Source organism: Oncorhynchus nerka, linkage group LG6, assembly GCF_034236695.1.
Source record: "Oncorhynchus nerka isolate Pitt River linkage group LG6, Oner_Uvic_2.0, whole genome shotgun sequence".
In the NCBI taxonomy this organism is placed as follows: Eukaryota; Metazoa; Chordata; class Actinopteri; order Salmoniformes; family Salmonidae; genus Oncorhynchus; species Oncorhynchus nerka.
The window spans coordinates 14,120,211-14,192,299 of record NC_088401.1 but is presented as its reverse complement, the minus strand read 5'-3'; the positions used below and the strand labels follow the sequence as shown (position 1 = coordinate 14,192,299).

Genomic DNA, 72,089 nt, shown 5'->3' with positions numbered 1-72,089 from the left:
TCTGCTATTTACCACTCCAGTGTTAACTTGCTAAACTGTAATTACTTTGCTACTATGGCCTATTTATTGCCTTACCTCCTCACGCCATTTGCACACACTGTATATAGACTTTCTTTTTTATATTGTGTTATTGACTGTACGCTTGTTTATTCCATGTGTAACTCTGTGTTGTTGTTTGTGTCGCACTGCTTTGCTTTATCTTGGCCAGGTCACAGTTGTAAATGAGAACTTGTTCTCAACTAGCTTACCTGGTTAAATAAAGGTGTTCTCAACTAGCCTACCTGGTTAAATAAAGGTGTTCTCAACTAGCCTACCTGGTTAAATAAAGGTGTTCTCAACTAGCCTACCTGGTTAAATAAAGGTGTTCTCAACTAGCCTACCTGGTTAAATAAAGGTGAAATAAATAAAAAAAAATAAAAAATGCCCAGCGTAAGGCAAGAACCAATGCCTTTTTTTTGCGACTTTTTCTAATTATAGTCGCACACCTCATGTAGTCTAGCCCATAGTCCTCTATGTTTTAATAAGGTTAGTATCACACCTCATGTAGTCTAGCCCATAGTCCTGTATGTTTTAATAAGGTTAGTATCACACCTCATGTAGCCTAGCCCATAGGCCTATATGTTTTAATAAGGTTAGTATCACACCTCATGTAGCCTAGCCCATAGTCCTGTATGTTTTAATAAGGTTAGTATCACACCTCATGTAGCCTAGCCCATAGTCCTGTATGTTTTAATAAGGTTAGTATCACACCTCATGTAGCCTAGCCCATAGTCCTATATGTTTTAATAAGGTTAGTATCACACCTTGTGTAGCCTAGCCCATAGTCCTATATGTTTTAATAAGGTTAGTATCACACCTCATGTAGCCTAGCCCATAGTCCTATATGTTTTAATAATGTTAGTATCACACCTCATGTAGCCTATCCCATAGGCCTATATGTTTTGCTATGGTTTGCATCACAACTTAAGTGGCCTAATAACTTCTTACAATTAAGCACATTAATCCGCTTTACAAGGTGTATAGAGCCTAACTGGCAGACATAAACAGCGTGTGAATTTCAAGTTTGGGGAAGATAATTTTCACCATATAAAATGCAACTTTATAATAAAAGCATTACAAGCAGAATCACATTGATGGTCACTTTTGATATGGAACATTCACACTTATAGCCTGCTACCATGTGCACATTGCTGCACTTATAATGTCAAGAAATAGCCTAATCGTTTATAAACATTTTAAGCTCGCATCCGCACTCGGTCCGCAGGTAGTATTACATTTCATTACATTTCATTATAGTACAACGGTTTGATTTGTCTAATCTTAGCAATTTCTTCTTAGCTAGCTACATAGCCGTCTTTGTATCATAGATAATTGCGTAATTATCGTATTTCGTCGTCCTAACGCAGTCTACACTGCTATCTGCCCTGCAGCTAGCCAGCTAGCTAACGTCCACCGTCTACCGATTAGCAGCACAACTATTACACTCAACTGAACGACTTGATTAGTGTAGTGTTAGCTAGTTACATAGTTGTCTTTGCTGTCTTCGTATCCAAGATAATTGTGTAGTTTAGAGTGTGTAGTTTTAGAGTGATTATCTTAATTTACCGAGGTTAGCTAGCCAGCTATTTGTCGTCCTTAACGTAGGAGACACTGCTAGCTAGCCAACAGCTAGCCAACGTCTACCGAACAGACTTCCGCACTCAACAACCTGGTCGCATTTCGCTTCGCTCAACGGGTAGTATCACATTTTTCATTTCATTTCATTACAGTACAACGGCTTGATTTGTTTGATCGTAGCTAGCTACATAGCTAGCTACATAGCCGTCTTCGTATCAAAGATAATTGTGTAGTCTAGAGCGATTTCCTAGGTTAGCTAGCCAGCTATTGTCGTTCTTTTAACGCAACGTAACGTAAATCAACACTGCTAGCTAGCCAGCTAGCCCCGAATAGCAGCACAGTAGAAACTATTACACTCAACGGAACGACTTGATTAGTGTAGTGTCAACAACGCAGCCACTGCCAGCTAGCCTACATAGTCAACAACGCAGCCTCTGCCAGCTAGCCTACTTCAGCAGTACTGTATCATTTTAATCATTTTAGTCAATAAGATTCTTGCTACGTAAGCTTAACTTTCTGAACACTCGAGACGTGTAGTCCACTTGTCATTCCAATCTCCTTTGCATTAGCATAGCCTCTTGTGTAGCCTGTCAACTATGTGTCTGTCTATCCCTGTTCTCTCCTCTCTGCACAGACCATACAAACGCTCCACACCGCGTGGCCGCGGCCACCCTAATCTGGTGGTCCCAGCGCGCACGACCCACGTGGAGTTCCAGGTCTCCAGTAGCCTCTGGAACTGCCGATCTGCGGCCAACAAGGCAGAGTTCATCTCAGCCTATGCCTCCCTCCAGTCCCTCGACTTCTTGGCACTGACGGAAACATGGATCACCACAGACAACACTGCTACTCCTACTGCTCTCTCTTCATCTGCCCACGTGTTCTCGCACACCCGAGAGCTTCTGGTCAGCGGGGTGGTGGCACCGGGATCCTCATCTCTCCCAAGTGGTCATTCTCTCTTTCTCCCCTTACCCATCTGTCTATCGCCTCCTTTGAATTCCATGCTGTCACAGTTACCAGCCCTTTCAAGCTTAACATCCTTATCATTTATCGCCCTCCAGGTTCCTCGGAGAGTTCATCAATGAGCTTGATGCCTTGATAAGCTCCTTTCCTGAGGACGGCTCACCTCTCACAGTTCTGGGCGACTTTAACCTCCCCACGTCTACCTTTGACTCATTCCTCTCTGCCTCCTTCTTTCCACTCCTCTCCTCTTTTGACCTCACCCTCTCACCTTCCCCCCTACTCACAAGGCAGGAAATACGCTCGACCTCATCTTTACTAGATGCTGTTCTTCCACTAACCTCATTGCAACTCCCCTCCAAGTCTCCGACCACTACCTTGTATCCTTCTCCCTCTCGCTCTCATCCAACACTTCCCACACTGCCCCTACTCGGATGGTATCGCGCCGTCCCAACCTTCGCTCTCTCTCCCCCGCTACTCTCTCCTCTTCCATCCTATCATCTCTTCCCTCTGCTCAAACCTTCTCCAACCTATCTCCTGATTCTGCCTCCTCAACCCTCCTCTCCTCTCTTTCTGCATCCTTTGACTCTCTATGTCCCCTATCCTCCAGGCCGGCTCGGTCCTCCCCTCCCGCTCCGTGGCTCGACGACTCATTGCGAGCTCACAGAACAGGGCTCGCGGAAATGGAGGAAAACTCGCCTCCCTGCGGACCTGGCATTCTTTCACTCCCTCCTCTCTACATTCTCCTCTTCTCTCTCTGCTGCTAAAGCCACTTTCTACCACTCTAAATTCCAAGCATCTGCCTCTAACCCTAGGAAGCTCTTTGCCACCTTCTCCTCCCTCCTGAATCCTCCTCCCCCTCCCCCCCCTCCTCCCTCTCTGCAGATGACTTCGTCAACCATTTTGAAAAGAAGGTCGACGACATCCGATCCTCGTTTGCTAAGTCAAACGACACCGCTGGTTCTGCTCACACTGCCCTACCCTGTGCTCTGACCTCTTTCTCCCCTCTCTCTCCAGATGAAATCTTGCGTCTTGTGACGGCCGGCCGCCCAACAACCTGCCCGCTTGACCCTATCCCTCCTCTCTTCTCCAGACCATATCCGGAGACCTTCTCCCTTACCTCACCTCGCTCATCAACTCATCCCTGACCGCTGGCTACGTCCCTTCCGTCTTCAAGAGAGCGAGAGTTGCACCCCTTCTGAAAAAACCTACACTCGATCCCTCCGATGTCAACAACTACAGACCAGTATCCCTTCTTTCTTTTCTCTCCAAAACTCTTGAACGTGCCGTCCTTGGCCAGCTCTCCCGCTATCTCGCTCAGAATGACCTTCTTGATCCATATCAGTCAGGTTTCAAGACTAGTCATTCAACTGAGACTGCTCTTCTCTATATCACGGAGGCGCTCCGCACTGCTAAAGCTAACTCTCTCTCCTCTGCTCTCATCCTTCTAGACCTATCGGCTGCCTTCGATAATGTGAACCATCAGATCCTCCTCTCCACCCTCTCCGAGATGGGTATCTCCGGCGCGGCCCACGCTTGGATTGCGTCCTACCTGACAGGTCGCTGCTACCAGGTGGCGTGGCGAGAATCCGTCTCCACACCACGTGCTCTGACCACTGGTGTCCCCCAGGGCTCTGTTCTAGGCCCTCTCCTATTCTCGCTATACACCAAGTCACTTGGCTCTGTCATAACCTCACATGGTCTCTCCTATCATTGCTATGCAGACGACACACAATTAATCTTCTCCTTTCCCCCTTCTGATGACCAGGTGGCGAATCGCATCTCTGCATGTCTGGCAGACATATCAGTGTGGATGACGGATCACCACCTCAAGCTGAACCTCGGCAAGACGGAGCTGCTCTTCCTCCCGGGGAAGGACTGCCCGTTCCATGATCTCGCCATCACGGTTGACAACTCCACTGTGTCCTCCTCCCAGAGCGCTAAGAACCTTGGCGTGATCCTGGACAACACCCTGTCGTTCTCAACTAACATCAAGGTGGTGGCCCGTTCCTGTAGGTTCATGCTCTACAACATCCGCAGGCTCTGATCAGGCCCTACACCCAAACAAGGGCACGGCGTTCATCCACCTCTGGCCTGCTCGCCTCCCTACCACTGAGGAAGTACAGTTCCCGCTCAGCCCAGTCAAAACTGTTCGCTGCTCTGGCCCCCCAATGGTGGAACAAACTCCCTCACGACGCCAGGACAGCGGAGTCAATCACCACCTTCCGGAGACACCTGAAACCCCACCTCTTTAAGGAATACCTAGGATAGGATAAAGTAATCCCTCTCACCCCCCCCCCCCCCTTAAAAGATTTAGATGCACTACTGTTCCACTGGATGTCATAAGGTGAATGCACCAATTTGTAAGTCGCTCTGGATAAGAGTGTCTGCTAAATGACTTAAATGTTAAATGTAAATGTAAATGTTCTGATCTGCTATGTCAGCCTCATTGCGTAATTTTGGGGGGGGTGCTTGTGGTTGTATTAATTTGGGATCTATCGTATCCCACAACTGTCCCAGACTATGTCTGGAAAATGTATTTCTCGCACAGAATAGGTCAACGTTTGTGCTATGTGTGATAGTAGATTGACATAGGATAGTGCTTTTGCTGTTTGTTAGGCCTACTCATCTTGTTGGCCGACAAAAAGTAACTGTTGACAGTTCTTCCAATATCTTCAATATACACTTCGGAATTGGATAAGGACGCACGCAGTTGCATCCCCGATGTGTCTGTCTTGTAGCCTGTGAGAAAGTCACGTGATGGAGAGCAATGCGAGTTAGAGATGCTTTGGAGCACGCAGCACACAGGGAGAAGGGAATTATAATTATTATACTCAGCCCAAGGGCACAATGGCCATTGGCTGAAAAAGGCATCGATTTTTTAGAGGGCATTATGGCCACACAAAGGGGGTGGCGTTGGGAAATTTGAGGCATTATCAAGTGCTTGTAAAATTGTAAATGAGAGACTGATGAAGTGTGTACAGCCTGCAAATAAAACAAAGCAGAGCTCATGCAACTTTTTTATATCATTAGTTGCATCATACAGCCTTAGAATGTATTAAAAATCAAAACACATAGCCCATCATTTGAATAACTTCTTATGGCTGGGGGCAGTATTGAGTAGCTTGGATGAATAAGGTGCCCAGAGTAAATTTGGATAGAAAAACCACAGGACGGTAGATCTCCAGGAAGAGGGTTGGACTGAAAACATATAGGACGGTAGATCTCCAGGAAGAGGGTTGGACTGAAAACCCACAGGACGGTAGAGCTCCAGGAAGAGGGTTGGACTGAAAACATATAGGACGGTAGATCTCCAGGAAGAGGGTTGGACTGAAAACCCACAGGACGGTAGAGCTCCAGGAAGAGGGTTGGACTGAAAACCCATAGGATGGTAGATCTCCAGGAAGAGCATTGGACTGAAAACCCACAGGACGGTAGAGCTCCAGGAAGAGGGTTGGACTGAAAACACACAGGACAGTAGATCTCCAGGAAGAGGGTTGGGCAGCCCTGGTGTAGACTCTTTCCTTTTTAAGGTTGCAGCTCCTATTATCGCTGAGCCTGCCTCTGCTCTCTGGGGAGTTTCCCAGTGCTTGGAAGGCAGCCACGGCGCATCCTTTATTTCAAGTGGGAGTTCAAGCTGATCCTAACTGTTGTAGGTCAATTTCTATCTTGCCCTGTTATAAAACATGTTGGAAAACACTGACAATAATCAACTGACTGGCTTTCTTGATGTCTATAGTATTCTCTCTGGTATGCAATCTGGTTTCTGCTCGGGTTATGGATGTGTCTATGCAACCTTAAAGGTCCAAAATTATGTCACCATTACACTTTATTCTAAGCAATGTTGTGCTGCTATTTTTATTGACTTGGCCAAAGCCTTCCTGTGGGTCTGCTAAGGATTCTTGGTGTCTCTGAATGATTTTTGGGCAAGGTTTGCTAACTACCTCATTCAAAGGGTGCAATGTGTAAATTCAGAACATCTGCTGTCTAAGCCACTGCCTGTCACCAAGTGAGTACCCCAAGGCTCGATTCTAGGCCCCACAATTTTCTCAATTTTACATCAACGACAAAGCTCAGGCAGTAGGAAGCAATCACCCATTCATATGCAGATAATAGTCTTATACATAGCTGGCCCCTCCCCAGATTTTGTGTTAAACGCAAAGCTTTCTTAGTGCCCAGCAAGCTTTTATCTGCCCGTAACCTTGGTCTGAACACCTCCAAAACAAAGGTAACGTGGTTTGGTAAGAAAAATTGCCCCCACCGGTGTGATTACTACCTCTGAGGGTTTAGAGCTTGAGGTAGTCACCTCATACAAGTGTTTGGGAGTATGGGTACACTGTCTTACTCTCAGCACAAACAGTGCATTTGGGAAGTATTCAGACTCCTTGACTTTTTCCACATTTTGTTACGTTACAGCCTTATTCTAAAATTGATAAAATATATTTTTGTCTTCATCAATCTACACACAATACCCCATAATGACAAATCAAAATGTGTTTTTAGACATTTTTGCAAAAAAGAAATTACCTAAAAAAACATAAATTTACATAAGAATTCAGACCCTTTTCTAAGATACTCGAAATTGAGCTCAGGTGCATCCTGTTTCCATTGATGATCCTTGAAATACTTATTTTCCACCATAATCTGCAAATAAATTCATTAAAAATCCTACAATGTGATTTTCTGGATTTTTTTTCTCATTTTGTCTGTCATAGTTTAAGTGTACCTAAGATGAAAATTACAGGCCTCTCTCGTCTTTTTAAGTGGGAGAACTTGCACAATTGGTGGCTGACTAAATACTGTTTTTGCCCCACTGTATAAAGTCAGTTGACAGTGGAAGTCAGAGCAAAAACCAAGCCATGAGGTCAAAGGAACTGTCCGCAGAAATCCAAGACAGGATTGTGTCAAGGCACAGATCTGGGGAAGGGTACTAAAACAATTCTGAAGCATTGAAGGTTCCTAAGAACACCTGAATGCCAAGCGTCACGTCTGGAGGAAACCTGGCACCATCCCTAAGGTGAAGCATGGTAATTGTAGCATCATGCTGTGAGGATGTTTTTCAGCGGCAGGGACTGGGAGACTCGTCAGGATCGAGGGAAAGATGAACGGAGCAAAGTACAGAGAGATCCTTATTGAAAATCAACAGGATAACAACCATAAGCACACAGCCAAGACAACGCAGGAGTGACTTCGGGTTCAAGTCTCCCCATCCAACCTGACAGAGCTTGAGACAATCTACAAAGAAGAATGGGAGAATCTCCCTAAATACAGGTGTGCCAGGCTTATAGCGTTATACCCAATAAAACTCAAGGCTGTAATCACTGCCAAAGGTGCTTCAACAAAGTACTGAGTAAATGGTCTGAATACTTACGTAAATGTGATATCAGTTTTTTGTAATTAATACATTAGCAAAAATGTCTAAAATCTGTTTTCCCGAAAGCACTGTATCCAAGCTGCAGGTTAATGTTGTCTCTAGACTTGGTTTCCTCAATCATAATCACTCCTCTCTCACCCCAGCTGCCAAACTAACCCTGATTCAGATGACCATCCTACCCATGCTAGACGTAATTTATAGATTGGCAGGTAAGGGTGCTCTCGAGCGGCTAGATGTTCTTTACCATCCTACCCATGCTAGATTACGGAGACATAATTTATAGATTGGCAGGTAAGGGTGCTCTCGAGCAGCTAGATGTTCTTTACCATTCTACCCATGCTAGACATAATTTATAGATTGGCAGGTAAGGGTGCTCTCGAGTGGCTAGATGTTCTTTACCATTCGACCATCAGATTTGTCACCAAAGCTCCTTTTAGGACACAACACTGCACTCTATACTCCTCTGTAAACTGGACATCTCTGTAAACCGTCACAAGACCCACTGGTTGATGCTTATTTATAAAACCCTCTTAGGCCTCACTCCCCCCTATCTGAGATATCTACTGCAGCCCTCATCCTCCACATACAACACCTGTTCTGCCAGTCACATTAAAGGTCCCCAAAGCACACACATCCCTGGGTCGCTCCTCTTTTCAGTTCACTGCGGCTAGCGACTGGAATGAGCTTCAAAAAACACTCAAACTGGACAGTTTTATGTCCATCTCTTCATTCAAGACTCAATCATGGACACTCTTACTGACAGTTGTGGCTGTTTCACGTGATGTATTGCTGCCTCTACCTTTTTGTCCTTTGTGCTGTTGTCTGTGCCAACAATGGTTGTTGGCATGTTGTGCTGCTACCATGCTGTGTTGGCATGTTGTGCTGCTACCATGCTGTGTTGTCATGTTGTTGCTACCATGTTGTGCTGCTACCATGCTGTGTTGTCATGTTGTTGCTACCATGTTGTGTTGCTACCATGCTGTGTTGTCATGTTGTGTTGCTACCATGCTGTGTTGTCATGTTGTGCTGCTACCACAGCATGGTAGCATCACACCATGTGTTGTCATGTTGTGTTGCTACCATGCTGTGTTGTCATGTTGTGTTGCTACCATGCTGTGTTGTCATGTTGTGCTGCTACCAAGTTGGGTTGTCATGTTGTTTGTTGCTACCATGTTGTGTTGTCATGTTATGTTGTCAGATTGTGTTGCTACCATGTTATGTTGTTGTCTTAGATCTCTCTTTACGTAATGTTCTGGTGTCTTCTACTGTCTCCTACTTTATTTAGTTTTATCCCAGCCCCCATTCCCGCAGGCGATCTTTTGCCTCTTGGTAGGCCTACATTGTAAATACGAATTTGCTCTTGACTTACCTAGTTAAATAAAGGTTATATCAAAATCTAAATAAAATCAAAAGAGGAGCGATTCAGCTCAGTACCCAAGTGCCCTAGTGTGTGTGTGTGTTTGTGTGTGTGTGTGAGAGACTGGACTTTGAGTTGATGGACACTTTTGAGGTTCGACAAGGAGCTTTGTCGGTGTTGCCAAATATGTTCTTGCTGTTGGTACTTAAATAATACACTAAAATATTATTTCAAATTGGTTAACCAGAGGTATCTTAACAAAATGCTCCTGGGTACACATCTATGCATAGATGGCAATTCCAAACATTACCCACACCTTCTTCCTCTTCTCCATCCCAAAGTCAAAATAATGCCCATGCAAACCCCTCCCTTACGCCCGCCACAGCTATCGATTAAACCAAGACAGGAGTGTGAGAAACGGAGAATGGGAGAATTCACATTTCTCCCTGGTTTTATCACCACCCCAAACACCATCCATCTCTTTCCTTCTGTTTCCACGCCTGTATTTGCAGATGCATTGTTTTGTTTTAGATTTGGATTCATCTCCAACGTATGTTAGGCTACTTAAAAAAAACAGTATTCATTGTAGAACAATATCAAACGGGTATACTGCTATGTGTGAATCTGCTATTGTTTACATTTGGTCTCTCTCTATATATCTGCCTCACTCGCCGTTCACGGTAAGCTAAATGTGGGTCAGTCGGTATACTGAACTCGAGCCAAATCCACACGCGCAAAATAGTCTAGGGTGAGCGAGCTCAGCACCGTCAGAATTTAACGGCTTCCCCCATGACCACGGTTCCTAATGTAATCTACATTACTGTCTATAAACCTATTTTTTATTTTACCTTTATTAAACTAGGTAAGTCAGTTAAGAAGAAATTCTTATTTACAATTTATTCTATTATCAACTTAGCGTTTATAACGAGTCTCTTTCATCTTTAAACTACTCCATATAGCCGCTTCAACTGCGTAAAAATAGGATTCATGCACGATCTGCAACTGCATAACGGTACGCATTGAAAACACCCTGGCTCATATTGGTCCTCTGCCAGGCTAGAGTATCTCATCTCCCGCTCCTCACTGTGTGACAAGATGGAAGAGGATGAGGGAGGGAAACTAAAACACGGTAAAGCGGGATGACTTTGCACTTACCAAAATACAATCCCCGGTAACGTCAACAACGGCACTTATATCCACGTCTTCCTTTGGCAGCTTTCAGCAGTCCGCAGTGTGCTCAGAACGGAGCTACTCTCTCACCGTTCCCTGCAGGTGGTCAGGGGGTGGACTGACCATTCGCTGGATGCTGACCGGGAGAGGGAGAGGCATAGGCGGGGAAAGGAGGAAGCGGCGAAGCGGTGTTAGACTACAAAGCAATAGACTGGAGCGATGCACAGCAACGGGAGGCAAGAGCGCTGGAGAGGCAGGCTAGGCAGCTCGCCCGGTCTGTAGCTAATACACAGGCACGCACGCACGCACACGCACACGCACACACACACACACACACACACACACACACACACACACACACACACACACACACACACACACACACACACACACACACACACACACACACACACACACACACACACACACACAGGTTGAGAGGCTCACATGTAGAAAGAGCGCCATCTTCAGGCTTTGAGAGAAGCATCGCTTCCAGAACTACAAACAATTGATAGAAATAGGAAAATGATTATTGTGTAAAAATGCAGAAAGTCAAAGATGTTAAAAGAGGAAATTAAAGAGGACATGCCTAGTTAATAAATAAAGGTTAAATAAATAAATATTTATTTTTATCATTAATAGTAGACTTGGGGCTTGGTTGAAACGGGGGTTATAGTAACTGGAAATGATCACACTTTAAATCAAGCTGATCAATTCATGGAGATTGACCCACAGTGATAACCTTGCACACATACACACACACGCACAGGACTCCCGAGTCCCAACTCCAGTGGGCCAATGTCTTTCAGTGAAGTGTTCCAGATTTTGTAGTATTACGTTAGCAGTAGTTCACAAGGTCATGATCTCGCTCATGGTCAAGGTAGAGACATTTAGTAGATTTTTGATGATAGTTCTCTTTTTTCTCTGTCTGTCTGTCTGTCTGTCTGTCTGTCTGTCTGTCTGTCTGTCTGTCTGTCTGTCTGTCTGTCTGTCTGTCTGTCTGACTTTCTAACAGGTATTGATCCCGAATCATCTGCACAGCTCAACAAAAACATTTGTCTGCTGAGCTAAAGCCTAGTCACAAGATCAGGGAACTAACATGAGTCTACAGAGGGGTATCCTATGAAGCAAGCTAGATCTGCTCAGAGTTGACTAAATCTGGCCAGCTTCAGTTAGCTTCCCATTCCAGCTCAGGCTTCATCCGTACTACAACGGTGGATATTGCTCATCCGCCTGCCGCTAACTGTAGCAGGCTTGTAACTGCGCGTGCACGTAGCACATGGCTAGTCGAACGTCGCACTCTTCATTGAGACAATGCTGAAACATAAATCCATTGCTAAGTCAGTGACACTTTTTCATTGGTGCCGAAATCAAAATGAAAGAAAGGTTATCTGGCAAATTCAGCAGGCTAATGTTTGAAAAATACTTTTAGAAGTGCCATCTTTATTGTAGTACTTTGGCGTAGTTGCCAAATGCACGAGCACATTTCTTCCCCACTCCTATCAGTAAAATAATTGTATTAAGTCATACAAACGTAAACTGTGCGTGAAGTTTGAAATGCATTGTCATTACAAAATGTGTAACGTGATTTTTGAACACAAAAAACATTTGTTTGATAAAATATTTAATCAGTTGCCTTCCTGAAATGGATTGGATGATGAAGCAATCTTTCCTAGAGGAATCCGATTTCATTGGTCCACAAATCGTGGCTCAGATACTTCATTCCGAATAAAATGTGCTTCGCACTGAGATAGTCTTCTCTGGAGCAGGTTAGATCTGAAGGATTCGTTGACATATAAATGTACCTGGCTAAAAGGTGAGCCACATTCGTGGTACCAGTTATCTCGAGTTGAACTCAAGAGTTAACCAAAGGTATCTCGAGTTGAACTCAAAGTTATCTCGCTAACTCCTCAAACGACATTTGTAGTATGGGTCTGTGGTCGCAGACAAGGCTGCAGTAGCGGTGCCTGGGTAAAATCACAGGGGAAGCCAGGCCAGGGGGAAAAAGCCATATTACAACCTATGTGTTGTGATAATTGCCTTGTTTCCTCTTTAACCTGGTAGTTCATGTGCCTTGCGACTGTGATATATAGGCCTAAAGCCGAGAAAATAAAAAGACACAGTGGCAGAATAAATTCAACCACAGCTTTGTTTCATCACAAAACCGGAGAGCAACATCTGTCTGGTGAAGTCCACAGAGCATATTGAATGTAACAAACAGTTACATGACCTACAGCATGGCCAAGCAAGTTTAGTGCTTCCGACATTTTCGGACCACTAAACTGTTGATTTCGAACCACGGAGAGTTACCGCAAGTCACAAGAAAACAGGAGCTGCCTTCACTATTCGAGCACCATTTCAACTTCAACATCATCAAATCAACTATGCTTAGTCTAATACAGTGACAACTAAAAGATACCAAGAACAAGTTTAGTCTAATCCACGTAAGCTAAATATGGTGACTGTCCAGGGTCCTGATTTCTGTGTGTGTGTGTGTGTGTGTGTGTGTGTGTGTGTGTGTGTGTGTGTGTGTGTGTGTGTGTGTGTGTGTGTGTGTGTGTGTGTGTGTGTGTGTGTGTGTGTGTGTGTGTGTGTGTGCGTGTGTGCGTGCGTGCACGCGTGCATGTAGAAAAAACATATTGACTCACCCTTCTCGTAGAGAAACACCAATGCCATCCTCTTCTGTCATGTTGACAAAATGGTCTATGACTCTGTCATACAGTACACACTTAAATGTTTTGTTGTCCTAGGCTACCTGGCTAAAATGATTGCTCGCTAGCTTAACTTCCTTTCATAGTCAAGGTCAAATGTATTTATAAAGCCCTTCTTACATCAGCTGATGTCACAAAGTGCTGTACAGAAACCCAGCCTAAAGCCCCAAACAGCAAGCAATGCAGGTGTAGAAGTACAGTGGTTAGGAAAAACTCACCAGAAAGACCGGAACCTAGGGAAAAACCTAGAGAGGAACCAGGCTCTGAGGGGTGGCCAGTCCTCTTCTGGCTGTGCCAGGTGGAGATTATAAGAGAACATGGCCAAGATGTTCAAATGTTCATAGATGAACAGCAGGGTCAGATAATAATAATCACAGTGGTTGTAGAGGGTGCAACAGGTCAGCACCTCAAGATTAGATGTCAGTTGGCTTTTCATAGCTGATCATTCAGAGTATCTCTACCGCACCTGCTGTCTCTAGAAAGTTTAAAACAGCAGGTCTGGGACAAGGTAGCACGTCCGGTGAACAGGCAATGGTTCCATAGCCGCAGGCAGAACAGTTGAAACTGGAGCAACAGCACAACCAACCAGGTGGACAAGGAGTCATCAGGCCAGGTAGTCCTTAGGCATGATCCTAGGGCTCAGGTCCTCTGAGAGAAAGAGAGAGAAAGAGAAACAGAGAGAGAAAAGGACAGAGAGAATTAGAGAGAGCAGACTTAAATTCACACAGGACACCGGATAAGACAGGAGAAATACTCCAAATATAAGACTGACCCTAGCCCCCGACACATAAACTATTGCAGCGTAAATACTGGAGGCTGAGACAGGAGGGGTCGGGAGACACTGTGGCCCAGTCCGACGATACCCCTGGACAGGGCCAAACAGAAGGATATAACCCCACCCACGTTGCCAAAGCACAACCCCCACACCACTAGAGGGATCTCTTCAACCACCAACTTACTATCCTGAGTCAAGGCCGAGTATAGCTCACAAAGTTCTCCCCCACGGCACAAACCCGAGGGGGGGCGCCAACCCAGACAGGAAGATCAGTCAGTGACTCAACCCACTCAAGTGACGTACCCCTCCTAGGGACAGCATGGAAGAGGACCAGTAAGCCAGTGACTCAGCCCCCGTAATAGGATTTGAGGCAGAGAATCCCAGTGGAGAGAGGGGAACCGGCCAGGCAGAGACAGCAAGGGCGGTTCGTTGCTCCAGTGCCTTTCCGTTCACCTTCACACTCCTGGGCCAGACTAGACTCAATCATAGGATCTACTAAAGAGATGAGTCTTCAATCAAGACTTAGAGGTGGAGACCGAGTCTGCATCTCTCACATGGATAGGCAGACCGTTCCATAAAAATGGAGCTCTATAGGAGAAAGCCCTGCCTCCAGCTGTTTGTTGAGAACTTCTAGGGACAGTAAGGGGGCCTGTGTCTTGTGACTGTAGCATACGTGTAGGTATGTACGGCAGGACCAAATCGGAAAGATAGGTAGGAGCAAGCCCTTACATTTTCTGCATAATTTTTGGATAGAAAGTCTCTGATTTTTGCAATGTTACGTAAATGGAAAAAAGCTGTCCTTTAAACAGTATTAATAATATGTTCGTCAAAAGAGAGATCAGGGTCCAGAGTAACGCCAAGGTCCTTCACAAGTTTTTTTTGAAACGACTGTACAGCCATCAAGATTAATTGTCAGATTCAACAGAAGATCTATTTGTTTCTTGGGACCAAGAACAAGCATCTCTATTTTGTCTGAGTTTAAAAGTAGACCATTTGCCACCATCCACTTCCTTATGTCTTAAACACAAGCTTCCAGGGAGGGCTTCACCATGTTTCATCAAAATGTACAGCTGTGTATTGTTTCCAATCTCTCCAAAAGATTGTGGTGATCAATGGTATCAAAAGCAACACTAAGGTCTAGGAGCACGAGGACAGATGCAGAACCTCGGTCTGACGGCATTAAAAGGTCATATACCAGGCTCAGTGCTATGATGGGCTCTAAAACCAGACTGAAGCATTTCCTATACATTATTTGTCTTCAGGAAGGCAATGAGGAACATTTTCTACAATTTTTGAGAGGAATGGAAGACACGATAATACGTTTTTATATTTTCTGGGTTAAGTTTTGTCTTTTTCAAGAGAGGCTTTATTACTGCCACTTTTAGTGAGTTTGGTACACATCCGGTGGATAGAGAGCCGTTTATTATGTTCAACATAGGAGGGCCAAGCACAGGAAGCAGCTCTCAGTAGTTTAGTTGGAATAGGGTCCAGTATGCAGCTTGAATGTTTTGAGGCCATGACTATTTTCATGAATGTGTCAAGAGATATAGTATTAAAAAACTTGAGTGTCTCCCTTGATCCTAGGTCCTGGCAGTGTTCTGCAGACTCAGGAGAACTAAGCTTTGGAGAAATATGCAGATTTAAAGAGGAGTCCGTAATTTACTTTCTAATGAACATGATCTTTTCGTCAAAGAAGTTCATGAATGAAGTGAGAGCAATCCTCTCTTTAGGAATGCTGCTTTTTAGTTAGCTTTGCGATAGTATCAAAAATACATTTTGGATTGTTCTTATTCTCCTCAATTAAGTTTGAAAAATAGGATGAACGAGCAGCAGTAAGGGCTCTTCGGTACTGCACGGTACTGTCTTTCCAAGCTAGTCGGAAGACTTCCAGTTTAGTGTAGCTCCATTTCCGTTCCAATTTTCTGGAAGCTTGCTTCAGAGCTCTGGGTATTTTCTGTATACCAGGGACCTAGTTTCTTATGACAAATGTTTTTTGTTTTTAGGGGTTCGACTGCATCTAGGGTATTACGCAAGGTTACATTGAGTTCCTCAGTCGGTGGTAACTGATTTTTGTACTCTAATGTCCTTGGGTAGGTGGAAGGAGTCTGGAAGGTCATCTAGGAATCTTTGGGTTGTCTGAGGATTTATAGCACAGCTTTTGATTATCCTTGGTTGGGGTCTGAGTGGAATATTGTGTGATGTTGTTGTTGTGATTGCAGACGTAATAAAATGGTGGTCCAGGATTATGAGGAAAAACATTAAGATCCACAACATTTATTCAACGGGACAAAACTAAGTCCAGAATATGACGGTCAGTGAGTAGGTCCGGAGACATGTTGGACAAAATCCACTGAGTCGATGATGGCTCTGAAAGCCTTTTGGAGTGGGTCTGTGGACTTTTACATGTGAATATTAAAGTCACCAAAATGTTGAACATTATCTGCTATGACTACAAGGTCCGATAGGAATTCAGGGAACTCAGTGAGGAACTCTGTATGTGGCCCAGGAGGCCTGTAAACAGTAGCTATAAAAAGTGATTGAGTAGACTGCATAGATTTCATGACTAGAAGCTCAAAAGACGAAAACGCTATTGTAAATGTTAACAACACCTCCGCCTTTGCGGGATGCGCGGGGGATATGGTCACTAGTGTAACCAGGAGGATAGGCATCATATAACACCGTAAATTCATCAGGCTTAAGCCATGTTTCAGTGCTAAGGCGAACACCGCCATGTTTAGTTTTGCCCAACCTAGATCGAGGCACAGACAATGGGGATAGTTGAGCTGACTACACTGACTGTGCTAGTGACAGACTCCGCTAAAGCTGGCATGCTGGCTAACAGCCTGCTTCCCTGCACTCAACACATTCCAAGCTTACTAAAATCAAATCAAATCAAATGTATTTGTCACATACACATGGTTAGCAGATGTTAATGCGAGTGTAGCGAAATGCTTGTGCTTCTAGTTCCGACAATGCAGTAATAACCAACGAGTAATCTAACCTAACAATTCCAAAACTACTACTTTATACACACAAGTATAAAGAGATAAAGAATATGTACATAAAGATAAGATATATACTATATACCTTCCTCATACAGATAACCATTAACTTCTGGTGTAGCCCCTGTAAACATCAGCACTCCCTCAGTGACATGTATAAGTATATTTCATACTCTCAGAACCCAACACTAGTTAACATTAGCCTTCTACATCTAGCTACGTGTTGAATTTCTCTCAGTCCAGGGTCACAATGTATGAGTTAATGATTGGATCAGAATCGCTGTTATAATCATTGACCAGTACAGAGAATTAAGTAAAACCACAAGTCAAAATCCCCATCTCCATCCATGGCTAATTTAGGAAAGGGACAATTTTAGCTATCTTATTAGCTGCCGGAGGACAACAACACAACGAGATGCAACAATTCAAGTGGTTTCTGTCATTTACATATTTATCTTGATGCAATATGATAGGAGTGAAGCCAAGTCCAAACTGGCTTCCCTTTACACTTTTTTTTGGTGCACCAAGGCCATTCACAGTTGAGCTCACTCAGTTTAGCTCACTCGCTGATTGGCTATTATTTTATACTTGTTTTTATCAAAGGAGGCCAAATGCTCGCTGGCTTCCCTTGCATTCAATTCTACAGGTGGCAAAAATGTCATACTCTTTTTGACCAGACTGCATCAACTAGATGGCCTACACATATAGAGAAAGGGGAGCGCTGTTTCGCTCACTCAGATGCTTTCTCCGGTGAGATAAATTCAGTCTTTTGTGAAATGAAGAAAAATTATGAAAACACAGAGTGACTAAATACATTTGATATGTTTTGTGGGGGGTGGGGGGTGGGCTGGACTAAAGCTTAGATTCATTGATACTGTGTAATGTGCGAGTTAAACCTCTGCATAGACAATTAATGGTCCATTTGTTTTAGTGTTTATCAATATTAACTCACTACACCTCAGGAGGAAACAGAGAGGTGGCACTACACCTCAGGAGGAAACAGAGAGGTGGCACTACCCCTCAGGAGGAAACAGAGAGATGGTACTACACCTCAGGAGGAAACAGAGAGATGGTACTACACCTCAGGAGGAAACAGAGAGATGGCACTACACCTCAGGAGGAAACAGAGGTGGAAGTTACCTCCGTAGCCTACATTTATTCAGAAAGCCGGTGGCAAGTATTTGTTGTCGTTGTTTAGCTGTCTAACAAACATTTGACACCCACGGTTAGCTCCTGGTTCTGATCCGCTCTGCCAAGCGGAATCCTTGTCCAGAGGTGCGCAGTTACTGGTGTGACTTCATTGGAAGACTGGAGCCTGGTTTCACAAAAGCATCTTAAGGCTAAATTCATCGTTAGAACCATTGAGCCTAAGATGCTTTTGGGGAACCTGGGTCCAGAGCCGTAGAGAGTTTTCCATCCTTTCTGCCAGAGCATTCTATGAACACTGTATTTAACTACTATTACATTATGATTGTTATTGTGTCTCTGTATTGATTTATATCAATACTGAAGGTCAATAATAATAATACATTTAACTTGTTTAGCGCTTTTCATTACAGAAAATAATCTCAAAGTGCATAAAAAGCACAGTAAACGTTTAAATTGAGATGGTAAAGATGGAGATGAAATGTCTATATTTTGCTTTGGATGAAAGGCTCAGTGTTGATGCAGTTTGGATCTGAAATATACTGTACAACTGGAAATACGATCAATCCGTGTACAGAATCAAATACGTTATTATGTATTCACTTCTTTATATCATTGAGATACATTCCTGTTAGGAGGTTTAAGGAAATATAGCCGTTATTGTATTTAAGCAGGCTGTGGAAGCGACAGGCTATAGGCCTAATGCACATGCTTCTTTGGGCTATGCCATGCCACCTTGGCATTTGTATGTAGCTGTGTAATTGTCTTGAAAAGTTTATTCAGCTAAGATCTGTAAGCAAGTCAATTTCCTTTTGGGATTTTAAGCCTACGTGTCATTTTTTGTCTTTCGTCATCCTTTCACTGTACTTGTAAATAAACTATTCTGCACTTGAAGACCTTTTTGCAAGCCAGCCTTCCTGTCTCCTCCCTTGGCTGTAAGGGTCAGCTATTTTAAACACACACACACTGTAGGAATTCACACTTTGAGAAATAACATCAGGTCAGTTAGTGACATCCTCATAGAGTTTTTAATTGAAAGGAGAACACCCAGCTAGCACATAACGTTCTGAGAACCATATGGTGGGAATTTCAGTCCTTCAGCATAACGTTTCCTACAGGTTTCCTCGTGGTTCTATTTAAAGTAATGTTCTCAAATTGTTCCTAGAAAGTTAAGAAAAAACATTCTTCTGTGGGAATTTCAGTACTTCAGCATAACGTTTCCTACAAGTTTCCTCATGGTTCTATTAAAATAACGGATGTTATTTAAAAACGTATACAGTCCATTCTCAGCATCAACAAAACTCTCTATCCTCCACTTTGTTAAGTGTGTTCAGGTATGTTGGCAGCACCCACTGTTTGGATCTTAATAAGTGCCTGTTTCCTTTGAAATGGGGTCTGTTTGAACAGACTAAAATGAACAGCGTTGCATGAGTTACAAAAAAACATGTCATGGTAGCTCCATCCTGGTGGTGCTGTGGACTGATTCCATGATAGAGAACAAAAGATCATAGGTTTGAATCTCATTGCGCAAAGAAATTGTGCTTGCATGATTAATACCTAAGCAAATTAATTTCCATGTGTCCTATCTGTGCTTAGAGTTCAAAGCAGTTAACCCAAATTAAGCTAGCAGTGTTATTAAAAAGTCATATTGAATCATGTTCTCGGGAACGCTATTTAATTACCTTTGAATAACCTATCATTTCCATTCTCCTTCACTGCAGCCGACGTGAGGAAAACATTTAAACGTGTCAACCCTCGCAAGGCGGCAGGCCCAGACGGCATCCCCAGCCGCATCCACAGAGCATGCGCAGACCAGCTGGCTGGTGTGTTTACGGACATATTCAATCAATCCCTATCCCAGTCTGTTGTTCCCACATGCTTCAAGAGGGCCACCATTGTTCCTGTTCCCAAGAAAGCTAAGGTAGCTGAGCTAAACGACTACCGCCCCGTAGCACTCACTTCCGTCATCATGAAGTGCTTTGAGAGTCTAGTCAAGGACCATATCACCTCCACCCTACCTGACACCCTAGACCCACTCCAATTTGCTTACTGCCCAAATAGGTCCACAGACGATGCAATCTCAACCACACTGCACACTGCCGTAACCCATCTGGACAAGAGGAATACCTATGTGAGAATGCTGTTCATCGACTACAGCTCGGCATTTAACAAATCAAATCAAATTTTATTTGTCACATACACATGGTTAGCAGATGTTAATGCGAGTGTAGCGAAATGCTTGTGCTTCTAGTTCCGACAATGCAGTAATAACCAACAAGTAATCTAACTAACAATTCCAAAACTACTGTCTTATACACAGTGTAAGGGGATAAAGAATATGTACATAAAGATATATGAATGAGTGATGGTACAGAGCAGCATAGGCAAGATACAGTAGATGGTATCGAGTACAGTATATACATATGAGATGAGTATGTAAACAAAGTGGCATAGTTAAAGTGGCTAGTGATACATGTATTACATAAGGATGCAGCCGATGATATAGAGTACAGTATATACGTATGCATATGAGATGAATAATGTAGGGTATGTAACATTATATTAGGTAGCATTGTTTAAAGTGGCTAGTGATATATTTTACATCATTTCCCATCAATTCCCATTATTAAAGTGGCTGGAGTTGAGTCAGTGTGTTGGCAGCAGCCACTCAATGTTAGTGGTGGCTGTTTAACAGTCTGATGGCCTTGAGATAGAAGCTGTTTTTCAGTCTCTCGGTCCCAGCTTTGATGCACCTGTACTGACCTCGCCTTCTGGATGATAGCGGGGTGAACAGGCAGTGGCTCGGGTGGTTGATGTCCTTGATGATCTTTATGGCCTTCCTGTAACATCGGGTGGTGTAGGTGTCCTGGAGGGCAGGTAGTTTGCCCCCCGGTGATGCGTTGTGCAGACCTCACTACCCTCTGGAGAGCCTTACGGTTGTGGGCGGAGCAGCTGCCGTACCAGGCGGTGATAAAGCCCGCCAGGATGCTCTCGATTGTGCATCTGTAGAAGTTTGTGAGTGCTTTTGGTGACAAGCCGAATTTCTTCAGCCTCCTGAGGTTGAAGAGGCGCTGCTGCGCCTTCTTCACGATGCTGTCTGTGTGAGTGGACCAATTCAGTTTGTCTGTGATGTGTATGCCGAGGAACTTAAAACTTACTACCCTCTCCACTACTGTTCCATCGATGTGGATAGGGGGGTGTTCCCTCTGCTGTTTCCTGAAGTCCACAATCATCTCCTTAGTTTTGTTGACGTTGAGTGTGAGGTTATGCCACTATGCCACTCTGTACCATCACTCATTCATATATCTTATGTACATATTCTTTATCCCCTTACACTTGTGTCTATAAGGTAGTAGCTTTGGAATTGTTAGTTAGATTACTTGTTGGTTATTACTGCATTGTCGGAACTAGAAGCACAAGCATTTCGCTACACTCGCACTAACATCTGCTAACCATGTGTATGTGACAAATAAAATGTGATTTGATTTGATTTGGGATTTAATAAAACCTTCCGGGAAAACTTTCAGGGAACCATAGTAAAACGTTCTCAGAACCTCCCTGCGATTAAAAACATTTACGTTCCCAGAACAAGTGAAATTTTCAGAACGTTTACATTTTTTTTTTCAATCTTACCTGAAAGGAAACTACTGGCTTCATTCCCAGAATCAATGTGAAACCAAAAACCTATAATCCCACAACTTCCAAGGAACCAAATATACTAGCTGGGCATTGCTATAATCACAGGAACATGACAGTGGTGCCACTGACACCAATCAACCCAGTAAAACAAACTCCAATATCAAATAGCAGCGTTATGTGGCTCTGGCTAAAAGTGGTGCACTATATGGGGAATAGGGTGCAAGATAGTGAGATGGCTGGAGACTCAACAGGCGTGATGAATGGATATGCTAGTTGACATGGTCTTGACCCCAACCTTTCACAGGGGGGCCATTAAGCTTCACAGCACTGCTGATGGACATCTCAATGAGGCGAGGCTATGAGATAGCATGTCTGTACATTTACACTGCTTCTTCTCATGGGAACACTGCAACCTAATCTCTCTGGAGTCAACTGTCACTATAAATCTCTGTTATGGAACAGAGAGAGAGAGAGAGAGAGTGTGTGTGTGTGTGTGTGTGTGTGTGTGTGTGTGTGTGTGTGTGTGTGTGTGTGTGTGTGTGTGTGTGTGTGTGTGTGTGTGTGTGTGTGTATATATATACATAGATATATACGTATATATATATAGATATATACGTATATATATATATATATATATATATATATACACTGCTCAAAAAAATAAAGGGAACACTTAAACAACACAATGTAACTCCAAGTCAATCACACTTTTGTGAAATCAAACTGTCCACTTAGGAAGCAACCCTGATTGACAATAAATTTCACATGCTGCTGTGCAAATGGAATAGACAACAGGTGGAAATTATAGGCAATTAGCAAGACACCCCCAATAAAGGAGTGGTTCTGCAGGTGGTGACCACATACCACTTCTCAGTTCCTATGCTTCCTGGCTGATGTTTTGGTCACTTTTGAATGCTGGCAGTGCTTTCACTCTAGTGGTAGTATGAGACGGAGTCTACAACCAACACAAGTGGCTCAGGTAGTGCAACTCATCCCGGATGGCACATCAATGCGAGTAGTGTCCAGAGCATGGAGGCGCTACCAGGAGACAGGCCAGTACATCAGGAGACGTGGAGGAGGCCGTAGGAGGGCAACAACCCAGCAGCAGGACCGCTACCTCCGCCTTTGTGCAGGAGGAGCAGGAGGAGCACTGCCAGAGCCCTGCAAAAAGGCCACAAATGTGCATGTGTTTGCTCAAATGGTCAGAAACAGACTCCATGAGGGTGGTATGAGGGCCCGACTTCCACAGGTGGGGGTTGTGCTTACAGCCCAACACCGTGCAGGACGTTTGGCATTTGCCAGAGAACACCAAGATTGGCAAATTCGCCACTGGCGCCCTGTGCTCTTCACAGATGAAAGCAGGTTCACACTGAGCACATATGACAGACGTGACAGAGTCTGGAGACGCAGTGGAGAACGTTCTGCTGCCTCCTGCATGACCGGTTTGGCGGTGGGTCAGTCATGGTGTGGGGTGGAATTTCTTTGGGGGGCCGCACAGCCCTCCATGTGCTCGCCAGAGGTAGCCTGACTGCCATTAGGTACTGATATGAGATCCTCAGACCCCTTGTGATACCATATGCTGGTGCGGTTGGCCCTGGGTTCCTCCTAATGCAAGACAATGCTAGACCTCATGTGGCTGGAGTGTGTCAGCAGTTCCTGTAAGAGGAAGGCATTGATGCTATGGACTGGCCCGCCCGTTCCCCACACCTGAATCCAATTGAGCACATCTGGGAAATCATGTCTCGCTCCATCCACCAACGCCACATTACACCACAGACTGTCCAGGAGTTGGCGGATGCTTTAGTACAGGTCTGGGAGGAGATCCCTCAGGAGACCATCCGCCACCTCATTAGGAGCATGCCCAGGCGTTGTAGGTTGGTCATACAGGCACGTGGAAGCCACACACTACTGAGCCTCATTTTGACTTGTTTTAAGGACATTACATCAAAGGACATTACATTTCATCACTTTAATTTTGAGTGTGACTCCAAATCCAGACCTCCATGGGTTGATACATTTGATTTCCATTGATAATTTTAGTGTGATTTTGTTGTCAGCACATTCAACTATGTAAAGAAAAAAGTATTTAATAAGAATATTTCATTCATTGAGATCTAGGATGTGTTATTTTAGTGTTCCCTTTATTTTTTTGAGCAGTGTATATATATATACATATATAATGGCCAATAGGTGGTGCTTTTGAACCTGAAAATTCACTGCATCGGTAAAATACTTTCAAATCCTTGAGCTGCCCTCGACTTACTTTGCTCAGTACGATGAAACCAATGGAATAGTCCCAAACGTGAAAGTAGTTTACATATTTGACCCCGTTCACCTTACCCAGGTCTAGTGTAAATATCAAATTGAATAGGACAAGTGGCACAAAGTCTTAATCGCCATCACACTGCACATTACCCACCTGGACAAAAGTAATGCATAGGTGAGGATGCTGTTAATCGTCTACAGCTCGGCCTTCAATAACATAGTGCCCTATAAGATCTTCACAAAGCTCACAGCCCTGCGTCTAAACTCCTCCCTATGCAACTGGGTCCTGGATTTCCTGACGGGCCGCCACCAGGTGGTGAAGGTAGACAACATTATCGCCTCGACACTAATCCTCAACACGGTCCACAAGGGTGTGCCCTCAGTCCCCTCCTGTACTCCCTGTATACCCACGACTGCGTGGCCTCATACAGTTTCAGCTGCATCATCAAGTTCGCTGACGACACGACAGTAGTAGGACTGATTGCCAACAACGATGAGACAACCTACGGGGAGGAGGTAGGGACAACGTGGTGCCAGGTAAACAACCTCTCCCTCAACGTTAGCAAAACAAAGGAGCTGACTGACGACGTCAGGAGGAACCAGGCTGGACACGCCCCCTTCCTCATCAACGAGGCTGTGGTATACACATCTCAGAGAAGCTGAAATGTTCTAACCTCATGGACACCGTTGCGAAGAACCCACGACAGCAGCTCTTCAACCTCAGGATGCTGAATTCATGTGTCCTGTCCCCAGTGTTCGAGCACCATCGAGAGCATACTGTCGGGCTGCATCACAACATGTTACGGGAACTCCACTTCTTTGATATATCAGCTGGTGTAAGAAAGGCTATATAAATACATTTGACTTTAGAAGCTTATGATAGGCTAATTGACATAATTTGAGTCAATTGGAGGTGTACCTGTGGATGTATTTCAAGGCCTACCTTCAAACTCAGTGCCTCTTTGCTTGACATCATGGGGAAATATAAAGAAATCAGCCAAGACCTCAGAAAAAAAATTGTAGACCTCCACAAGTCTGGTTCATCCTTGGCAGCAATTTCCAAATGCCTGAAGGTACCACGTTCATCTGTACAAACAATAGTACGCAGGTGTAAACACCATGGGACCACACAGCCGTCATATCGCTCAGGAAGGAGACGCATTCTGTCTCCTGGAGATGAACGTAATTTGGTGCGAAAAGTGCAAATCAATCCCAGAACAACAGCAAAGGACCTTGTGAAGATGCTGTAGGAACCAAGTACAAAGGTATCTTTATCCACAGTAAAACGTCCTAACAGACCTGACATCCTAACTGACCTAAGACAGAGAATATTTACTCGGATGAAATGTCAGGAATTGCGAAAAACTGAATTTAAATGTATTTGGCTAAGGTGTAAGTAAACTTCCCACTTCAACTGTATATAGTTATATTTATATTGTTGTTGTTGTTGTTTTTTACACTTAGTCCTGCATGTTAGAGCTCAAAGCCTAAGATGTTCACAGTACCCTGCAATTACACCTGCAACCCTGTACATGTGACTATTAAACACTATACCCTGCAATCACACCTCCAACCCTGTACATGTGACTATTAAACACTATACCCTGCAATCACACCTCCAACCCTGTACATGTGACTATTAACCTCCAACTGTACATGTGACTATTAAACACTATACCCTGCAATTACACCTGGAACCCTGTACATGTGACTATTAAACACTATACCCTGCAATTACACCTGGAACCCTGTACATGTGACTATTAAACACTATACCCTGCAATCACACCTCCAACCCTGTACATGTGACTATTAAACACTATACCCTGCAATTACACCTCCAACCCTGTACATGTGACTATTAAACACTATACCCTGCAATTACACCTGGAACCCTGTACATGTGACTATTAAACACTATACCCTGCAATTACACCTGCAACCCTGTACATGTGACTATTAAACACTATACCCTGCAATCACACCTCCAACCCTGTACATGTGACTATTAAACACTATACCCTGCAATCACACCTCCAACCCTGTACATGTGACTATTAAACACTATACCCTGCAATTACACCTCCAACCCTGTACATGTGACTATTAAACACTATACCCTGCAATCACACCTCCAACCCTGTACATGTGACTATTAAACACACCCTGCAATACCTCCAACCCTGTACATGTGACTATTAAACACACTGCAATCCAACCCTGTACATGTGACTATTAAACACTATACCCTGCAATTACACCTCCAACCCTGTACATGTGACTATTAAACACTATACCCTGCAATTACACCTCCAACCCTGTACATGTGACTATTAAACACTATACCCTGCAATTACACCTGGAACCCTGTACATGTGACTATTAAACACTATACCCTGCAATTACACCTGGAACCCTGTACATGTGACTATTAAACACTATACCCTGCAATACACCAACCCTGTACATGCAATTAAACACTACCCTGCAATTACACCTCCAACATGTGACTATTAAACACTATACCCTGCAATCACACCTCCAACCCTGTACATGTGACTATTAAAAACACTATACCCTGCAATTACACTGCAATCACACCAACCCTGTACATGTGACTATTAAACACTATACCCTGCAATTACACCTCCAACCCTGTACATGTGACTATTAAACACTATACCCTGCAATTGAACCCTGTACATGTGACTATTAAACACTATACCCTGTACATGTGACTATTAAACACTATACCCTGCAATCACACCTCCAACCCTGTACATGTGACTATTAAACACTATACCCTGCAATCACACCTGGAACCCTGTACATGTGACTATTAAACACTATACCCTGCAATCACACCTCCAACCCTGTACATGTGACTATTAAACACTATACCCTGCAATCACACCCTGCAATAAACACACCAATGTCCAACCCTGTACATGTGACTATTAAACACTATACCCTGCAATCACACCTCCAACCCTGTACATGTGACTATTAAAACACAATTACACCTCCAACCCTGTACATGTGACTATTAAACACTATACCCTGCAATCACACCTGTCCAACCCTGTACATGTGACTATTAAACACTATACCCTGCAATCACACCTCCAACCCTGTACATGTGACTATTAAACACTCTGAATCTCTGAATTTGAAATCTATGGAAATTCCATCTATCCAGGTTACAGTACGCTTTCCAGATTTGTTTTGCACTTTGATGCATGTATGTGGTACATTTTCACAACTCTTAGTACAAAACTTGGTAACACTTTATTTGGATAGTCTACCAATGTAGAAGCTCTACAGACTATCAGTAACATTTCAACTAACTAGCTCCTAACCCTAGCCCTAACCTGCTACTAACCCTAACCTAACCTGCAGTACTAAAACTACGTAATACCAAATATGTTTGCCCAATGGATTAACTGCTAGCTATTAAAATAGCTAAATTGAGAAGATTTCATCATGTTGTGTTTTGGTGATTAAACCAATGTACTCATTATATTTCACAGGCCATGTATATTTTGGATGAAATGGTTGTGTGGTGGACTGATGTCTACAAACAAACAAAATGAATGCACAATAAAAGGTTTTGAATGTAAGACTAGCTGCGTTACAGGTTTGGAGTTTGGAAATGTCATCACATACTTGTGGAAATAGGACCAATGTATTTCACAGTCCACTACACACCAGAAATGACATGGTAAACAGGTAGTTAGATCAATACCATGTTACAGTAAACAATCTGATGATGAAATCAATGCAACCAGTGTGTGTGTGTGTGTGTGTGTGTGTGTGTGTGTAACTGTGAGAGTGTGTGTGTGTGTGTGTAACTGTGTGTGTGTGTGTGTGTGTGTGTGTGTGTGTGTGTGTGTGTGTGTGTGTGTGTGTGTGTGTAACTGTGAGAGTGTGTGTAACTGTGTGTGAGTGTGTGTGTGTGTGTGTGTGTGTGTGTGTGTGTGTGTGTGTGTGTGTGTGTGTGTGTGTGTGTGTGTGTGTAACTGTGAGAGTGTGTGAGTGTGTGTACAGTGACGGTTCTAGCTTGCACCCCCACTCGTAAATATCAAAAATAAATAACAAAGGGCCTCCCGGGTGGCACAGTGGTCTAGGACACTGCATCGCAGCGCAAGCTGTGCCACCAGAGACTCTGGGTTCGCGCCCAGGCTCTGTCGCAGCTGGCCGCGACCGGGAGGTTCGTGGGGCGACGCACAATTGGTCTAGCATCGTCCGGGTTAGGGAGGGTTTGGCCGGTAGGGATATCCTTGTCTCGTCGTGCACCAGTGACTCCTGTGGCGGGCCGGGCGCAGTGCACGCTAACCAAGTGTTTCCTCTGACACATTGGTGCGGCTGGCTTCCGGGTTGGATGCGCGCTGTGTTAAGAAGCAGTGCAGCTTAGTTGGGTTGTGTTTCGGAGGACGCATGGCTTTCGACCTTCGTCTCTCCCGAGCCCATACGACAAGAGAGTATTAACTAACAATTGGATAACACGAAAAGGGGGTAAAATTAAAATAAATTTTAAAAAGTAGTATATAAATACAAATAAAAAGAGGATCAAACTATAACACAATTACTCTATTGCTAACAAAAAACACACAAATAAAACTAAATTGCACAACTCGTATATCACACAAATAGAAAAACCCACTTATAAAGAAGAGACCCTGAATAGTACACTATTGCATTTCAAACAAGAAACACACAAACTAAATTGCACAACTATTTGGTAGGTTCCCCTGCTCCCCCTACCACGGGCTTCCAGAGGGGAGACCTGAGGTCAACTTTCCCCCCCGCCCCCCTCCCCGTCTCGTACTTCTGACTGGGAGACCTGAGGTCAACCTTCCCCCCAGTCCCCCTCCCCGTCTCGTACTTCTGACTGGGAGACCTGAGGTCAACTTTTTCCTTCCCCCCCCCGCCCTCCTCCCCGTCTCGTACTTCTGACTGGGAGACCTGAGACCTGAGGTCAACTTTCCTCCCCGTCTCGTACTTCTGACTGGGAGACCTGAGGTCAACCTTCCCCCAGTCCCCCTCCCCGTCTCGTACTTCTGACTGGGAGACCTGAGGTCAACTTTTTCCTTCCCCCCCACCCCCTCCCCGTCTCGTACTTCTGACTGGGAGACCTGAGGTCAACCTTCCCCCAGTCCCCCTCCCCGTCTCGTACTTCTGACTGGGAGACCTGAGGTCAACCTTCCCCCAGTCCCCCTCCCCGTCTCGTACTTCTGACTGGGAGACCTGAGGTCAACTTTCCCCCGCCCCCCTCCCCTTCTCGTACTTCTGACTGGGAGACCTGAGGTCAACTTCCCCCCGCCCCCTCCCCTTCTCGTACTTCTGACTGGGAGACCTGAGGTCAACTTTCCCCCCCGCCCCCCTCCCCGTCTCGTACTTCTGACTGGGAGACCTGAGGTCAACTTTCCCCCCGCCCCCCCTCCCCGTCTCGTACTTCTGACTGGGAGACCTGAGGTCAACCTTCCCCCAGTCCCCCTCCCCGTCTCGTACTTCTGACTGGGAGACCTGAGGTCAACTTCCCCCCCCCCGCCCCCTCCCTGTCTCGTACTTCTGACTGGGAGACCTGAGGTCAACTTTCCCACCCGACCCCTCCCCTTCTCGTACTTCTGACTGGGAGACCTGATGTCAACTTTCCCCCCCCGCCCCCTCCCCTTCTCGTACTTCTGACTGGGAGACCTGAGGTCAACTTTCCCACCCGCCCCCCTCCCCGTCTCGTACTTCTGACTGGGAGACCTGAGGTCAACTTTCCCACCCGCCCCCTCTCCGTCTCGTACTTCTGACTGGGAGACCTTACCAGGCAGTAGCCTGTCTAGCTCACAAACTAGAATCAGGGCCACCACTCCGACAAGGTTAATTGACCCACAGTCCCACACGGTGACATGATATCATTGACGTGACACGCAATAGAAAACCGATCGCGCAAATGTCACCATTCCGAATGTATTTTTCTATTATTATCATTATAATTGTTTAATGCGGGCACCCTGTGCCGCCCTCGGCAAGATTCCGCCCTGGGTGGCTGCCCTCGGCAAGATGCCGCCTTGGGTGGCTGCCCTCGGCAAGATGCCGCCCTGGGTGGCTGCCCTCGGCAAGATGCCGCCTTGGGTGGCTGCCCTCGGCAAGATGCCGCCTTGGGTGGCTGCCCATGTGGCCTTTACCTAAATCCGTCACTGCGCTTGTGTTAATATGTTGGCATGTTTCAAACGAAGGGAGGGAATTGTTTACTTTAGCTCTAGTCTTCCTGGAGCTGCGGAGGGCTGATGAAGTATGAGGAAATCTCATCACACACACAGTTTAAACACACCTCTCACATTTCCAACTGATTAGAGACATGCTTTTGACTCAACACCATCAACATCCTCACCTCATCCCCCTCTACTCTGTAGGACTAAGATGCTTATCGTGTGTGAAGCACCTTACTCACAAGAGCGGTATATCTGTCAATGACTAAATGTATCGTTGTGTTGCAATGCACATACTGGTAGCTCTGGCAAGGGTTCCCTCAATCTGACTTCTGTCTCAGAAATGATCCAACTTGTCAGCTGTATTTGAGGCGTAGGGCACCACACCCACATCCTCTCAAAGGCAACAGTTGTTTCAAATCCCTTTTCATTTACACACTGACTTGTCACATCAGGGAAAGTGGATCGATGTCTGATTACTCTCAAACAATTGCCTTCCTTCACTTTCGAGTATGACCACTGACATGAGAATATGGTAGCAGGGGTGTCCAATTCATTATTGGCAAACCAATTCAGGGACTGAAAAGTGTTTCTGTTCGCAAGAGATGCACATTTTTGTTCCAGCCCAGCACCGAACACGTTCAACTAATCAATTGATTATCAAGCCCTCTGTTTATCAAGCCCTCTGACTGAATTGACCCCAACCCTGTTTGAGGGGGTTGAAGGCAGTTCATTCAGGAAGTGATGATGAAATAATGAAATTTTGACATAAATAGCTTTTCGTTTTCCGCTGATTGAGAACGTATTCATTTTTAAATTAAAGTCCTGAATTGACTACCTTCAATTCAAATTGACCATGACCCTGACCCCAAGTCAGTTTTCCATCATATTGCTTTCACCTACTGAAAAAGGGCAGTGATTTGGACTGAACAGGGTGATAGATAAACTCACAGATGATGAAAGGCACTAACGTGCTAGTTCTCAGAGAAAGGTCCTTTAACTTGTTATTATTGGCTCAGGGAATGGAGCAAGGCTACATGACTCACCCCTCAGATTCAACATACCGCACACATAAATAAGGAAACGGGTGCATTGCATGAAATTAGATCTGCCTTGCCAATGTCAACTCCTACAAATGAGGACAAGAGTTATCATGCTGGAACCTCAGCCTGGAATGTGAAGACTGTTGTCATCCGTGCTTGACTTGGACTGAAATACATGTTTGTACTCATTTTGGGTGGTGGAACAGTTCATATTTAGGTGCTATCTCATTGATAGAAATCTGAATGCATTACCAGCGCATTGAAAAGTTGATGTTATACTTTCCTGTGAATATATTGTCTACTGCCAAAAGGACCAACATCATGAACAACTGGTAAAGTACAGTAAAATGTCATTTTATTCAACCTTCTGGCTTGTAGAGGTTGTGTGAGGAAACTTTCCTTATTCAAACTCATTTCTGCCTGATGTAGAATTCTGTGCAATTCAATGTTGGGTTTCCAGGCAAAGCCCTGGTGAGCTCCTGCCCAAGTCAAGCAATGGTTGTCATGGTTACCCTGTTGACGTTCTGTTTTCCAGGATGCACCAGTTACCAGCCATCAAACTCTGATAGATGACTAATTCATGAATTCATTAATTAGGCCATTCCACTGTCACAGACACAGACCTGCATGCCCCCTCTCTCACACAGCCTCTAACACTCTCTCTCATACACACACTTACAAAATGGCCTGAAACTCATGACAAAACCTCATGTTCCTTCCAAGGGACAACATCATTGACATGTTTAATCATGTCAAGGTTTAGCCAACATATAGTGATACAAAACTGTACTACTTTAAATGATTGGCCATTAGGCTCAGGAGAGTATACGAAAAAAATGGAAATAGCGAGATATTTGACTAACTTTTCATGCAAATATGCTGGTTTCTGATTGGAGAAGTTGCAGGTGTTGCAATCGACTCCCCTTACTTTGCCCCAGTCTCCCCCCCAGTGTGGGACGTCCCGATGGGCGGATTTCAGGAGGGTTTGACAAGTAAAACTCCCAGTGTCGATTCTCTCGTCAAGTGTTGTCGCGCGTGTTTGCTGGAGTATGAGCGGACCGAAGCTACAGGTAGGTCGACTGCATTGGTGTTTCCGGTGATATCATGCGCAGCGTCAGCGACGCACTCACAGCGCGTTTGGGGCTTGGTACGCGTGGATGGGGAGACGGGAGTAGGAATAGTTGTAATGCGCGCGCCTTGTAAACATTTTATACGTTCCCATCGGTTTTTAATTGGACATTGAAGCGAAAACGTTTAATTTGATGATATAGCCTACTCCAGTATTTTGGATTTGAGAGCAAATGTGTTTTATAGGAAGCTATAGTATAGTACAGAATGTCACATTTTATTCGAATGTATCTGTTTTACCGTTTAGAAATGAAAGCACTGTATCTAGTTCCCAATTTGAAGGTGTCATATCATACGTATTTGGACAAATTCACTTAGTGTTTTAAAGTGATCAAAAGTTTAATATTTGGTCCCAAATAGAGCCCCGCAGCGGTAAATCTGCAATAGCGTACCACAGTATGAGTCATAATACCCATAAAACATAGCGGTCAAACAGTGAAATGGTTCCAATCGTTTTTCCACCTTTCATTTGTCCACGGGGGATTTTAGAAACACTTAAAATAAGGGCTGTGTGACTTACACAATTTTCTCCCTGGTCCCTAAAAGAAATAGACACATTTAAAAGTGTTAACTAGATGTGTTAACTAGAATTGGTGTTAACTAGAACCACTAATGGGGTGGCAGGTAGTCTAGTGGTTAGGGCGTTGGGCCAGCAAGAGAAAGGTTGGTAGATCAAATCCCTGAGCTGACAAGGTAAACATCTGAACAAGGCAGTTCCCAGGTAGGCCGTCATTGTAAATAGGAATTTGTTCTTAACTGACTTGCGAAGTAAAATAATGCATTCATTCTATCACCCCTTTTCTGGTGAACACTCCTTTATTTAGTCTTCTGGGGCAACAAGTTATGACAGAAGAGAGGCTGCTTATATCTAACTATAGTTGACAAAAAATGGACTCCCAAATGTCACAAATTATAAGCAGAAAGTTGTCTAAATTTGGGGTGAAAATAGCAAGTAGGCTATAAGGTCCAGTACGGTGTATCAGCTAAATAAATGATTGTGGAATTATTATGGTGGATCAAACTGCTTGAGTAGTCTACTTTTTGAAGTGATTTGTTTGCCAGATGAAAACATGATCACACAACACCCATGATACGAGAAACTGAGCCTGCGCAGTAAAAACAACAGTGAACGGGATAAGATAGTTACATGCCACTGTATCCTGTCTAAGATCAGTATCAGTACCATTATCTGGGTTTCTCATAACCGGGTTACAAGCTTTTTGGGGTTATTGTAAATGGGATATGATGTTTATATGTGCCGACTCAAAAACAAAATAGTTGAGTATCCCGAATAATAAAAGGATATTGGCATGAATGTAAACATGGTCTTTGACATTCTGATTGAATCTATTCCGTTTGTGTTGGAAAGAGTTGATACTGTGGGGGAAAAAAAGATCCAATCTTTTTCTTTGGTGGTCTCTGGAGAAAGAAATCTAGCAAGCTAGGGACATTTCCATCTAAAAGGACCCATGAGCAAACAACATGTGAAGTTCATAGAAGCATGGTAAATTGGTTGTCAAATCAAAGCTATTAGTCTATAAAAACAATGTTTTAAATGAAGACATATACAGAATTAGGTGGAAACCCCTACAAAAAGGGTGGCTACTTTGAAGAATCTCAGATACAGTGGGGCAAAAAAGTATTTAGTCAGCCACCAATTGTGCAAGTTCTCCCACTTAAAAAGATGAGAGAGGCCTGTAATATTTATCATAGGTACACTTCAACTATGACAGACAAAATGAGGAGAAAAAATCCAGAAAATCACATTGTAGGATTTTTTATGAATTTATTTGCAAATTATGGTGGAAAATAAGTATTTGGTCAATAACAAAAGTTTATCTCAATACTTTGTTGGCAATGACAGAGGTCAAACGTTTTCTGTAAGTCTTCACAAGGTTTTCACACACTGTTGATGGTATTTTGGCACATTCCTCCATGCAGATCTACTCTAGAACAGTGATGTTTTGGGGCTGTTGCTGGGCAACATGGACTTTCACCTCCCTCCAAAGATTTTCTATGGGGTTGAGATCTGGAGACTGGCTAGGCCACTCCAGGACCTTGAAATGCTTCTTACGAAGCCACTCCTTCGTTGCCCGGGCGGTGTGTTTGGGATCATTGTCATGCTGAAAGACCCAGCCACGTTTCATCTTCAATGCCCTTGCTGATGGAAGGAGGTTTTCACTCAAAATCTCACGACACATGGCCCCATTCATTCTTTCCTTTACACGGATCAGTCGTCCTGGTCCCTTTGCAGAAAAACAGCCCCAAAGCATGATGTTTCCACCCCCATGCTTCACAGTAGGTATGGTGTTCTTTGGATGCAACTCAGCATTCTTTGTCCTCCAAAAACGACGAGTTGAGTTTTTACCAAAAAGTTATATTTTGGTTTCGTCTGACCGTATGACATTCTCTCAATCTTCTTCTGGATCATCCAAATTCTCTCTAGCAAACTTCCGACGGGCCTGGACATGTACTGGCTTAAGCAGGGGGACACGTCTGGCACTGCAGGATTTGAGTCCCTGGCGGCGTAGTGTGTTACTGATTGTAAGCTTTGTTACTTTGGTCCCAGCTCTCTGCAGGTCATTCACTAGGTCCCCCCGTGTGGTTCTGGGATTTTTGCTCACCGTTCTTGTGAACATTTTGACCCCACGGGGTGAGATCTTGCGTGGAGCCCCAGATCGAGGGATTTTATAAGTGATCTTTTATGTCTTCCATTTCCTAATAATTGCTCCCACAGTTGATTTCTTCAAACCAAGCTGCTTACCTATTGCAGATTCAGTCTTCCCAGCCTGGTGCAGGTCTACAATTTTGTTTCTGGTGTCCTTTGACAGCTCTTTGGTCTTGGCCATAGTGGAGTTTGGAGTGTGACTGTTTGAGGTTGTGGACAGGTGTCTTTTATACTGATAACAAGTTCAAACAGGTGCCATTAATACAGGTAACGAGTGGAGGACAGAGGAGCCTCTTAAAGAAGAAGTTACAGGTCTGTGAGAGCCAGAAATCTTGCTTGTTTGTAGGTGACCAAATACTTATTTTCCAGCATAATTTGCAAATAAGTTCATTAAAAATCCTACAATGTGAATTTCTGCGTTTTCTTTTCTCATTTTGTCTGTCATAGTTTAATTGTATCTATGATGAAAATTACAGGCCTCTCATCTTTTTAAGTGGGAGAACTTGCACAATTGGTGGCTGACTAAATACTTTTTTGCCCCGCTGTATATACAGTCGAAGTCGGAAGTTTACATACACTTAGGTTGGAGTTCTTGTTAACAAACTATAGTTTTGGCAAGTCGGTTAGCACATCTATTTTGTGCATGACACAAGTAATTTTTCCAACAATTGTTTACAGACAGATTATTTAACTTATAATTCACTGTATCACAATTCCAGTGGGTCAGAAGTATACACACACTAAGTTGACTGTGCCTTTAAACAGCTTGGAAAATTCCAGAAAATTATGTCATGGCTTTAGGAGCTTCTGATAGGCTAATTGAGGGCATTTGAGTCATTTTGAGGTATACCTGTGGTTGTATTTCAAGGCCTACCTTCAAACTCAGTGCCTCTTTGCTTGACATCATGGGAAAATCAAAAGAAATCAGCCAAGACCTCAGGACAAAATTGTAGACCCCCACAAGTCTGGTTCATCCTTGGGAAAAATGTCCAAACGCCTGAAGGTACCACGTTCATCAGTACAAACAATTGTACGCAAGAATAAACACCATGGGACCACACAGCCATCATACCGCTCAGGAAGGAAACACGTTCTGTCTCCTAGAGATGAACGTACTTTGGTGCGAGAAGTGCAAATCAATCCCAGAACAGCAGCAAAGGACCTTGTGAAGATGCTTGAGGAAAATATACTTTTGTACCTGTTATCCACAGTAAAATGAGTCCTATTTTGACATAACCTGAAAGGCTGCTCAGCAAGGAAGAAGCTACTGCTCCAAAACCGCCATAAGAAAGCCAGACTACGGTTTGCAACTGCACATGGGGACAAAGATCATACTTTTGGAAGAAATGTACTCTGGTCTGATGAAACAAAAATAAAACTGTTTGGCCATAATGACCATCGTTATGTTTTGGAGGGAAAAGGGGGAGGCTTGCAAGCCGAAGAACACCATCCCAACCGTGAAGCGCCGGGGTGACAGCATCATGTTGTGGGGGTGCTTTGCTGCAGGAGGGACTGGTGCACTTCACAAAGTAGATGGCATCATGAGGGAGGAAAACTATGTGGATATATTAAAGCAACATCTCCAGACATCAGTCAGGATGTTAAAGCTTGGGTCTTCCAAATGGACAATGACCCAAGCATACTTCCAAAGTTGTGGCAAAATGGCTTGAGGACAACAAAGTAAAGGTATTGGAGTGGCCATCACAAAGCCCTGACCTCAGTCCCATAGAAAATGTGTGGGCAGAACTGAAGACGCGTGTGTGAGCAAGGAGGCCTACAAACCTGACACCAGCTCTGTCAGGAGGAATGGTCCAAAATTCACCCAACTTATTGTTGGAAGCTTGTGGAAGGCTACCTGAAACATTTGATCAAAGTTAAACAATTTAAAGGCAATGCTACCAAATACTAATTGAGTGTATGTAAACTTCTGACCCACTGGGAATGTGATGAAATAAATGAAAGCTGAAATAAATCATTCTCTCTACTATTATTCTGACAATTCACATTCTTAAAATAAAGTGGTGATCCTAACTGGCATAAAACAGGGAATTTTTACTAGGATTAAAGGAGTTGTGAAAAATTGAGTTTAAATGCATTTGCCTAAGGTGAATGTAAACTTCCGACTTCAACTGTATATATATATTTATATCTATATCACATCGTGGCCAAAAGTTTTGAGAATGACACAAATATTAATTTCCACAAAGTTTGCTGCTTCAGTGTCTTTAGATATTTTTGGAATTCGGAAAGTATAATAACAAATATTTCGGAAGTGTCAAAGGCTTTTATTGACAATTACATGAAGTTGATGCAAAGAGTCAATATTTGTAGTGTTGACCCTTCTTTTTCAAGACCTCTGCAATCCGCCCTGGCATGCTGTCAATTAACTTCTGGGCCACATCCTTACTGATGGCAGCCCTTTCTTGCATAATCAATGCTTGGAGTTTGTCAGAATTTGCGCGGTTTTGTTTGTCCACCTGCCTCTTGAGGATTGACCACAAGTTCTCAATGGGATTAAGGTCTGGGGAGATTCCTGGCCATGGACCCACAATATCGATGTTTTGTTCCCCGAGCCACTTAGTTATCACTTTTGGCTTATGGCAAGGTGCTCCATCATGCTGGAAAAGGCCTTGTTCTTCACCAAACTGTTCCTGGATGGTTGGGAGAAGTTGCTCTCAGGGATGTGTTGGTACCATTCTTTATTCATGGCTGTGTTCTTTGGCAAAATTGTGAGTGAGCCCACTCCCTTGGCTGAGAAGCAACCCCACACATGAATGGTCTCAGGATGCTTTACTGTTGACATGACACAGGACTGATGGTAGCGCTCACCTTGTCTTCTCCGGACAAGCTTTTTTCAGGATGCCCCAAACAATCAGAAAGGGGATTCCTCAGAGAAAATGACTTTACCCCAGTCCTCAGCAGTCCATTCCCTGTACCTTTTTCAGAATATCAGTCTGTCCCTGATGTTTTTCCTGGAGAGAAGTGGCTTCTTTTACTGCCCTTCTTGACACCAGGCCATCCTCCAAAAGTCTTTGCCTTACTGTGCGTTCAGATGCACTCACACCTGCCTGCTGCCATTCCTTAGCAAGCTCTGTACTGTTGGTGCCCCGATCCCGCAACTGAATCAACTTTAGGAGACGGTCCTGGCTCTTGCTGGACTTTCTTGAGCGCACTGAAGCCTTCACAACATTTGAACCGCTCTCCTTGAAGTTCTTGATGATCCGATAAATGGTTGATTTAGGTGCAATCTTACTGGCAGCAATATCCTTGCCTGTGAAGCCCTTTTTATGCAAAGCAATGATGACGGCACGTGTTTCCTTGCAGGTAACAATGGTTGACAGAGGAAGAACAATGATTCCAAGCACCACCCTCCTTTTGAAGCTTCCAGTCTGTTATTCGAACTCAATCAGCATGACCGAGTGATCTCCAGCCTTGTCCTTGTCAACACTCACACCTGTGTTAACGAGAGAATCACTGGCATGATGTCAGCTGGTCCTTTTTTGGCAGGGCTGAAATGCGGTGGAAATGTGTTTTGGGGGATTCAGTTAATTTGCATGGCAAAGAGGGACTTTGCAATGAATTGCAATTAATCTGATCACTGATCATTCTGGAGTATATGCAAATTGCCGTCATACAGACTGAGGCAGCAGACTTTGTGAAAAGTCATATTTGTGCCATTCTCAAAACTTTTGGCCACGACTGTATATATATATATATTGAACAAAAATATAAACACAACATGTAAAGTGTTGGTCCCATGGAAAAAGCTGCAAAAAACGATCCCAGAAGTTTTCCATATGCTGAAAATTCTTATTTCTCTTGAATTTTGTGCACAAATTTGTTTACATCCCTGTTAGTGCACATTTCTCCTTTGCTAAAATAATTAATTAAATTAATTAAAGTTAATCTTAAGTGAATCATTGTTTATTGTCAGCGCGCTGGAGAGGTTCCAACCAACTAATCCCTGAGCAGACCCAGCAGTTGTCTTATATACGGCTATACACAGGCAAGTTATATTTGCATGATTTAGCAAAATTAATGAATCATTACCATTTTGTTTCATTCATGTGTCCAATCAATACTGTTTCATAACATGTGACAGACCAACACCGCGAGGCTTCTCCTCTCTAATTTGAGATCTTGAAACTGAGATATCTTTTGTTTGTTCTCAAAACAAGGTCTGTGCGTACTACCAAATTGCATCTACTGAAAAGAGGAGGATTTATTCAGTCAACCACTTGCATGAACACAGAAATTGGTTTATAGAACAACACATGAAAAGAACACAGAAATTAGTTATAAGAAATGCACAAACATGAAAATTCCCATTACAATAGGCTATCTGTTTTACCGTTTAGAAATGAATGCACTTTATGTAAATCTATATGGAGCAAACAAAAGCAGAAATGTGGGATGCATGCCAGCAAAGCCACTACACAACACAACACTAATCAATACAATAATTGCACTAATGGTGAAAAAGTGTGCCCACAAACTGTTAGGGCCTACATGAAGCTGTCCCAACAGCAGAGTCCCAACAGCAGTCCCAACATCTTACCACTGCTATACCTGGCTATCAGCGGAGCCTTGTCTGGCAGCTAAACAGTTCATTCAGCCTCATTTACTGCCTTTTAAAAAATATAGCTGATATGGCTGACTTGCTTAAACAAATGGGGTTTCTACTGGAAATTGAGATGTACAAACTATGGCATAAGGGAACGACAAGCGGATAAGAGGCAATCCGTAATTTCAATTAAGACATTAATGAGCGAGCTAGGACGGACACAGTCAGTATAACTATTTGGTCAGCACTTTTGAAATGTACGGTGACAGAATTCAGAACATGGGCCATTCTTATAGCGTTCTCCCTGTATACCAAGTCAGAACCGTAGGATAAATAAAGGGAGCATATAAGCAGACAATGAAAGCTCTTACAATATTTGATGATTACATTTCTCTACAACAGGTTTAAAGGCTACACGTACACCACCAAGTCAGAACAGAAGGCAAAATTAAGAGGAGAAAATAGACCAAATTATTAGCGTGAGGCACACGGGCTACTAACAGCTTAATACACAACATAGAGTACCAGTCTAAAGTTAGGACACACTTACTCATTCAATGGTTGTTATTGTCTTTATTGTTATTGTCTTTATTTTTACTATAATAGTGAAGACATCAAAACTATGAAATAACACATATGAAATCATGTAGTAACCAAAAAAGTGTTAAACAAATCAAAATATATTTTAGATTTTAGATACTTCAAAGTAGCCACCCTTTGTTTTGATGACAGCTTTGTACACTCTTGGCATTCTCTCAACCAGCTTCATGAGGTAGTCACTTGGAATGCATTTCAATTAACAGGTGTGCCTTGTTAAAAGTTCATTTGTGGAAGTTATTTCCTTCTCAATAGGTGGTAGGTGTGTCCTTGAACTGGTACTGTACACAGTTTTACTTTCTTAGCTACAATATATCTTTGCCTTGCATATTAAATCATTTATGCAGCAGCATACAAGACCATTTTGGACTCACCTTGTCGTGCTCTACTCACTTGAACAGGAGTGGTGCGGCGGTCCTTTGTGGGCAAATTTAGTCATCCAACTTTGTCATCAAAGTCTGGCATTCTTTGGATTTATGGTGCTTTCAAGACAACTGGGAGCTCTGGAAAAAAACAAGGTCGAATCATGATGACATCAGTGATCTTCAGGTCGTAGCTCTAGAAAGACGTCCGAGTTCCAGATGTACAATTCTGAGTTGGATGACCGTTGAAAACATATTTTTCCCCAGTTCCCAGTTGTCTTGAACTCAATGAAGTCAGATTTCGCAGTTCCGAGTTAACAGTTGTTTTGAGCGTGGTACAAATCAGCATAGCCAATGTTGAACGTTTATCATTATGATTATGCTTGGAAAAGAGACCCTTAATCCCAGACTTGGGACCACACAGCCACTCCACGGAATAGCAGGCTAGGGACTGCTTTGCAATGCTTGTAGTTAGCCAAATATTCCTTCCAATCCACTCATTGTTGAATTTGCGATTTCCAACTTGTTGTGTAATGTTTATGTCCAATGGCCGATGAGCACCGATACATTTTATCTATAATTTATCTTCATTATTTATCTTCATATGACAAGGATTAAAAAGGATTTGCCAGTAGATTGTCGACTTGATTCATGATGATGACTGCTAGCTAAGAATTTGAAAGTAGTCCAATCAAAGCTACAGTAGATGTGATTTGACGTAATTTTATCTGTGGCCAATGACCTTGAGTCTTCTTGGATGGGCACATCTAATGTAACTTTATGGCAGCACGCAATGGGATTGAATTTTCGAGCTCTACCCTTAAACTTGGCGGTGACGTAGTGTCCCCATAAGTGACAAAACACTGAGCCAATCACGGAGCAGCTAGGAGAACATTATCAATCCCTACGCTCCGTATTTTCTGCTTGCTGACCCATCACCACAGAAAGCACTGAGCCAGGCTGAAACACCTGCATTTTGGAGCTTATTTACTCCAGAAAGCAAAAAAGAGACCATGTTGTATGCGGTTTTATTAACTCCATTTTTTTAACATTGTTTGCAAACTGATATGTCATGCGTATTAATGTGGAAATAAAGTGCAAAACAGGCAAGCCAAAAGTACTTTGTATTTTTCTCCGCTCATAGAGGAGTAATATAGACCTAGTGCACTAATTTGGTGGGGATTTGTTATTTATTTATTTCAGAGCAACACCTCAGCACCCCTACTTCCCGTTGCTATGCTTATCTGACAGGGGGGTGCTAGCGGATGGAAACTGTGTGCCTCCCAAAACTATCTCCTTTAGCCTGAAGTGTAGGGCTACCCTTGTGCACTAGCCTACTTCCCACAAATCGAGAAGCATTGGTGCATCGGAGGCATGGGATAGTGGGAGTTTCCACCATATTTCTTATACCAGTCATTTCCTTTCAAATCAGAGAAGTGAAGGGAACAAGTGCACACATTGGGAGGATGGAGATAATTGGGACATAGCCCCTAGTTAGCGAGTCCACAAGGCTACTGCAGCGCTTTCTGTAATCCACAGGATGGAGAGTGAAAGCTATTGGAGTCAGTTAAAGGTCCAATGCAGCTGTTTTTATCTCAATATCAAATTATTTCTGGATAACAAGAATGTACCTTACTGTAATTGTAAAATGGTCAAAAGTTAACAAAAATAGCTTCTTAGCTAAGAGCAATTTCTCAAGCTAGAAGTGGGAAACTGAAAACCATTGCTGTTATTGGCAGAGCGGTTTGGAACTAGGGCTGGGCGATATCTAAATAATTCAATTCATATTTTAGCACAATGTTCCAAATGCATTTATCGTAAGAATGTATTTTTTTAATTAGCGTTTTTTGTTGTTCTTCGTCTTGTCTCCTTTGCTCCTTCTGTACTGTGCGCACTGTGCACCTTCCCACTCCACAGACACCAAGCCCCTCCTTCTGTGCTGTGTGCAATGTGCACCTTCCCACTCCACAGACACCAAGCCCCTCCTTCTGTGCTGTGTGCAATGTGCACCTTCCCACTCCACAGACACCAAGCCCCTCCTTCTGTGCTGTGTGCAATGTGCACCTTCCCACTCCACAGACACCAAGCCCCTCCTTCTGTGCTGTGTGCAATGTGCACCTTCCCACTCCACAGACACCAAGCCCCTCCTTCTGTGCTGTGTGCAATGTGCACCTTCCCACTCCACAGACACCAAGCCCCTCCTCCTTCTGTACTGTGCGCACTGTGCACCTTCCCACTCCACAGACACCAAGCCCCTCCTTCTGTGCTGTGTGCAATGTGCACCTTCCCACTCCACAGACACCAAGCCCCTCCTCCTTCTGTACTGTGTGCACTGTGCACCTTCCCACTCCACAGACACCAAGCCCCTCCTCCTTCTGTGCTGTGTGCAATGTGCCCCTTCCCACTCCACAGACACCAAGCCCCTCCTCCTTCTGTACTGTGTGCACTGTGCACCTTCCCACTCCACAGACACCAAGCCCCTCCTCCTTCTGTGCTGTGTGCACTGTGCACCTTCCCACTCCACAGACACCAAGCCCCTCCTCCTTCTGTACTGTGTGCACTGTGCACCTTCCCACTCCACAGACACCAAGCCCCTCCTCCTTCTGTACTGTGTGCACTGTGCACCTTCCCACTCCACAGACACCAAGCCCCTCCTCCTTCTGTACTGTGTGCACTGTGCACCTTCCCACTCCACAGACACCAAGCCCCTCCCCCTTCTGTGCTGTGTGCACTGTGCACCTTCCCACTCCACAGACACCAAGCCCCTCCTCCTTCTGTACTGTGTGCACCTTCCCACTCCACAGACACCAAGCCCCTCCTCCTTCTGTACTGTGTGCACTGTGCACCTTCCCACTCCACAGACACCAAGCCCCTCCTCCTTCTGTACTGTGTGCACTGTGCACCTTCCCACTCCACAGACACCAAGCCCCTCCTCCTTCTGTACTGTGTGGACTGTGCACCTTCCCACACACACACAAACAAAGCCCCTCCCCCTGCCAGTCACAACAACAACAGCGAAAGATAGCTTCTTCCTCTCTGACAGACAACAAGCAGTTGGAACTCGCTATTTGCATTTAAGGTTTGGTCCTACAGAATCGGTCATATGGTAGGTGTGACAATATTTAGACAATATTTTACTGTAATAGATGAGAGCACAACCTTTCTAGAAATACCCTTTTTATATATCTCAACTCGCAAAATGTAGAACAGAGCAGACCCTACAAAAACAAGAGTATCAATGAACATGATTGTGGAAGATTAAGGCTCAGTTTCTGTCGCGCGTGGCACTGCGGTACCACTAGCAGCATTTTCGCCACAGACTGTCATGTGCCAGATGTCTAGTCTGTGATTTAGAAATGTGCAATGAGCATACAAAGACTAATTTATGTCAGGAATTGGCAACTTGTTCTCATTCTGTGAAATCTTGATGATCATTACTCAAGTGCACCTTGGGAAAAGGTCACTCTAAAATGTGCAGTTTTGTCACACAACACAATGCCACAGATTCAAGTTTCGAGGGAGCAACTGGCATGCTGACTGCAGGAATGTCCACCAGAGCAGTTGCCAGAGAATTTAATGTTCATTTCTCTACAATAAGCCACGTCCAAAGTCACTTCAGAGAATTTGGCAGTATGTCCAATCGGCCACATAACCGTAGACCATGTGAATGGCTTCGTGTGGGTGAGTGGTTTGCTGATGTCAACGTTGTGAAAACAGCGCCCCATGGTGGCAGTGGGGTTATGGTATGGGCAGGCATAAGCTACAGACAATGAACACAATTGCATTTTATCGATGGCAATTTAAATGGACAGAGAAACCGTGACGAGATCCTGAGGCCCATTGGCGCGCCATTCATCTGCCACTATCACCTCATGTTTCAGCACGATAATGCACGGCCCCATGTCACAAATATCTGTACACAGTTCCTGGAAGCTGAAAACTTCTTCCATGGCCTGCATACTCACCAGACATGTCACCCATTGAGCATGTTTGGGATGCTCTGGATCAACGTGTACGACAGCGTGTTCCAGTTCCAGCCAATATCCAGCAAATTCTCACAGCCATTGAAGAGGAGTGAGACAACATTCCACTGGCCACAATCAACAGCCTGATCAACTCTATGTGAAGGAGATGTGTTGCTCTACAATTGGAAACGGGTGGTCACACCAGATACTGACTGTTTTTCTGATCCACGCACCCTACCTTTTTTTCTAAGGTATCTGTGACCAACAGATGCATATCTGTATTCCCTGTCATGTGAAATTCATAGAATCAGGCCTAATGAATTTATTTAAATTGACTGATTTCCTTTATATGAAATGTAACTCAGTAAAATCTTTCAAATTGTTGCATGTTGCATTTTTATATTTTTATTCAGAATAGATCCAAGTAGGCTTTATATTTAAAGATAAGCTGGCTACTCACTAGCACATTGGCTTGAGAGATTGTTTGAGAGCTGTGTTCATTGTCTATAACGCCTGCTACAAGAAGTTGGTCATTGTCTATAACGCCTGCTACAAGAAGTTGGTCATTGTCTATAACGCCTACTTCAAGAAGTTGGTAATTGTCTATAACGACTGCTACAAGAAGTTGATCATTGTCTATAACGCCTGCTACAAGAAGTTGGTCATTGTCTATAACGCCTACTTCAAGAAGTTGGTAATTGTCTATAACGACTGCTACAAGAAGTTGATCATTGTCTATAACGCCTGCTACAAGAAGTTGGTCATTGTCTATAACGCCTACTTCAAGAAGTTGGTAATTGTCTATAACGACTGCTACAAGAAGTTGATCATTGTCTATAACGCCTGCTACAAGAAGTTGGTCATTGTTTTGAGCCGATGTGCGTTGTGCATCGTTCTGGTTAAATTGTTGTCAAACATTGCATTTTCATAGACAGTTTTGAAAGCCATATCAGTGATTAATTTTAAAAAGCAGGTTAAAACTATTTCGATAATTTAATTTTTTTACCTTATGGTGGTGGAAGGCTTATAGTCAGGTTAGGTATAATTTTAAAAATTTACCTTATGGTTGTGGAAGGCTTATAGTCAGGTTAGGTATAATTTACATGCAGTGTATTGACTTTTTTAATCGTGCAACAAAGCTTACTTAGAGAAAACGTTAAAACAACATCTATATATTGTGAATCGCCCGTGTAAAAATGTTTGATGATTGTCAGGCCATATCGCCCAGCCCTATTTGGAACTCTTTCTTATTGGTCTATTAAGTAATTGATCACCTGGTGATGTCACCAAAACTCCATCCCACAAAACAGGCTGAAATTTCAGGTCTTTTCAAACAGTTCTTACACTAAAAGAGCATTATCATCATTTTCACAATTTCACATTATTATTCCAACCTCATCATGTGGACACTGTGGATACACTGCTCAAAAATGAAAGGGAACACTTAAACAACACAATGTAACTCCAAGTCAATCACACTTCTGTGTAATCAAACTGTCCACTTAGGAAGCAACACTGATTGACAATACATTTCACATGCTGTTGTACAAATGGAATAGACAACAGGTGGAAATTATAGGCAATTAGCAAGACACCCCCAATAAAGGAGTGGTTCTGCAGGTGGTGACCACAGACCACTTCTCAGTTCCTATGCCTCCTGGCTGATGTTTTGGTCACTTTTGAATGCTGGCGGTGCTTTCACTCTAGTGGTAGCATGAGACGGAGTCTACAACCCACACAAGTGGCTCAGGTAGTGCAGCTCATCCAGGATGGAACATCAATGCGAGCTGTGGCAAGAAGGTTTGCTGTGTCTGTCAGCGTAGTGTCCAGGGCATGGAGGCGCTACCAGGAGACAGGACAGTACATCAGGAGATGTGGAGGAGGCCGTAGGAGGGCAACAACCCAGCAGCAGGACCGCTACCTCCGCCTTTGTGCAAGGAAGAGCAGGAGGAGCACTGCCAGAGCCCTGCAAAATGACCACCAGCAGGCAACAAATGTGCATGTGTCTGCTCAAACAGTCAGAAACAGACGCCCTGAGGGTGGTATGAGGGCCCGAAGTCCACAGGTGGGGGTTGTGCTTACAGCCCAACACCGTGCAGGACGTTTGGCATTTGCCAGAGAACACCAAGATTGGCAAATTCGCCACTGGCGCCCTGTGCTCTTCACAGATGAAAGCAGGTTCACACTGAGCACATGTGACAGATGTGACAGAGTCTGGAGATGCCGTGGAGAACGTTCTGCTGCCTGCAACATCCTCCAGCATGACCGGTTTGGCGGTGGGTCAGTCATGGTGTGGGGTGGCATTTCTTTGGGGGGCCGCACAGCCCTCCATGTGCTCTCCAGAGGTAGCCTGACTGCCATTAGGTACCGAGATGAGATCCTCAGACCCCTTGTGAGACCATATGCTGGTGCGGTTGGCCCTGGGTTCCTCCTAATGCAAGACAATGCTAGACCTCATGTGGCTGGAGTGTGTCAGCAGTTCCTGCAAGAGGAAGGCATTGATGCTATGGACTGGCCCGCCCGTTCCCCAGACCTGAATCCAATTGAGCACATCTGGGACATCACGTCTCGCTCCATCCACCAACGCCACATTGCACCACAGACTGTCCAGGAGTTGGCGGATGCTTTAGTCCAGGTCTGGGAGGAGATCCCTCAGGAGACCATCCGCCACCTCATCAGGAGCATGCCCAGGCGTTGTAGGGAGGTCATACAGGCACGTGGAGGCCACACACACTACTGAGCCTCATTTGGACTTGTTTTAAGGACATTACATCAAAGTTGGATCAGCCTGTAGTGTGGTTTTCCACTTTAATTTTGAGTGTGACTCCAAATCCAGACCTCCATGGGTTGATAAATTTGATTTCCATTAATAATTTTTGTGTGGTTTTGTTGTCAGCACATTCAACTATGTAAAGAAAAAGGTACTTAATAAGAATATTTCATTCATTCAGATCTAGGATGTGTTATTTTAGTGTTCCCTTTATTTTTTTGAGCAGTGTATATATAAAACACACACACACATATATATATATATATATATATATATATATAACACAGGATATTACCTTTTTTGACTGCACTGGGCCTTTAAAGGTCATATCTTGCTGTCCGCCAGCCATGCAGGGAGATTGATAGAGAAACAAGGCTGGGGAATTTTAGGCTTGTAGCTAAGAATGTACAGAAGGGGTTTCAGTGAGAAACACTACAACTTATGACAACTGTTGTAAATGTGGTGGGAGTGGCATCTTTTTGGGAATATGAACCAAGTAGCCTACATACAAATGGTAGGGTTAGAAACAATAGACGACTGCATATCTAGGCAAAGTTCAGTTATGACGTACAGAATTATAAACACCATAATATAATCAATGCTGATTGGCTGACATTCGTAGTATATCAGCATGTATTCCACGGGTATGACAAAACATTTATTTTTACTGCTCTAATTACATTGGTTACCACTTTATAATAGCAATAAGGCACCTCGGGGGTTTATGATATATGGCCAATATACCACGGCTCTGCGCTACGTCGTGCATAAGACCAGCCCTTGGCCTTGGTATATTGGCCATATGGATAAGAGCTTCTGCTAAATGACTAAAATGTAAATTATTTACATATTTTCAGTAAAAACTTTATTTTGATTAATTTATTCATACTATTTCATCCTTCCACAAGATATAGTCCTGATCCAAATCTAGGGTTACTGCCCAAGCTGGCTCGTTGTTCGTTCTATTGGTTCGGTTGCCAGAGACGTGACCCAGTTGTTGTCAATTTAATCTGTATCTATGGACACAATCCAATTGTTCATTCTAAATGCTCTATTGCCAGACTGGCTGGCAACGTTCTTATCCTTTGCTGCCTAGCTAGCCAACTATGGCTAACTTACAGTCATGTCTAACAGTGCAGCCAGAATAACAACATAGTTGCTGCATTTGCGTTTGTTTAAGCTGTTTTCTAGTGATATTTATTTGGATACATCCATAACAAAGAGCTAATGATGTGAGATTTCAACTGGCATAGAAAATGTGCTCTCTTGTCAGGACAGTGTTGTTCAGAGGAGCTAGCCAACAACACAGCTAACACAATAGCACAAGGGTGCGTTCTGAGCCCTCTCCTGTACTCCCTGTTCACCCACGACTGCGTGGCCACGCACGCCTCCAACTCAATCATCAAGTTTGCGGACGACACAACAGTGGTAGGCTTGATTACCAACAACGACGAGACGGCCTACAGGGAGGAGGTGAGGGCCCTCGGAGTGTGGTGTCAGGAAAATAACCTCACACTCAACGTCAACAAAACTAAGGAGATGATTGTGGACTTCAGGAAACAGCAGAGGGAACACCCCCCTATCCACATCGATGGAACAGTAATGGAGAGGGTAGCAAGTTTTAAGTTCCTCGGCATACACATCACAGACAAACTGAATTGGTCCACTCACACTGACAGCGTCGTGAAGAAGGCGCAGCAGCGCCTCTTCAACCTCAGGAGGCTGAAGAAATTCGGCTTGTCACCAAAAGCACTCACAAACTTCTACAGATGCACAATCGAGAGCATCCTGGCGGGCTGTATCACCGCCTGGTACGGCAACTGCTCCGCCCTCAACCGTAAGGCTCTCCAGAGGGTAGTGAGGTCTGCACAACGCATCACCGGGGGCAAACTACCTGCCCTCCAGGACACCTACACCACCCGATGTTACAGGAAGGCCATAAAGATCATCAAGGACATCAACCACCCGAACCACTGCCTGTTCACCCCGCTATCATCCAGAAGGCGAGGTCAGTACAGGTGCATCAAAGCTGGGACTGAGAGACTGAAAAACAGCTTCTATCTCAAGGCTATCAGACTGTTAAACAGCCACCATTGAGTGGCTGGTGCCAACACACTGTCATTGACACTGACCCAACTCCAGCCACTTTAATAATGGGAATTGATGGGAAATGATGTAAATATATCACTAGCCACTTTAAACAATGCTACCTTATATAATGTTACTTACCCTACATTATTCATCTCATATGCATACATATATACTGTACTCTACATCATCGACTGCATCCTTATGTAATACATGTATCACTAGCCACTTTAACTATGCCACTTTGTTTACTTTGTCTACATACTCATCTCATATGTATATACTGTACTCGATACCATCTACTGTATGCTGCTCTGTACCATCACTCATTCATATATCCTTATGTACATATTCCTTATCCCCTTACACTGTGTATAAGACAGTAGTTTTGGAATTGTTAGTTAGATTACTTGTTGGTTATCACTGCATTGTCGGAACTAGAAGCACAAGCATTTCGCTACACTCGCATTAACATCTGCTAACCATGTGTATGTGACAAATAAAATTTGATTTGATTTGAACTTCAAACTGAAGCTGGAAACAAAGGTGTTGTCATGAGGTTGGCCTGGGGGTAGGTTTATGACAGTCATAAATACCTCTTCCCCACTTTTTCCTCTCTACCCTACTGATGTTACATTTGCAAAACCCTTGGTTAACATAGAGATTCTGGGAACATCAGAAGGTGGGGGGAAATTAACTATATTCTGGTAATCCGAACAATTGAACATATGCGGTGGTACTTAATGAATATGATGTCAGTTTGGTTGTCATCTGAGACATTCTCATCAATGATAAGATGACATAAACTCTACAGTGGAAAGTCTATACATCAGAGTTATCAGATTCACATGGAATTGTTGTTCAATTTAAATGTTTGAATATGAGATTATTCGTGATGGGATGAAATGTGATTTTAGCTTCTAAAATGTGAGATTTGGGTTTTCATAAGGTTAGGGCTGCTCAATCAGTGGCCCGCCCCTGTGAAGGGACATGGGCTATAAAACTTTTCAAACACGCCCTCCTCTCCCTTCCTATATAAAGCCTTGACGACAATGTAATCTCCTGTTCCGGGGATGTGAGGACGAAGGTCCGATGTCAGAATGGTTCAGATAATAACTACAGAACGAAGCCAACATCAGCGTGAGCTTTGGTTGCGAATGGTATGAACTTTGAACTCTTATTCACAACAGAAGTGCTACCTCCTAGCCGTTGAGTTAGCAACAGCAGATGCAAACGCAGGTTTGGAAGGAACAGACAGAGTATCCCGTCTATCACACAACGACGTTACTACAACGTATCCAATTGACAACCAGAGACATTCTTCAAAGGACTCGGTTGGGCAACACGGCCTTCCATCTACCACCAACCTACCGAAGCGCAGCTCAGAGTAAATATTTATTGCATTTTCCTTTTCCAAATGGGCGGTAATTTAGAATGCATAAGATACTGTATTTACGATAGCACAGCTTCACCCTTTGTTCCTCAGTCTTCCCGCTCTTTCACTCAAACCCAGCCCCTTTTCTTTTGTGTAACAAGCTGTCATATCTGTTCCGCCCGCTAGGGACGTTTTCCTTTATGATGGAATTTGTAATCAAGTTGATTAATTATCTGTATGTGTAATTCTGTGTGATTAGTTAGGTATTTAGTAAATAAATAATTAAACACAATTTTGTATTGCTGATTCAACTTGTTAGCCAGGGTTCTTGCAGATAACCAAGAATTTACAACTTTCAGATGAGACTGAATTAAGATTATTAATATTGACTGCTATTGATGTAAAATATTACTAGGTCTTTAAGAGTTTATTCGGAAGATAACAGCTCTATAAATATTATTTTGTGGTGCCCCGACTCTCTAGTTAATTACATTTACATGATTAGCTCAATCAGGTAACATTAATTACGGAGAAATTATTTTATAGAATAGCATGTCATTTTTTTTTATAATTCAGAAAACATGAATTCATAAAACATGCGACCATCCGTCTGTAGTTCCACAGTAGGCTAGGCTACTGCCAGACCAGAGATCCCTTGTAAAAAAAATAACTCAATGGCACTCACCTGGATCGGTAAAGTATGAATAGGTCAAGACAAAAACGTCTTATTTTAACTGGTGTGAATAATGCTACAAGACTGATTTTTGTACACCTTTCTGTCTCTCTCTCTCTCTCTCTGTATGTCTCTCTCTCTCTCTGAATGTCTCTCTCTCTCTCTGTATGTCTCTCTCTCACACACACACACACACACACACACACACACACACACACACACACACACACACACACACACACAGCATCTCCTTGGCACCTCTGTCTTTTCTCTCATGCTGCTACCTCTGGTGTTGTCTTGTGACAGCAACCGGACCATGAGAGAGATCGCTGAGGACTACGAGTCTGTCATCTCCCTGCTCCTTCAGAAGCTTGTAAGTAACATGATGGAAAATGAGTTTTCATTTTGCCATTGAGATAAATAGTTTATGGATTTTAAACTGTGTTAAACTGAGATCTCTTCTCTCACTCCTAGGAGAACAACATCACTGAATCATTAAAAGTGTCTCATAAAAGCTGCCCAGGTGAAATGCCTGAATGTGAGAAGGATAACGTGAGTATTTACAATATTCTGAACAATCCACCGTTTCTTCGAAAAAATCTACTCTTGACTTCCTTCCATCTAAATCATTGCTCTGGTCACATTGTTTTTGTAGGAAAGACAGTTTATTTACAACATGATGTGTAGCCATACCAGACTCATTAGGCTCTTTAAGCTAGAGAGGCTCAAGAGAGAAATCCTGTGTTCACTGGGCCGCTACTGTCCTAGAAAACAGGTGAGATCCATTCATTAGTAGAACTAACGTTACCAACTATTAAACCAACTACACTTACAGCTATTAAACCAACTACACTTACAACTATTAAACCAACTACACTTACAGCTATTAAACCAACTACACTTACAACTATTAAACCAACTACACTTACAACTATTAAACCAACTACACTTACAACTATTAAACCAACTACACTTACAGAATGTCTTTCTTATGCATGTTGAGATTCTCTCCTTTACATCTAATCACTGTATTATTCCTGACCATAGATATTGATTGACCATATTATTATTGTGTTGTCAATGGTCTGGTTTCTCAACGTCCAGAGGAGTTCACAAGGACAGCACACAACCCATCGGCATCAGAGGAGAAAGAAGAAGAAGCCAGGAGGGGAAACGGTGGAGGAGAAAGAGAGAACGGAGGAGAACAGAGGGACCACGGAGGGAGGGGAGAGGTTGAACAGTTGGAAACAGCAGGGACGAGAGAGAAAGGAGAGAAGCAGGAGCACAGAGGCCATGAAAAGGAGGCGGAGACAGTGTAGACTGAAGGTGTTTGTGGACAGCCTGAAGGAGTGCTACATGTCTCTGGCTGAAAGACATGGAGACCTGAAGTGAGAGGAGAGATGCGGCCGAGCTAACCCCACCAAGCATTTATTTACCACTTTCTTGCAGGTATACCCCTTTATACATATCAGTGGGTAACTGGCAAAATCCGAGGGGTGGAGAGTGTTTTTAAACCATGGTTGCTGTTTGCATTTCAAATTATGGAGGAGTTAAACAATTAAGTGTTCATTAATTTACCTGCAAAAAAAGCAAAGAGAAACATTCACACAGATTCCTGTCTTTTGTTTACAGGCTCTGTGAAAATGCAGGAACCATGACTAGGTCTTTAGGTGTTTTTTATTTTCCATGCTTTCTACACCTTTCATAAGCTAGTTTTCCATTCAACTGGAGACAGACGTGAATAGTCTAAAATGCACGTAACAAAATATGCACATTTTCCCACCTGACATGTTTCCATCAAATTGACTTGTCTACTGCTGATAAAAGGCTGTGCGTTAGGATGGAAAGCACATAAAAATTACTTTTGTAGTTAAATTACCACGTACAGAATAAAACATACAAGTTAAATGGGTTTCGATTGCATTTTCAACTCTACTGATGGTTTTGTCACTAAACATGTTGAGTTATATAACGAATGTACCCACTCAGGTATTGATGTACCCACTCAGTTATTAATGTACCCACTCAGTTATTAATGTACCCACTCAGGTATTGATGTACCCACTCAGGTATTGATGTACCCACTCAGGTATTGGCATGTACGCTCTATCGCAGATACAGTGTCTACATGATGAAATTCTTATTGACAAAAGAGCATTTTTGTTTGTCAAACGGCATCCAAGCATTGCTCATCATGTCACCAGAATAAGACCCTCGATATTTATTGGAAAAGAGCATCACCTTACACTTTCACCACCCTGTAAAGTTCATCATAACTTATTTCATCTGTAGCCTAATAAACGACATGCTTTTCTGAGTCGTAGGAGGAGGACCAAACACCATGTCATCACGTGACTCCAAGTTTACTTCCCTATGATGGTTATTACTGTATATCAATATTTGCACATAAGAGTTTCCACTGCCATTTCTCACATAATTAATTTGACAAACAACGATCCCATCTTGTCTAGAGTATTTTGTTTTGTTGACATTTGGAAAGTTTACCGACAAATTAGCTGTTTCCATCAAGCCTGTCTTGACATTTTTTATCCGACGTGCTTTATTCGCATAAAAATGTTACCTGGTTAGAAAAACTAAAAGTGGTATAAGAATGCAGGCATGGTAAATTAGTGGGATTTTGGTATGTGTATGAAAAGGATATTACTGTAAAATGTATACAGTTACTGTAAAAAGAAAGTGTATAGTAAACGTCCTGTTAGGTAGTATAGTCTGTATACAGTTACTGTAAAAATAAAGTGTAAAGTAAACGTCCTGTAAGGTAGTATAGTCTGTATACAGGGCTTTCGGAAAGTATTCAGACCCTTTGACTTTTTCCACATTTTAGTTTAGTTAGTTTATGTTGTGGAATATCGACTCAAATATCGACTCAAAATATTTCACAGATACCGGAACTTGTAAATTCAATTCGACTTCATTACAAAGTAACAGAGCGAAGCAATTCCATGGAACAACCCCCCTTTCTCATCACAGAACTCTGTCTAGTGTTCCTTCTTAACATAACACATATAGCCACTCCCTTGTATGTATATGAATAAGTCCCCTTGGCCTTGCGCCACCATTATCTTGATACAAAAAAATCATACATTTATTGCATACATATGTCTCCAGTATTAGTTATTTTCCAATGATCCTAGATCAGTACAACCATGGTTTCTTTGTTGCATTTTCTGCTGACATCCTGTTTCTACATGTTTGGTTATCAGCTACATATACCTTTCCTGCTGACATGCAATTTCTACATGTCTGGTGATGAATTCCATATGTCTTTTCTGCTGACAATATGTTTTTACTGTCGTCTAATGGTCAACTATGTTTATCTAGCTCTGTCCATTTATCTGAGCTCAGCAGATATTCTGCTCACATATGTCTTATTCGTTATATACTTTTTACTGTCTCAACGCTTCAAAGTGGTCAGTCTGAATACTGGAAATGTAATCATTGGCATGAGTTTCGCTCCTACAGTCACAGCCTTATTCTAAAATGTAATACATAGTCCCCCCCCCCCCCTCATCAATCTGCATACCCAATAATGACAAAGCAAAAACAAGTTTGTAGACATTTTTGCAAATGTATAAAAAAAAATCAACTGAAATATCACATTTACATAAGTATTTAAACCCAATATTCAGTACTTTGTTGAAGCAACATTGGCAGCGATTACAGGCTCGAGTCTTCTTGGCTATGACGCTACAAGCTTGGCACACCTGTATTTGGGGAGTTTCTCCCATTCTTCTCTGCGGATCCCCTCAAGATTTGTCAGGTTGGATGGGGAGCGTTGCTGCACAGCTATTTTCAGGTCTCTTCAGAGATGTTCAATCAGGTTCAAGTCCGGGCTCTGGCTGGGCCACTCAAGGACATTCAGAGACGTTTCCCAAAGCCACTCCTGCAATGTCTTGGCTGTGTGCTCAGGGTCGTTGTCCTGTGGAAGGTGAACCTTCGCTCCAGTCTGAGGTCCTGAGCGCTCTGGAGCAGGTTTTCATCAATGATCTCTCTGTATTTTCCACCATTCGTCTTCACCTTGATCCTGGCTAGTCTCCCAGTCCCTGCCGCTGAAAAACATCCCCACAGCATGAGTCTGCCACCACCATGCTTCACCGTATGGATGGTGCCAGGTTTCCTTCACACGTGACACTTGGCAGTCAGGCCAAAGAGTTCAATCTTGGGTTCATCAGACCAGGGAATCTTGTTTCTCATGGTCTGACAGTCTTTAGGTGTCTTTTTGCAAACTCCAAGCGAGCTGTCATGTGCCTTTTACTGAGGACTGGCTTCCGTCTAGCCAGTCTACCTCAAAGGCCTGATTGGTGGAGTGCTGCAGAGATGGTTGTCCTTCTGGAAGGTTCTCTCATCTCCACAGAGGAACTCTGGAGCTCTGTTAGAGTAACCATCGGGTTCTTGGTTATCTCCCTGACCAAGACCCTTCTCCCCCGATTGCTCAGTTTGGCCGGGCGGCCAGCTCTAGGAAGAGTCTTGGTGGTTCCAAAATTCCTCCATTTCAGAATGATGAATGCCACAGTGTTCATGGGGACCTTCAATGCTACAGACATTTTTTGGCATGCTTCCTCAGATCTGTGCCTCAACACAATCCTGTCTCGGAGCTCTACAGACAATTCCTTTGACCTCATGGCTTGGTTTTTGCTTTGACATGCACTGTCAACTGTGGGACCTTATATAGATACAGTGCCTTGCAAAAGTATTCATCCCCCTTGGCATTTTTCCTATTTTTCCTAGGTTGCTTTACAACCTGTAATTAAAACGGATTTTTATTTGGATTTCATGTAATGGATATACACAAAATAGTCCAAATTGGTGAAGTGAAATGAAAATAATTACTTGTTTAAAAATATTCCAAAAATAAATAAACGGAAAAGAGGTGCATGCATATGTATTCACCCCCTTTGCTATGAAGCCCCATCAATAAGATCTGGTGCAACCAACTACCTTCAGAAGTCACATAATTAGTTAGATTGCACACAGGTGGACTTTATTTAAGTGTCACATGAACTCAGTATATATACACTGGTTCTGAAAGGCCGCTGAGACTTCAATACCACGTCGGGCACCACCAAACAAGTGGTGAACATACCACGGAGCACCATTAAATCTTTTTTTTTAAATGGAAAGAATATGGCACCACAACAAATCTGCCAAGATAAGGCCGCCCACCAAAACTCAGGGACCAGGCAAGGAGGGCATTAATCAGCGAGGCAACAAAGAGACCAAAGATAACCCTGAAGGAGCTGCAAAGCTCCACAGCAGCGATTGGAGTATCTGTCCATAAGACCACTTTAAGCCGTACACTCCACAGAGTGGGGATTTATGGAAGAGTAGCCGGCAAAAAGCCATTGCTTAAAGAAAAAAATAAGCAAACACGTATGGTGTTCGCCAAAAGGCATGTGGGAGACTCCCCAAACATATGGAAGAAGGTACTCTGGTCAGATAAGACTAAAATTTAGCTTTTTGACGATCAAGGAAAACGCTGTCTGGTGCAAACCCAACACCTCTCATCACCCTGAGAACCCCATCCCCACAGTGAAGCATGGTGGTGGCAGCATCATGCTGTGGGGATGTGTTTTATCGGCAGGGACTGGGAAACTGGTCAGAATTGAAGGAATGATGGTTGGCTAAATACAGGGAACTTCTTGAGGGAAACCTGTTTCAGTCTTCCAGAGATATGAGACTGGGACGGAGGTTCATCTTCCAGAAGGAAAATGAACATAAGCATACTGCTAAAGCAACACTCGAGTGGTTTAAGGGGAAACATTTAAATGTCTTGGAATGGCCTTGTCAAAGACCAGACCTCAATCCAGTTGAGAATCTGTGGTATGACTTAAAGATGTCTGTACACCAGAGGAACCCATCTAACTTTAAGGAGCTGGAGCAGTTTTGCCTTGAAGAATGGGCAAAAATCCCAGTGGCGAAATGTGTCAAGCTTATAGAGACATACCCCAAGAGACTTGCAGCTGTAATTGATGCAAAAGGTGGCTCTACAAAGTATTGACTTTGGGGGGTGAATAGTTATGCACGCTCAAGTTAACTGTTTTTTTGTGTCTTATTTCTTGTTTGTTTCACAATAAAACATAAATGGAAACAGGATGCACCTGAGCTCAGACCAAAGGGTATGAATTCTTATGTAAATGAGGTATCTGTTTTTATTTTTTATGAATTTCCAAACATGTCTAAAAACCTGTTTTCGATTTGTCATAATGGGGTTTTGTGTGTAGTTTGCTGAGGATAATGATATATTTAAGTCAAGGGATCTGAAAACTTTCCAAGGGGACTGTATAGTTCATAGTCCTGGAAGGTAGTGTAGTCCTGTAAGATAGTATAGTCTATATATAGTCCTGTAAGGTAGCATAGTCTATATATAGTTCATAGTCCTGGAAGGCAGTGTAGTCCTGTAAGATAGTATAGTCTATATATAGTCCTATAAGGTAGCATAGTCTACATATAGTATATAGTTCATAGTCCTGGAAGGCAGTGTAGTCCTGTAAGATAGTGTAGTCTATATACAGTCTATATTCCTGAAAGGTAGTATAGTCTATATATAGTCCTATAAGGTAGCATAGTCTATATATAGTATATAGTCCTGTAAGGTAGTATTGTCTATGTATAGTCCTGTAAGGTAGTATGGTCCTGTAAGGTAGTGTAGTCTATATATAGTCCTGTAAGGTAGTGTAGTCCTGTAAGGTAGTATAGTCTATATATAGTCCTGTAAGGTAGTGTAGTCTATATATAGTCCTGTAAGGTAGTGTAGTCTATATATAGTCCTGTAAGGTAGTGTAGTCTATATATAGTCTTGTAAGGTAGTGTAGTCTATATATAGTCTTGTAAGGTAGTGTAGTCTATATATAGTCCTGTAAGGTAGCATAGTCTATATATAGTCCTGTAAGGTAGTATGGTCCTGTAAGGTAGTGTAGTCTATATATAGTCCTGTAAGGTAGTGTAGTCTATATATAGTCCTGTAAGGTAGCATAGTCTATATATAGTCCTGTAAGGTAGTGTAGTCTATATATAGTCCTGTAAGGTAGTGTAGTCTATATATAGTCCTGTAAGATAGTGTAGTCTATATATAGTGCTGTAAGGTAGCATAGTCTATATATAGTCCTGTAAGGTAGTATGGTCCTGTAAGGTAGTGTAGTCTATATATAGTCCTGTAAGGTAGTGTAGTCTATATATAGTCCTGTAAGGTAGCATAGTCTATATATAGTCCTGTAAGGTAGTATGGTCCTGTAAGGTAGTGTAGTCTATATATAGTCCTGTAAGGTAGTGTAGTCTATATATAGTCCTGTAAGGTAGCGTAGTCTATATATAGTCCTGTAAGGTAGTGTAGTCTATATATAGTCATGTAAGGTAGTGTAGTCTATATATAGTCCTGTAAGGTAGCATAGTCTATATATAGTCATGTAAGGTAGTATGGTCCTGTAAGGTAGTGTAGTCTATATATAGTCCTGTAAGGTAGTGTAGTCTATATATAGTCCTGTAAGGTAGCATAGTCTATCTATAGTCCTGTCAGATAGTCGGGTAAGGTAGTGTTGTCTATATATAGTATATAGTCCTGTAAGTTAGTATAGTCCTGTAAGGAAGTATAGTCTATATATAGTCTATAGTCCTATAAGGTAGCATAGTCTATATATAGTTCATAGTCCTGGAAGGCAGTGTAGTCCTGTAAGATAGTATAGTCTATATACAGTCTATATTCCTGAAAGGTAGTATAGTCTATATATAGTCCTATAAGGTAGCATAGTCTATATATAGTATATAGTCCTATAAGGTAGTATTGTCTATAAATAGTATATAGTCCTATAAGGTAGTATGGTCCTGTAAGGTAGTATAGTCTATATATAGTCCTGTAAGGTAGTGTAGTCCTGTAAGGTAGTATAGTCTATATATAGTCCTGTAAGGTAGTATGGTCCTGTAAGGTAGTGTAGTCTATATATAGTCCTGTAAGGTAGCATAGTCTATATATAGTCCTGTAAGGTAGTGTAGTCTATATATAGTCCTGTAAGGTAGTGTAGTCTATATATAGTCCTGTAAGGTAGTGTAGTTTATATATAGTCCTGTAAGGTAGTGTAGTCTATATATAGTCCTGTAAGGTAGTGTAGTCTATATATAGTCCTGTAAGGTAGTGTAGTTTATATATAGTCCTGTAAGGTAGTGTAGTCTATATATAGTCCTGTAAGGTAGTGTAGTTTATATATAGTCCTGTAAGGTAGCATAGTCTATATATAGTCCTGTAAGGACTGCTTTTAATCAGGGCAAGGTGTCTGGTAATATGTCCGAATATAAACAATGCAGCTATTCCCTCCGCAAGGCTATTAAACAAGCTAAGCGTCAGTACAGAGACAAAGTGGAATATCAATTCAATGGCTCAGACACAAGAGGCATGTGGCAGGGTCTACAGTCAATCACGGACTACAAGAAGAAACCCAGCCCAGTCACGGACCAGGATGTCTTGCTCCCAGGCAGACTAAATAACTTTTTTGCCCGCTTTGAGGACAATACATTGCCACTGACACGGCCTGCAACGAAAACATGCGGTCTCTCCTTCACTGCAGCCGAGGTGAGTAAGACATTTAAACGTGTTAACCCTCGCAAGGCTGCAGGCCCAGACGGCATCCCCAGCCGCGCCCTCAGAGCATGCGCAGACCAGCTGGCCGGTGTGTTTACGGACATATTCAATCAATCCCTATACCAGTCTGCTGTTCCCACATGCTTCAAGAGGGCCACCATTGTTCCTGTTCCCAAGAAAGCTAAGGTAACTGAGCTAAACGACTACCGCCCCGTAGCACTCACTTCCGTCATCATGAAGTGCTTTGAGAGACTAGTCAAGGACCATATCACCTCCACCCTACCTGACACCCTAGACCCACTCCAATTTGCTTACCGCCCAAATAGGTCCACAGACGATGCAATCTCAACCACACTGCACACTGCCCTAACCCACCTGGACAAGAGGAATACCTATGTGAGAATGCTGTTCATCGACTACAGCTCGGCATTCAACACCATAGTACCCTCCAAGCTCGTCATCAAGCTCGAGACCCTGGGTCTCGACCCCGCCCTGTGCAACTGGGTTCTGGACTTCCTGACGGGCCGCCCCCAGGTGGTGAGGGTAGGCAACAACATCTCCTCCCCGCTGATCCTCAACACGGGGCCCCACAAGGGTGCGTTCTGAGCCCTCTCCTGTACTCCCTGTTCACCCACGACTGCGTGGCCATGCACGCCTCCAACTCAATCATCAAGTTTGCGGACGACACAACAGTGGTAGGCTTGATTACCAACAACGACGAGACGGCCTACAGGGAGGAGGTGAGGGCCCTCGGAGTGTGGTGTCAGGAAAATAACCTCACACTCAACGTCAACAAAACTAAGGAGATGATTGTGGACTTCAGGAAACAGCAGAGGGAACACCCCCTATCCACATCGATGGATCAGTAGTGGAGAGGGTAGCAAGTTTTAAGTTCCTCGGCATACACATCACAGACAAACTGAATTGGTCCACTCACACTGACAGCGTCGTGAAGAAGGCGCAGCAGCGCCTCTTCAACCTCAGGAGGCTGAAGAAATTCGGCTTGTCACCAAAAGCACTCACAAACTTCTACAGATGCACAATCGAGAGCATCCTGGCGGGCTGTATCACCGCCTGGTACGGCAACTGCTCCGCCCTCAACCGTAAGGCTCTCCAGAGGGTAGTGAGGTCTGCACAACGCATCACCGGGGGCAAACTACCTGCCCTCCAGGACACCTACACCACCCGATGTTACAGGAAGGCCATAAAGATCATCAAGGACATCAACCACCCGAACCACTGCCTGTTCACCCCGCTATCATCCAGAAGGCGAGGTCAGTACAGGTGCATCAAAGCTGGGACCGAGAGACTGAAAAACAGCTTCTATCTCAAGGCCATCAGACTGTTAAACAGCCACCACTAACATTGAGTAGCTGCTGCCAACACACTGTCATTGACACTGACCCAACTCCAGCCACTTTAATAATGGGAAATGATGTAAATATATCACTAGCCACTTTAAACAATGCTACCTTATATAATGTTACTTACCCTACATTATTCAGCTCATATGCATATGTATATACTGTACTCTAGATCATCGACTGCATTCTTATGTCACTAGCCACTTTAACTATGCCACTTTGTTTACTTTGTCTACATACTCATCTCATATGTATATACTGTACTCGATACCATCTACTGTATGCTGCTCTGTACCATCACTCATTCATATATCCTTATGTACATATTCCTTATCCCCTTACACTGTGTATAAGACAGTAGTTTTGGAATTGTTAGTTAGATTACTTGTTGGTTATCACTGCATTGTCGGAACTAGAAGCACAAGCATTTCGCTACACTCGCATTAACATCTGCTAACCATGTGTATGTGACAAATAAAATTTGATTTGATTTGATTTGATTCCTGTAAGGTAGTGTAGTCTATATATAGTCCTGTAAGGTAGCATAGTCTATATATAGTCCTGTAAGGTAGTATGGTCCTGTAAGGTAGTGTAGTCTATATATAGTCCTGTAAGGTAGTGTAGTCTATATATAGTCCTGTAAGGGTGCATAGTCTATATATAGTCCTGTAAGGTAGTATATATATAGTCCTGTAAGGTAGTATGGTCATGTAAGGTACTGTAGTCTATATATAGTCCTGTAAGGTAGTGTAGTCTATATATAGTCCTGTAAGGTAGCATAGTCCTGTAAGGAAGTATAGTCTATATATATTATATATTCCTGTAAGGTAGTATAGTACTGTAAGGTAGTGTAGTCTATATATAGTCTATGTTCCTGTACAGTAGAATAGTTTATACACCGTATATAGTCCTGTAAGTTAGTATTGTCATTTAAGGTAGTATAGTCTATATATAGTATATAGTCCTGTAAGGAAGTATAGTCTACTCTATATATAGAATATAGTCCTGTAAGGTAGTATAGTCTATATATATAGTCCTGTAAGGTAGCATAGTCTATATATAGTCCTGTAAGGTAGTACAGTCTATATATAGTGCTGTAAGGTAGTATAGTCTATATATAGACCTGTAAGGTAGTATAGTCTATATATAGTCCTGTAAGGTAGTATGGTCCTGTAAGGTAGTGTAGTCTATATATAGTCCTGTAAGGTAGTATGGTCCTGTAAGGTAGTGTAGTCTATATATAGTCCTGTAAGGTAGTGTAGTCTACATATAGTCCTGTAAGGTAGTGTAGTCTATATATAGTCCTGTAAGGTAGTGTAGTCTATATATAGTCCTGTAAGGTAGTATAGTCTATATATAGTCCTGTAAGGTAGTATGGTCCTGTAAGGTAGTGTAGTCTATATATAGTCCTGTAAGGTAGTGTAGTCTATATATAGTCCTGTAAGGTAGCATAGTCTACATATAGTCATGTAAGGTAGTATGGTCCTGTAAGGTAGTGTAGTCTATATATAGTCCTGTAAGGTAGTATAGTCTATATATAGTCCTGTAAGGTAGTATGGTCCTGTAAGGTAGTGTAGTCTACATATAGTCCTGTAAGTTAGTGTAGTCTATATTTAGTCCTGTAAGGTAGCATAGTCTATATATAGTCCTGTAAGGTAGCATAGTCTATATATAGTCCTGTAAGGTAGTGTAGTCTATATATAGTCCTGTAAGGTAGCATAGTCTATATATAGTCCTGTAAGGTAGTGTAGTCTATATATAGTCCTGTAAGGTAGTGTGGTCCTGTAAGGTAGTGTAGTCTATATATAGTCCTGTAAGGTAGTGTAGTCTATATATAGTCCTGTAAGGTAGTGTGGTCCTGTAAGGTAGTGTAGTCTATATATAGTCCTGTAAGGTAGTGTAGTCTATATATAGTCCTGTAAGGTAGTATGGTCCTGTAAGGTAGTGTAGTCTATATATAGTCCTGTAAGGTAGTATGGTCCTGTAAGGTAGTGTAGTCTATATATAGTCCTGTAAGGTAGTGTAGTTTATATATAGTCCTGTAAGGTAGTGTAGTCTATATATAGTCCTGTAAGGTAGTGTAGTTTATATATAGTCCTGTAAGGGTGCATAGTCTATATATAGTCCTGTAAGGTAGTATATATATAGTCCTGTAAGGTAGTATGGTCATGTAAGGTAGTGTAGTCTATATATAGTCCTGTAAGTTAGTGTAGTCTATATATAGTCCTGTAAGGTAGCATAGTCCTGTAAGGAAGTATAGTCTATATATATTATATATTCCTGTAAGGTAGTATAGTACTGTAAGGTAGTGTAGTCTATATATAGTCTATGTTCCTGTACAGTAGAATAGTTTATACACCGTATATAGTCCTGTAAGTTAGTATTGTCATTTAAGGTAGTATAGTCTATATATAGTATATAGTCCTGTAAGGAAGTATAGTCTACTCTATATATAGAATATAGTCCTGTAAGGTAGTATAGTCTATATATATAGTCCTGTAAGGTAGCATAGTCTATATATAGTCCTGTAAGGTAGTACAGTCTATATATAGTGCTGTAAGGTAGTATAGTCTATATATAGACCTGTAAGGTAGTATAGTCTATATATAGTCCTGTAAGGTAGTATGGTCCTGTAAGGTAGTGTAGTCTATATATAGTCCTGTAAGGTAGTGTAGTCTATATATAGTCCTGTAAGGTAGTGTAGTCTACATATAGTCCTGTAAGGTAGTGTAGTCTACATATAGTCCTGTAAGGTAGTGTAGTCTATATATAGTCCTGTAAGGTAGTGTAGTCTATATATAGACCTGTAAGGTAGTATAGTCTATATATAGTCCTGTAAGGTAGTATGGTCCTGTAAGGTAGTGTAGTCTATATATAGTCCTGTAAGGTAGTGTAGTCTATATATAGTCCTGTAAGGTAGCATAGTCTACATATAGTCATGTAAGGTAGTATGGTCCTGTAAGGTAGTGTAGTCTATATATAGTCCTGTAAGGTAGTATAGTCTATATATAGTCCTGTAAGGTAGTATGGTCCTGTAAGGTAGTGTAGTCTACATATAGTCCTGTAAGTTAGTGTAGTCTATATTTAGTCCTGTAAGGTAGCATAGTCTATATATAGTCCTGTAAGGTAGCATAGTCTATATATAGTCCTGTAAGGTAGTGTAGTCTATATATAGTCCTGTAAGGTAGCATAGTCTATATATAGTCCTGTAAGGTAGTGTAGTCTATATATAGTCCTGTAAGGTAGTGTGGTCCTGTAAGGTAGTGTAGTCTATATATAGTCCTGTAAGGTAGTGTAGTCTATATATAGTCCTGTAAGGTAGTATGGTCCTGTAAGGTAGTGTAGTCTACATATAGTCCTGTAAGGTAGTATGTTCCTGTAAGGTAGTGTAGTCTACATATAGTCCTGTAAGGTAGCATAGTCTATATATAGTCCTGTAAGGTAGTGTAGTCTATATATAGTCCTGTAAGGTAGTGTAGTCTATATATAGTCCTGTAAGGTAGTGTGGTCCTGTAAGGTAGTGTAGTCTATATATAGTCCTGTAAGGTAGTGTAGTCTATATATAGTCCTGTAAGGTAGTGTAGTCTACATATAGTCCTGTAAGGTAGTGTAGTCTATATATAGTCCTGTAAGGTAGCATAGTCTATATATAGTCCTGTAAGGTAGTGTAGTCTATATATAGTCCTGTAAGGTAGTGTAGTCTATATATAGTCCTGTAAGGTAGCATAGTCTATATATAGTCCTGTAAGGTAGTGTAGTCTATATATAGTCCTGTAAGGTAGTGTAGTCTATATATAGTCCTGTAAGGTAGTATGGTCCTGTAAGGTAGTGTAGTCTACATATAGTCCTGTAAGGTAGCATAGTCTATATATAGTCCTGTAAGGTAGTGTAGTCTATATATAGTCCTGTAAGGTAGTGTAGTCTATATATAGTCCTGTAAGGTAGTGTAGTCTATATATAGTCCTGTAAGGTAGCATAGTCTATATATAGTCCTGTAAGGTAGTGTGGTCCTGTAAGGTAGTGTAGTCTACATATAGTCCTGTAAGGTAGTGTAGTCTATATATAGTCCTGTAAGGTAGTGTAGTCTATATATAGTCCTGTAAGGTAGTGTAGTCTATATATAGTCCTGTAAGGTACTGTATTCTATATATAGTCCTGTAAGGTAGTGTGGTCCTGTAAGGTAGTGTAGTCTATATATAGTATATAGTCATTTAAGGTAGTACAGTCCTGTGAGGTAGTACAGTCTATATGTAGTATAAAGTCCTGTAAAACAGTATATTATTTTAAGGTAGTATAGTCCTGCAAGGTAATATAGTCTATATGTAGCATTTTTAAGTAATTAATTTGCATGACATTTTATTGCATGACATAAGTATTTGATACTTATATACATTTGATATCAAATACTTGTTCTCCCGGCTGTATGTAGTATACAGTCCCTGAAGACAGTATAGGCTTGTAAGGTAATATAGTCCTGTAAGTTAACATAGTCTATGTAGAGTATATAGTCCTGTAAGGTGGTAAAGTCTATATATGTATAGTCTATATGTAGTATATAGTCATGTAAGGTTTTACAGTCCTGTGAGGTAGTACAGTGTATATATAGTATAAAGTCCTGTAAGACATTATATTCTTGTAAGGTAGTATAGTCCTTTAAGGTAGTATAGTCTTGTAAGGAAGCATAGTCTATGTATAGTACATAGTCCTTTATGGTTGTACAGTCCTGTGAGGTAGTATAGTCTATATTTAATATATAATCCTGTAAAGTAGAATATTCCTGTAAGGGTGTATAGTCTATATGTATTCCTGTAAGGTAGTATAGTCTATATATTGTCCTGTGAGGTAGCATAGCTTATATATAGTATATAGTCATGTAAGGTAGTACAGTCCTCTGAGAAAGTACAGTCTATATATAGTTTAAAGTCCTGTAAGAAAGTATAGTGCTGTAAGGTAGTATATTTTCTATATTGTCCTGTAAGGTGGTATATTTTATATATTGTCCTGTAAGGTGGTATATTTTATATATTGTCCTGTGAGGTAGTATATTTTATATATTGTCCTGTGAGGTAGTATATTTTATATATTGTCCTGTGAGGTAGTATATTTTATATATTGTCCTGTGAGGTAGTATATTTTATATATTGTCCTGTGAGGTAGTATATTTTATATGTAGTATATAGTCCTGTAAGGTAGTAAAGTCCTGTAAGGTAGTATAGTCATGTAAAAGTATAAAGTCCTGTATATGTTAGTATACAGTGCCTTGCGAAAGTATTCGGCCCCCTTGAACTTTGCGACCTTTTGCCACATTTCAGGCTTCAAACATAAAGATATAAAACTGTATTTTTTTGTGAAGAATCAACAACAAGTGGGACACAATCATGAAGTGGAACGACATTTATTGGATATTTCAAACTTTTTTAACAAATCAAAAACTGAAAAATTGGGCGTGCAAAATTATTCAGCCCCTTTACTTTCAGTGCAGCAAACTCTCTCCAGAAGTTCAGTGAGGATCTCTGAATGATCCAATGTTGACCTAAATGACTAATGATGATAAATACAATCCACCTGTGTGTAATCAAGTCTCCGTATAAATGCACCTGCACTGTGATAGTCTCAGAGGTCCGTTAAAAGCGCAGAGAGCATCATGAAGAACAAGGAACACACCAGGCAGGTCCGAGATACTGTTGTGAAGAAGTTTAAAGCCGGATTTGGATACAAAAAGATTTCCCAAGCTTTAAACATCCCAAGGAGTAGTATAGTCCTGTAAGGTAGTATAGTATATATTTATTTTACCTTTATTTAATGAGGCAAGTCAGTTAAGAACAAATTCTTATTTTCAATGACAGAGGAACAGTGGGTTAACTGCCTTGTTCAGGGGCAGAATGACAGATTTGTACCTTGTCAGCTCGGGGATTCGAACTTGCAACCTTTCGGTTACTTGGACTAGGCAACACTGCCGTCCCTATATGTATATATGTAGTATATAGTACTGTAAGGTGGAATAGTCCTTTAAGGTAGCATAATCTATATTTAATATATAGTCCTGTGAGGTAGTGCAGTCTATATCTGGTATGTAGTCCTGTAAGGCAGAATAGTCTTAAAAGGTAGTATAGTATATACAGTGGGGCAAAAAGGTATTTAGTCAGCCACCAATTGTGCATGTTCTCCCACTTAAAAAGATGAGAGAGGCCTGTAATTTTCATCATAGTACACTTCAACTATGACAGACAAAATGAGAAAAAAAATCCAGAAAATCACATTGTAGGATTTTTAATGAATTTATTTGCAAATGATGGTGGAAAATAAGTATTTGGTCAATAACAAAAGTTTATCTCAATACTTTGTTGGCAATGACAGAGGTCAAACGTTTTCTGTAAGTCTTCACAAGGTTTTCACACACTGTTCCTGGTATTTTGGCCCATTCCTCCATGCAGATCTCCTCTAGAGATCCTCTATATAGTATATAGACTTGTCAGGTAGTACAGCCCTGTAAAGTTAGTATAGTCTATGTATATTATATAGTCTTGTAAATTAGTATAAACTTAAAATGTAGTAAAATGTATATATCGTCCTGTTAGGTAGTATATTCTATATATAGTCTATAGTCATGTAAGGTAGTATAGCCCTGTAAAGGTAGTATAGTCTGTGTATATTATATAGTCATGTAAGGTAGTATAGTCTCTATATAGCATATAGTCCTTTAAGGTAGTACAGACTTGTAAGGTGGTATAGTTTATATATAGTCAGGTAAGGTAGTATAGTCTATATATAGTACTGTAAGCTGTACAGTCTGTTTGCCACGCCGCCAGCTTACTGGAGTCTGCCACTACCGTAGTCAGTGTAGTCAGCTCAGCTATCCCCATTGAGACCTCATCTGTGCCTCAGGTTTTCTGTGCCATCTAGGTTGGGCAAAACTAAACATGGCGTTGTTTGCTTTAGCAATCTCACTGGAATAAAGACCTCCATTCCTTTCATTCTTGAAAGAGATGATATCTCACTTCTTAAAATAGGGCTACTTAATGTTAGATCCCTCACTTCCAAGGCAGTTACTGTCAATAAACGAATCACTGGTCATAATCTTCATGTGATTGGCCAGACTGAAACATGGCGTAAGCCTGATTTACTGTGTTAAATGAGTCATCTCCTCCTGGTTACACTAGTGACCATATCACCCGTGCATCCCGCAAAGGCGGTGTTACTAACATTTACAATAGCAAATTTCAATTTACACAAAAAAAAAGACTGCTTTTTCGTCTTTTGAGCTTCTAGTCATGCATTCTATACAGCCTACTCAATCACGTTTTATAGCTACTGTTTACAGGCCTCCTGGGCCATATACAGCATTCCTCACGGAGTTCCCTGAATTCCTATCAGACCTTGTAGTCATGGCAGATAATATTCAAAAATTTTGCTGACTGTAATATTCACATGGAAAAGTCCACAGACCCACTCCAAAAGGGTTTCGGACCCATTATCAACTCAGTGAGTTTTATGCAACATGTCTCCGGACCTACTGACTGCCACAGTAATACTGTGGACCTAGTTTTGTCCCGTGGCATAAATATTGTGGATCTTAATGTTTTTCCTCATAATCCTGCACTATCGGACCACCATTTTATTACGTTTACAATCGCAACAAATAATCTGCTCAGACCCCAACCAAGGATCATTAAAAGCCGTGCTATAAATTTGTGGACAACCCAAAGATTCCTAGATGCCCTTCCAGACTCCCTCCACCTACCCAAGGACATCAGGTGGTTAACCGATTTTTGTACTCTAACTGAGGAACTCAATGTAACCTTGCGTAATACCCTAGATGCAGTCGCACCCCCTAAAAACAAAAAACATTTGTCATTAGAAACTAGCTCCCTGGTATACAGAAAATACCCAAGCCCTGAAGCAAGCTTCCAGAAAGTTGGAACGGAACTGGCGCAACACCAAACTGGAAGTCTTCCGACTAGCTTGGAAAGACAGTACCGTGCAGTATCGAAGAGCCCTCACTGCTGCTCGATCATCCTATTTTTCCAACTTAATTGAGGAGAATAAGAACAATCCTAAATTAAAATGTTATACTGTCGTAAAGCTAACTAAAAAGCAGCATTCCCCAAGAGAGGATGGCTTTCACTTCAGCAGTGATAAATTCACAAACTTCTTTGACGAAAAGAACATGATCATTAGAAAGTAAATTACGGACTCCTCTTTAAATCTGCGTATTTCTCCAAAGCCCAGTTGTCCTGAGTCTGCACAACACTTCCAGGACCTAGGATCAAGGGAGACACTAAAGTTATTTAATACTATATCTCTTGGCACATTGATGAAAATAGTCTTGGCCTCTAAACAATCAAGCAGCATACGGGACCCTATTCCAACTAAACTACTGAAAGAGCTGCTTCCTGTGCTTGGCCCTCCTATGTTGAACATAATATAAGGCTCCCTTTCCACCGGAACTCACTAAAAGTGGCAATAATAAAGCCTCGCTTGAAAAAGCCAAACCTTGACACAGAAAATATATGCATATCGAATCTCCCATTCCTCTCAAAAATATTTGAAAAAGCTATTTGAAAAGTGCTGCTTTTGATACCATCGAACACCACATTCTTTTGGAGAGATTGGAAACCCAAATTGGTCTACACGGACAAGTTCTGGCCTGGTTTAGATCTTATCTGTTGGAAAGATATCAGTTTGTCTCTGTGAATTGATTGTCTTCTGACAAATCAACTGTACATTTTGGTGTTCCTCAAGGTTCAGTTTTAGGACGACTATTGTTTTCACTATATATTTTACCTCTTGGTGATGTCATTCGGAAACATAATGTTAACTTTCAATGCTATGCGGACGATACACAGCTGTACATTTCGATGAAACATGGTGAAGCCTCAAAATTGCCCTCCCTGGAAGCCTGTGTTTCAGACATAAGGAAGTGGATGGCGGCAAATGTTTTACTTTTAAACTCGGACAAAACAGAGATGCTAGTTCTAGGTCCCAAGAAACAAAGAGATGTTCTGTTGGATCTGACAATTCATCTTGATGGTTGTACAGTCATCTCAAATAAAACTGTGAAGGATAAACTTTAGTTAGTGCTAAATACGTGCTAAATACGGCTGCTAGAATCCTGACTAGAACCAAAAAAAATGTATTATATTTCTCCAGTGCTAGCCTCTCTACACTGGGTTCCTGTTAAGGCTAGGGCTGATTTCAAGGTTTAACTGCTAACCTACAAAGCATTGCATGGGCTTGCTCCTACCTATCCTTCCGATTGGGTCCTGCCGTACATACTTACACGTACGCTACGGTCACAAGACGCAGGCCTCCTTACTGCCTAGAATTTCTCAGCAAACAGCTGGAGACAGCTGGAGGCAGGGCTTTCTCCTATAGAGCTCCATTTTTATGGAATGGTCTGCCTATCCATGTGAGAGACGCAGACTCGGTCTCAACCTTTAAGTCTTTATTGAAGACCCATCTCATCAGTAGGTCCTATGATTGAGGGTAATCTGGCCCATGGGTGTGAAGGTGAAAGGAAAGGCACTGGAGGGACGAACGGCCATTGCTGTTTCTGTGCGGCCGGTTCCCCTCTCTCCACTGGGATTCTCTGCCTCTAACCCTATTATGGGAGCTGAGTCACTGACGTGATCTTCCTGTCCGGGTTGGTGCCCCCCTCGGGTTTGTGCCATGGGGGAGACATTCGGGGGCTATACTCGGCCTTGTCTCAGTGTAGAAGGTTGGTGGTTGAAGATATCCCTCTATATCCTGCCTGGTTGGCCCTGTTCGGGGGTATCGTCGGACAGGGCCACAGTGTTTCCCGACCTCTCTCTCTCTCTCTCTCTCTCTCTCTCTCTCTTATATATATATTTATATATATATATATATATATATATATATACCTGGCCTGATGACTCCTTGCTGTCCACAAGGTCATGCTGCTGCTCCAGTTTCAACTGACCTGTTCACTGGACATGCTACCTTGTCCCGGACCTGCTGTTTTGGACTCTCTCTCTAACGCACCTGCTGTCTCTAACGCTGAATGATCGGCTATAAAAAGCAAACTGACATTATCTGACCCTGCTGGTCATCTATGAACATTTGAACACCTTGGCCATATTCTGTTATAATCTCCACCCGGCACAGCCAGAAGAGGACTGGCCACCCCTCAGAGCATGGTTCCTCTGTAGGTTTCTTCCTAGGTTCCGGTCTTTCTAGGGAGTTTTTCCTAGCCACCGTGCTTCTACATCTGCATTGCTTGCTATTTGGGGTTTTAGGGTGGGTTTCTGTACAGCACTTTGTGACATGGCTGATGGAAAAAGGGCTTTATAAATACATTTGATTGATTGATATATAGTCCTGTAAGGTAGAATAGTCCTGTGAGGTAATATAGTCTAAATATAGTATATAGTCCTGTAAGGTAGTAAATAAAAAATGGTGTTTGACCAGATGCATTGCTATTTCACAGTAAACTACAGAACAGAATTTCAGCATGCTTATAGGGAAGGACATTCAACAAGCACAGCACATTCACAAATGACTGATGATTGGCTGAGAGAAATTGATGATAAAATGATTGGGGACTGTCTTTTTAGACTTCAGTGCAGCTTTTGACATTATTGATCATAGTCTGCTGCTGGAAAAACATGTGTTATGGCTTTACACCACCTGCTATAATGTGGATAAAGAGTTACTTGTCAAACAGAA

General features: G+C 42.6%; 1 protein-coding gene across 1 annotated transcript; it reads left to right on the top strand.

Moving 5' to 3' along the window:
* The first annotated feature begins 32,271 nt into the window (after nucleotides 1-32,271).
* Nucleotides 32,272-57,572, top strand: LOC115116895 (uncharacterized). The gene is made up of 6 exons (XM_065019283.1): nucleotides 32,272-32,329; nucleotides 50,592-50,788; nucleotides 51,756-51,822; nucleotides 51,924-52,001; nucleotides 52,105-52,224; nucleotides 52,554-57,572. The coding sequence occupies exons 1-6, from the start codon at nucleotides 32,309-32,311 to the stop codon at nucleotides 52,839-52,841; spliced, it is 771 nt and encodes a 256-aa protein (XP_064875355.1). The 5' UTR covers nucleotides 32,272-32,308; the 3' UTR covers nucleotides 52,842-57,572.
* Nucleotides 57,573-72,089: the final 14,517 nt, after the last annotated feature.

Bases quoted from the DNA above. Each gene is read 5' to 3' on its own strand.
- LOC115116895 (XM_065019283.1), top strand. From the start codon at position 32,309: ATGAGCGGACCGAAGCTACAG. The intron at 50,789-51,755 runs GTAAATATTTAT...GTCTTGTGACAG, and splicing joins CTACCGAAGCGCAGCTCAGA to CAACCGGACCATGAGAGAGA. The intron at 52,225-52,553 runs GTGAGATCCATT...CTCAACGTCCAG, and splicing joins GCTACTGTCCTAGAAAACAG to AGGAGTTCACAAGGACAGCA.